Source organism: Orcinus orca, chromosome 1 (assembly GCF_937001465.1).
Source record: "Orcinus orca chromosome 1, mOrcOrc1.1, whole genome shotgun sequence".
In the NCBI taxonomy this organism is placed as follows: Eukaryota; Metazoa; Chordata; class Mammalia; order Artiodactyla; family Delphinidae; genus Orcinus; species Orcinus orca.
This window is the reverse complement of record NC_064559.1, coordinates 91601583-91673671: the sequence shown is the minus strand read 5'-3', so window position 1 is coordinate 91673671 and position 72089 is coordinate 91601583. Positions and strand designations below refer to the sequence as shown.

Genomic DNA, 72089 nt, shown 5'->3' with positions numbered 1-72089 from the left:
CTTGGTTACAAAATGCCGGAGTTAAGGGTTGAAAGACAACATCCTTTATAACCTTCTGTTTTCACTCACTCATAACTGTCCCCAAATTGTCCTTTTGCTCCAAATCATTCTATGCTCTGTTTCCACCCCAGGGATGAAATTGCTTGGAAAGGCTGAACAAAAGTGGTTTAGCCAGTTTGGAACCAGGCAGCTTGGGGGGAGAATATTTTTCTTCAGCCTTAAAACAAAGTGTGTCTCCGGCCACGGACAACCCCCAAACAGCTGTCCCCTTATAACATCGGCTCTCCCACGTGGGTGGTCAGTTTTTCCAAGGGAGGAAGTGTCTGTGAGTGGAGAGGAAATCCAGAATTTCAAGACAGAAATCATAGGCAATGAAAGTATGGATTTGTGCTTTCTGTTCTACAATTTGGCAATGGTGGGGCGGGGGGAGGCCTTATGTTATATTATCCGCCGAATGCAGGCAGTCCTCTTTCCCTGGGATTAGCTGTCTTATTTCAACAGTGTCTACGTAGCGGTGAATGGTATGTAATTTAAGTGAAGGCGTTCCTGAGTTTGAGTTTGGGTTCTGTCCCTTACTAGCTATGTGACCTTGAGTTAGTAATATAGCTTCCCTGAGCTTTGCTATCCTCATCATTAAAATGAGGCTCATGGTGGTACCCACCTCACAGGAGTGCATGGAGGATAGAGTGAGGTCATGTATGTAAAACCCTGAGCCCAGTGTCTTGCATGCCGTGTGTGTGCAGCATAGATGCCTGGGAGTACAGCAGAGGCAGTCACAGAGAAATAACATAGGTGACTGCAGTTTGCATTTGCCAGTTTTGTTGACGTCTTGCTCTTTTGGCCTCTCAGCATCCATTCCCACCTCTTCTGGTGACCATACCTCATTTTCCATTTCAGCTTAGAAAACCACCACTGTACATTCTCAACCCCTGTGATTCAGGTGTCGCTGTTCCTACCGCCCTCCCCATGTGTTGTTCTGGAACTCGATCCCAACCAATTAGAGGTTGTGAACGCCTGCTCCAGGATTTCTGCTGGAATAGGGGAAGAGAGAAATACTCTTCTCTTTCTGCAGGGTCGCTGGTCTGCCAGGATGCCCACTTAGAGCTCCTGGTGAGTCCTCTTCGGTCAAACTTACCAAGAATGGCTCTAACAGAGCGAAAGGCAGACCCAAGAGATGGCACGTGAAATTCAAAAGGCACCATCCAGGTGCATGGATCCTGCTGTGCCTAGAGCTGGACCTGCCTTTAGACTTTTCTGTTTGGGGAGATGATACATTCCATTTCTTTGCTTAAGTCAGTTTGAGTTGGGTCTCTGTTGTTTACATTGGTTTCATTGGAACGGAAGCTCAAGGCTAAAAGCATCCAGCAATTAGGCAGAACGCTTCATGACATGTTTGGAAGACACACATCCTCTGCCTCTGATTTGCTGGCAGCTTCAGACAAGTCCCTTTACTCTCTAGGTTCTCAGCAGTAAGATCAGGCCACTGTGGCAAGTGACCACCGAGGCTCCAGTATCCTGGGAGGCAATGTTTTGAGGAAGATAGAGCATGGAGGGGATCAGAGTCCATCCCTCTGTTCGGGGTCACGGAAGGGAAATTAAGAGCTAGTTTTGAATTCTGGCTGTACTATTACTGTGTGACCATGGACAAGTTATCAACCTCTCTGAGCCTCATTCTCTTCAACTGTAATATGAAGATATTCAGACTACCTAATGAGAGGAATTGTTACACTTCCCTTCTCTTCCTAATCTCACGTTGCCATCTCAGCCCAAAGCTGAAAGGCATCTGCTTCTCGACTGGAGATAGAAGTACTGGAAAAGCCATTCAGCTTCCCTCTCTGTCCTGTCACTTGTTCCTACTCATGGAAGGGAAAGCGACTAGTCTGACTGGTGGGAATGGAGAGAGCAGGCAATCGCTCAGCCATGTTACCCTTCCGGCAAAGTGGGTCAGCACAGCCCTGACTTGCTGCCCAGTCCTGTGTGTGTTCAAGTGCGTGAGCCACGTGCTCCAGGGACCCATGGGATGAACCCTCGAGCAGGGCCACTCACGCCACTTCAGGTGCCCATTCTCCAGCTTCTCCACCCGGGAAGGGGCTGGGGTGAATCAAGCCAGCCTGCACTGCAGATCTGGACATCTTTAATTCAGGAAGAAAGGCCTGTCATGTCTCCAGTCTAAATCTACCCCTTACAAAGCAGACACTTGGACCCTCGCTTGACTCCTGGAGTCTGTGGTGAGGTTAATTTACTACATACTTTAGAATGAGAACATGTTTCTAAAACTTTGGGACAAAAGAGATTTCTCCCACAAGACTCCAGATTTGCACACCATAAAATGGGAAATGGATGGATTTGACTGCATCAAAATTAAAGATTCTATTCAAGATAATAAATGATTAGATTGGGAGAACACACTTGTAACATCTACAGTTTTCAAAGGTATAACACATAAATTATTTAAGGAACTCCTGCCACTCTGTAAGTAAAGGTCAAGAAACACAATAGAAAGCTGGACGAGGGACGTATATATTGGGCACTTGCCAAAACAGAGCAACACGCCCCCCACAGGCCAGGCCTAATTTTTTTTTGTGTGTGTGGTACGCGGGCCTCTCACTGTTGTGGCCTCTCCCGTTGCAGAGCACCGGCTCCGGACGCGCAGGCTCAGCGGCCATGGCTCACGGGCCCAGCCGCTCCGCGGCATGTGGGATCTTCCCGGACCGGGGCACGAACCCGCGTCCCCTCCATCGGCAGGCGGACTCTCAACCCCTGCGCCACCAGGGAAGCCCCAGGCCTAATTTTTAATTAAGATAGGCAACAAAGTGGAAACTTCGAGATCCTTTCAAATTTTAATTGAGTTTCCTCTTTAGTCACTACCCAACACATTATCATTCAACCCAGAGATTTACCATTTGTATTTCAGTCCTCGTCTTGAGATTGACTTTTTCTTGTGCCCAAGCAAACCTGGACCCTTCCCCCAAACAGTTTTAGGGGCCTTACCTGTACCTATGTGTCTGCTTCAGAATGTGAGAGATGGTTATTCCAGCACCCTCTTAGGCTGGCAATGACTGGCAGTGGTAACAATTAGTCAGAATGCAATTGGTCACCTGAGGCTCCTTAAACAGGCAGCCTCCTCTCTGTTCTTTAGCAGCTGCAATGAACAGCAAGCTGGCCCACATTCTGAACAAAATTTCTCATAGGATCTTTGCATGCGTGATGTATTCCGTTCGTTGCCAAGACGTGAAATTTATCTCTTGGAGGAAGCATATAAATCTTGCTGCAGTCTATTTAAGTAAAGAGATAACAGGGACAGCTTACTGAGCCCATTGGTTTCCGGTGAGAAAGAAAAAAATCATTTGGGGAATGTTGGGGGGCTTTGGGTCACTAAAGAGCATTTGGTTGAGTCCCTTAGAACACTGTAAATAGGAAATTCGTGGAAGAGGAAATCTGAATGGCTAAGAAGAACACTGAATGAAGCCCAACTTTTTCAGTAGTAAGAGAAAGGAAATTCAGAGAATTAAGACAAAATTAAGAATTTGACCAAATGCAAGGAAGGATGTGTAGAAATGGGCCGCTCAAGCACCAGTGGTAGCATATGTTGGTGAAATTCTTAGAGAGCAGTGTGGAAGTATGAGTGAAATGAACATGTGACTACTCTACAATTAGGCGAGTACTGCCTCTGGAATACGCCCCAGAGAAACTCCCATACAGGTAAACAAGGAAACTCTAAGCAAGAGTGCCTGTCATAGGGCTTCCCTGGTGGTGCAGTGGTTGGGAGTCTGCCTGCCGATGCAGGGCACACAGTTTCGTGCCCCGGTCTGGGAAGATCCCATATGCCGTGGAGCGGCTGGGCCCGTGAGCCACGGCCGCTGAGCCTGCGCGTCCAGAGCCTGTGCTCCGCAACGGGAGGGGCCACAACAGTGAGAGGCCCGCGTGCCGCAAAAAAAAAAAAAAAAGAGTGCCTGTCATGGGAAATGATTCTAGACCACTGAGGACTCTGCTGGAATAGTGTGCAGCAATCAGAATGAATTGGCTAGAGTTACACAGAGCATCATTGATGGGTCTCAAAGCATAATGCTGAGTAAAACAAAGAAGAAGGAATCTAAAGGAGATTGATAGCAAAAACATCATTCATGTACATTTAAAAAAACTTTATTGAAGTATAGTTGATTTTCAATGTTGCAGTAATTTCTGCTGTACAGCAAAGTGACTCAGTTATACATATATATATATTCTTTTCCATTATGGTTTATCACAGGATATTGAATATATTTCTCTGTGCTATACAGTAGGGACTTGTTGTTTATCCATGTACATTTTTAAAACATACAAAACAATACTATATATTTCCCATAGACGTCATATATAGACATAACAACTGGAAGGTGGATTTTCAAGGACCTACTATAAATACATAAGAAGAGGGTACCTTTGGGAGGATTTCGATTTGAGATAGCAGATGAAGGGGAAAAAGAAACAAAAGAAGGGCCTTGAGTGGTCTTCTTTGCCATCTATTGAGAAGGATAAACTCATTTATGTCCACTGGGGTTAGAAACCAGCTATATAGCTCTACCATTTGACAGAACACTAACCCATAGCATAGTAGGTGCAGGTGCTCAAAAAACAATTTTTAATCTATTTGTTTTATCCTTTAAATTCGGGACTTTCTAATATATAGGATCTTTCAGGATTTTCTCTGGAATCAGTGCTGAGAGCTCAGGGTGATCCCCTGGTCCTTATAAGGTCATGGAATAAAACATCAATCAATTTCTAAAAGACATTATTGATTCAGTGAGGTAGAGAGAACCTTAGAGATCTTCTTGTCAGAATCTTTGACCCTGCCGAGGAGGGATATGAAGTCCTGAGGGGTCCAGTAACTGCCCAAGGTCAGACACGGAGCCTGCTGCCTGTGACCAGAGGGGGACCCCAGTCTCCTGACTCCTTTTCCTTTGCTTTTTCCACCAGGTAGCCTGACATTAACATTGCTACCTCCAAGTGTGCCATGACCTCAGCTTGCTCTGAATGTCCATATCTGTCTCTGCACATTTGGGAAGGGTTGATCTAGCACTTTAACACTCTACACTGCAATCGGCACGTGGCCTCTACAGGAAAAGAGCAACAGACCCTATAACACAGTCCCATTGAAAACTCACATTCAGTCACTCTCAAAAGTCCCCAGTTCTACCTCTGAGAAAGAAGTCTAATTGTCAGTGTTGCCATGGAAACATCCCTTGTTGCACTGAACCAGTCCTGATGTGGCCTTTTCCTTGGACTCCATATGTAATATTGGTGGTTTAACAGTTACAGGTCTGTGTTTCCTTTACCCAGAAGATTGTTCCTTCCCAGCTTAGATGGACTCCTGTTTCTAAGCATCCTCCATGAGAGTCTCCATTCTTTCTTCTCTGAGATTCCTCTTCTGAGCCCATTTCTCCGGAAGCTAAACCTCCATTGAGTGAGTACCTATTTGACCTTCTGAGTCTATTTGAGGTTCATTTTTCAAACTATTATTTGTTTTCCATTTTAAAAATCCCGCCCCTCCTGGAAGCCGCTTTCTCCGGAAAGTGACTGTGATGCTCCGAGTCGGCAGCAGAGGGCGCCCATGCCTAACAATCTTGGCACTGAACGTCCAGCTGGGGCTGAGCGGGTTACAAGCATCCCGCAGCTGCGCTGACCGAGAAGATCCTCCCCTGGGGGCCTGGACGTGGGCCAGCTCAGTGTGGTCAGAGATGGCTGTGCGCTCCAAAACTGTCACGAGAGACATTTCCATGGAGTTTTCCATGGAGAGGGATGAGGGTCCTTTCCCAGATTCTCCTTCCCTGCCTGCCTTGGGGAAAGGGGGAGGGGAGTGCTTTCTATTCTCTTCCCTGCTCAGTCCCTCCCAGGAACGTCCTAAATTAATCCTGTATCAGGGGCCCCAATCTTTCTCCATGGGGGGAAGGCATTATTGGTTTTTTGCCTGAAGCCTTGAGATCATTTAGGGGAAGCATCCTCCAGGGCCTGAGTCCCAGTCTTTTGAATTACATCAGTGGTGACAAATTAGTACTCACATAGGGTATATTTGATTTTTTTGGAAGAAGCCAAATCTATTAAATAAGGGATGAAATAAAGCTGGAGGTACGCAAGTACAGAGCCCAGAACCTAGTGTAGAGTGGGTTCTGGGTAGATGGGGGTGACGTGAATCTGGGTCCACTGGTAGTTATTGCAGTTGTCATTTAATGAGTTTTTGATTTAGAACCATGAGACCATTTTTCTTAGGTGACCTCTAAACCAGTTCTGAAGACAAATGTAAAAGAGAAATACCCAAAGGATATATCATTGCAGCAAAAGTTTCGCAGATTTCAAACATAAATGTGATTTGTTAGCCCAAGTTCCACATTTATTTAAAAAAAAACCTTATTATTTTATATTTGCTTATTGTACGTATCAATCCCTTAATCTACGTGTATTTCTTGGGCAGGAGATACAAAGGTAGTGCTGAAGATATAGGACCAGAGAGCTTGGAGTTCAGAGGCACTTGCTCTGCATTGGCAGTGAGGGTGGCTGAGGTCCTTATACTGCCCACCTGGAGGTCCTGGGGCAAGTCATGGACCTCTAGGGTCTCAGTTTCTTCATCTTTAAGATGGAGATAACAAGAGCTCCCCTGCCTGTTTCTCCAAGGCCAGATTACAACTGCAGACCTTTACGTGCTTTGTGAACTCCAGAATGCTATAGACATTTCATTCCTTAGTATCCTGTGATCCTTGTGCTTTCTATTTTCTCAATTATAAGTTCCTGGAAGGCAAAGAATGTGCCTCAACTTCCTGGTCACTGCCCACCATGCCATGAAGAGTAACTCGGAAGACAGTGGGGACCTTATACCTTCTGTTAACAGTCTACCCAAGGCTGGTTTTCTGACTCGTGGCTCCAGTGGGGAGGCTCCTGGGCTTGCTACGGGACTTCTACTTGCAACGGGCTGCCGTCTATTGGGAATGAAGCCAAAGGTACCAATCTCACTAAACATGCTTTGAACACCACCTTGCACTCTGCTCAGAGTTGTTGTGGATACACAGTTGAATCAGACATGATCTCTGCTCTCAAAGAGTTTACAAGTAAAGTGGATAGTACATACAAATGGCCAATAATGCAGAACGCCATGTTATTATAATCAAAATGGAGGCCCCAAATAACGGTAAAATTACAAAGACAGAGAGACCAGGACAAGCTTCCTAAGGATGTTGCGTTTGAGCTGGCCTTAGAGGATGAGTAGGCCCTGGATAAGTGCAACTGGTGCAGAAGTTGTGCCAGGCAGAGAAGACAGTCTGAGCAAAGACACAGTCAGCAGGTTGTTGGAGAAAGATTACACTGGGGGGAAGTGAGCTCTGGGCGACGTGTAAGAAAGAGAAAGCTGGCAAGTTTTGCCTTGGGACCTAGCCTTGGGGAGCCTTGATTGTCCTGCCAGAAAGCCTGGGCTCATCTCAGAAGCGAAATGACATCATTACAGCTGATGCACTCGGCCGAAGGGCTCAGATGGGCCATCTGGGCTGACTCCGAGGGGAAAGTGGGCATGGCATTGCCAAGGCAACCAAAGAAGGCAGAGTCAAGGTGGTGCAGGCCTGGCCCCAGTTTTGACCAGTGCAGTGGTACTGTGAAGCCTCTAACGTCAGTGGGATATAGACAGGAAAGGGCCTTCTTTCTTCCAGCCACAGCCTCCAAACTGCCCTGTGGTATCTCCTTTCTTTGCCCATTGATGGTGCCTCAGGCAATGCTTAGAATATTTCACTTTGGTCGTTAAAACATCCAGTCGAATCTGAACTTCAGTCTTACACTGAATTCAAAGTCCCTTCCCATTGGCCCGGCCGCTGGCCCAGGGACCTGCTCTGGGAGCAAGGTGAGGACTATTCCTTCACTCTTCCTCCACCTTTCTCCCTCCTTCCTCTCCTGGGTCTTCCTTCCCTCTCTCCACCAGGGAATCGGGGCCCTGGAGGAAGGATGGGAAGACAGGGCAAGTTCTTAAGAAAGTTCTTAAGGATGGAGTGCTATCAGTGCCTTCGTGCAGCAAGTCCCCGCCAGATGTCTCTTGTTAGGGGCATATGTGAGTTCTTCAAGAGCCCCCACTGGGATGTTACGCTGCCCAGTAACCAGGTATGGCCAATGCATGCTCAGCTTGACCTCCAGTTTGAGACGATGTCAATCTCTGTTTGACCCCTAGTCACTGCCCATAGGAGTTCAACCAGTGGCCTCTTACTAAGGGGGTTCCCTTGAACTTGGTACCTTTAGGGTATTCTAAGCATGACTTTCTTCCAGGATATTCACTTGACTGAAAGAAAATAACGCATCCTGACCATACCAAGTATGGGGGGTAAGGCATGCACTGCTGCCCTCTCTCTCTACCCCACCATCATCCTCCAGATGGACTCCTGTCTTCAGAGTGCTCTAGTCAAGAAGAAGGCATCAGTCTGTATGTTCACAGGTATCTCCTCTCCAAGCACTCTCTCACCCCCATCAAGGTGGCTCTGTGTTTCTGCCACTCAGCAACCATCCAGCCAGGAGCGAGGGACCAGCCTCCCCTTCTCGTAGGTACCTGCATCCAGTCTCAGTGAAGGGGTTCTTTTCTGTCCTCTTCACTTGGCTTGCATATGGGGGTCCCTTCCCTCTCCTGGGCACCCTGAAGTGGTGGGGTAAAGCCACAGCATTGCCCCCGAGTACCCCTTATTCTTAAATTTCAATCCTCTATGAATATTGGCTCAAGAAGTATAGGGTAAAAGTCACAGAATCAGCTCAACATTTTTTTTCTTTTATGAAAGTATAGTCGCTGTACAATATTATGTAAGTTACATGTGTAAAATATAGTGTTTTACGAATTTTAAAGGTTATACTCCATTTATAGTTATTATAAAATATTGGCTCTATTCCCTGTGCTGTACAATTAATATTTGTAGCTTATTTTATACCCGATAGTTTGCATCTCTTAATCCCTTACCCCTGTATTGCCCCGCTCCCTGCCACAGCCACTGGTAGCCACTAGTTTGTTCCCTATATCCGTGAGTCTGCTCCTTTTTTGTTATATCCACTAGTTTGTTTTATTTTAGATTCCACATGTAAGTGATATCACACAATATTTGTCTTTTTCTGTCTGACTTATTTCACTTAGCATAGTGCCCTCCAAGTCCATCCATGTTGCTTCATATGCAAAATTTCATTCCTTTGTATGGCCAGTAGTATTCCATTGTATATATACCACACCTTCTTTAACCATTCATCTGTTCATGGACACTTGGGTTGCTTCCATACCTTGGCTGTTGTAAATAATGCTGCCATGAACACTGGGGTGCATATATCTTTTCAAATTAGTGTTTTTGTTTTTTACAGATATATACCCAGGAGTGGAATTGCTGGGTCATATGGTAGTTCTATCTTTAAATTTTTGAGGAACCTCCATACTGTTTTCCACAGTGGCTGCACCAATTTGCATTCCCACAAATAGCATACATCAGCTCATCTATCTTAATAAGTCCTGTGTGGAAGCATCTAGTAGTTCCTCTTTAGACTCTGAGGGGACCTCCTGGCCTCACCTTGGGGCTTGAGCCAAAATTGTAAAACAATAGGAAAATTCCATTCAGTTTTCTGTTCCATTAGTGATACCTGAGGGCAGAGTCCCACTGTCAGCACGACTGACATTTTGGGGCTGATAGTTCTTTGTTGTAGGGGGCTGCCCCGTGTGTCATAGATGTTTAGCAGCATCCCTGGCATCTACCCAATAGATCTCACCCCCCCCCCCACCGTTGTGACAATCTCTTCAGACATTGCTAAACCTCCCATCCCCTGGGGGGCAGGGAGGTAGCAAAATTGCCTCCTGATGAGAACTAGTGCCTAACAGAAAAAAAGAAGTCATTGAAAGTTTTTGAGCAAGGAAGTAACATAAGATTATCATCAAATATCATTTGATTAGTTTCACTGAATGATATGAACAGGAGTGGCCAAGGCCAAGAAATGCTTGCTGTGCAAGTAACACCTTTTTAATAATCCCTCATAATGTACAACATTACATACATTACATTATCTCACTCATTTCCACAGCCTCCATCTGAGGAAGGTAGGGGACTGTGTTTCACTGATGAAGTGTAAACACAGAGAAGGAGGCTAATATGGAGGGCCATCAGGCTGAAGAATAAGTGTGCAGAGGAGAGACGTGGAGAGGGGCTTTTCCATGGAGTCTAGGACTTTCTTTTCAGAGCAGGAATCCTGTAGAAAATATCTGGATCGGTCATAATAGATAGGTACTGTAACTGAAATTAATTGAGAGCTGACCATGTGCTGTGTGTCTCATAGATCCCCTCACTTAAGTCTCTCAATAAGCCCCGTGAGGAGGTAATATTATTATTCCCAGTTTCCAAAGTCTAAGTTTGCAAAGACTAAGTTCCAGGAGGTTAAGTCACGTGCCGAAGGTCACTCAGTGATCAGAGATGGGATTTTAACGGAAGCCGTTGGGCTGACTCCAGAGCCCTTGTTTATAACCACGGCAACATCCTAAACTAGTTTCCAGCGTGTAACTCAGAACATAGGCTCTACAGTTTCCAAACCTCTTCCACTTGTGTCGCCTTCGCAGCTCACACAAGGCTCTCTCATGTGTTGTGTAGTGTCAGCACTGATAGGTAAGTGGGACCTTAGTCCCATTTTGCTGATGAAGATACAAACTAGAATACAGGTGTTAAACCAAAACTAGAAACCAGAATGGTTTGGTTCTTTGCCCAGTACGTTGGATGATACTGACCAGAATGTGGAATAGAATGTTCTGTAATCTCAGAACCAGAGATTAAGTTTTAACTACACTTCAGAAGAAAATTCACTAACACTTTTGCCCATCTTCTATGGCAGATACTGTGATAAAAGCTTTGCACACATTATCTGTATCATCTTGGCAAGAATCCTAGGGCAAAGAGTATAATTATCCCAATTTACAGATCAGGTCATTGAGGCCTGGCGAGACTGATGTCCACGGCGAATGGCAAAGTCAGGACTCCAACTCAAGTATGTCTCGTGCCAAGGCACATACATGCTCTTACACTGGGCTTCCTGCATCTTTTTACCTTTTATCCTTATGAGGTGGGTATTATTATCTGATGTTTACAAATAAGGGAAAGAAAGAAGAGCCAGAAAGGTGAAACAACTTCCCCCCAAACACAAGACCTCCAGCAGGTGGATCCAGGAGCCAGGCTCTGGCTGGCTGTGTCCAGAATCCATACTCTTCACCCTGGAGCCTTGGGTCCCGGCTCCATGAGAACTCTTGGGAACACAAGACTGACTCCCCTGCTTTTGCTATCTGTGTAAGTCAGCCTGGGGAGTATGGGGCTGTGCGTCTCAGGGAACATTAATCAGCATTGTTGGGACAATCTGTTCTCTCCACGAGCCGACTCCTCTAGTTGGTGACGTGAGCTGAATGAGGAAGGTCTCTCTTCAGGGGTGTAGGCTCTAGAAGATTCTCATGGCCGCTGTGGTTCAGAGCCTTCAAGGATATTGAACCTTCACTCAGTTGCTCATCCTGGGATGTGAGGGGGACCAGGTCAGGAAGGAGGCGGCCTTAGGGACCCCGAATGTCATGGGACCAGGCTGGGGAGAGATGCCTGCCCAGCTCCTGCCTAGCTCAGCGGGTTCTGTGGCAACAATTCCAGGAGACACCACACGATCTATGTTCAGACGCCCTGCTGGGCGTTCATCAGCCTGAATTTTGCTCCAGGCAAGAGCTAGGGTTCAGTGAGGAAGGGATCAAATATTGGAATGGAACTCGGGTTACCACACCTGGGGCATGATGGGTGTCCATGGAAGCCCCATGTTACCTATAAGGCAGCTGAAGGTGTCCAGTGAGTTATGCTGGCAGAGGGAAGAGGTCAGGGAGCCCAGCATTAAATTCTAGTCTCCTCCCACCCCAATCATTTTCATCATGGTTCACAAATAAATGCAGATGAAAAACAAAAGGAAAAAAACAGCATAATTGATTTTAATTCTATTGCTTAATGTCCAAGTCTAAAGGATCCCTAAACTTTTCTTTCCCAGGAATAATGCAATTTTTATTTCTTAAAAATTGCATGATCACTGTTGAATATATTTGGACTGGAGAGTTAGCCCTGGGGTTTTTCTGAGAGGAGAAATTGCTGCCGCGGAATGACGCATCTGCCATCACAAAAACCTTTAGGGAATTCCTTCCAGTTGTGTGGAACCCAATTCAACAACACGCTTTTACTATGTGCCTACTGCATGCCAGACCCCAGGTCAGGTTCTGGTGGTATGAAGAAGGTAAGCCATGTGCAGCTGTTCAGGTTGTATACTCTACCCTAAGGGGCATAGGATTGTGTATCCATTAAGTCCTGTTTCTGCAGATGTCAGGAAGGTGACTTGAACAAGATGGGCTGTATAGGCTGGTTGTGATGTCACTTAGACACCGTTTCTACCCTCAAGGAGCTCACTGTCCAGCAGACAGCAGGGCTCTAAGACACTAGGTGATCATAGGCTAGAAGCTGGAAGAGCTTTTCTCTCTTCCCCCCCGCCTTTTTTTTTTTTTTTTTTTTGCGGTACGCGGGCCTCTCACCGTTGCGGCCTCTCCCGTTGTGGAGCACAGGCTCCGGAGGCTCAGGCTCAGCGGCCATGGCTCATGGGCCCAGCCGCTCCGCGGCATGTGGGATCTTCCCGGACCGGAGAACGAACCCACGTCCCCTGCATCGGCAGGCGGACTCCCAACCACTGTGCCACCAGGGAAGCCCTCTCTCTTCCCCTTTTAACACATTATTGATCGGGGGATTTTTGCAGAAAATAATGCCTGTGGCCAGCAATTTGTTATGTAAGTGAATATTGAAACACTCCAGTCAACAACGTTTGGGTAACAAAAGACATATTAATACATCTCTGGTCAGTAAGTTGTTAAGAACAGGCTACATACAGTCAGATAATGATGGAAAACAAATTTGGTGCACTCTGGTCTTTTTGTTATTGTTGCTAGTTAAGGACAGAAAATCCATTTCTTTACCATTACCAAAATCCATTACCACCTCCCACCAACTCCCAGGACCCGTGTCTTCCCCCATCAAGAGCACATCTTCTCTAACTTAAATAGGAAAAGAATTTGAAGAATAGATACATGTGTATGTATAACTGAATCACTTTGCTGTACACCTGAAACTAACACAACATTGTTAATCAACTATGCTCCAAAATAAAATAAAAATTTAAAAAAAAAGAGCATCTACTCTTGCCCTTATACTCCATTACCCCCAGTCAGGACAAGGCTGTTAGTACTCATTATTCTTAGGAGGAAAAGAGCAAAAAACAAACAAAAAAACAAAAATCCAGGCTGGCTCTGAAAGACAATGTTTCTTCCCAATCTCTCCAGGGGCTACCCTGGGGCAAAGCTAGCTGTGCCCAGCTTAGACATGGGGTATCTAACTGTGGGATTTCTTGGTGCAGGACCCCAGCCTCATCCCCCATTCCTAACCCCCCATACCTTTCCTCCTACATCTGAGATAACTGCCCTGCTGCACAATAATTCACCCCATGCTCCATGCAGTGCCAATATCACATATATTACTTTATTATTTGGTCATTGGCTTTCCAATGCAAGTGAAAAAATAATTTAAACTAATTATATGTACAGAGGCTTGGTTAGTTTTCCCAAGGACTTCCAGAAAGATCCCCAGCCCCTTAAATAGCAAAGAAGGGTTACCGTCAACATCTATACAAAACTCCACCTATAAAAGTCGCATGTGTAGAAAGGTTTCTTTATTATAAGCATCACGTTTGGGGAACAGGAAGGGTTGGGGGTGGGGGGCGGAGGAACGTGTGCAGGGGGGTGGTCCACACACACCTGCCCTGACTAGTCCTGTGTAGGAGGCTGTGGCTGGTGAGGCTCAGGTGATCTGCAGTGGGGTCTCCAGCATCTCCATTAGGAAGGTGTCAATGGGTGTGTCCCCGATGAGCTTGAAGAAGAAGAGGTGCTCCAGGCACTTCAAGCCGATGGAGCGCAAGGCTGGGAGGCGCAGCAAGAGCTTGGCAAACCTGTGGAGAAGCAAGGAGACATTAAGGACTGGGGAACCAGCATGCACGGGGCAGCTGCTGGCCTGAGGCAGCTCATTTGGTCTTCCTGACCAATCTGTGATTAGAAGAAAGAGCCTGGTTGGGGAGACTAAGGCAGTTGGAGAATCTCTAATTCTGGAGAGCTTCAGAAATAGGCTAGAGGTCTTGTTATGCTTCTTAAAGGTGGAAGTTGGATCCTGTGACCTCTTGAGAATCTCTTGAATTCTGTGACCACATCCCAGAATTGCCCTCAGCACCCCCATTCGTGGTGGGCGAGAGGAAGAGCTAGCCTGCTGATGCTGACTCACATCTCCAACCCTAACCAGCTGGTGCTCCTTACATCCTCTGTGCCTGGGGATTCCTGGGAAGATTTGCCAAAGCATTTAGAACGGCACAGCACAGCGGATGTGCAGAATCCACAGGGGCTTTCGCCACTGGCTGAACGTGTTTGTGTACAAACCACGCACCAGGCAGTGAGATAGGTTCTGGGATCCAAGAAGAGCCCCCCACTCTCAGGACCAGCAGTTCTCAGCTCCTCGCCAGACTCTGCTTTTCCTCATACCACACTTACTTTAAGCAATGCGACCTCAATGTGCCTCAGTTACCACATTTCTGTTACCCGTTTATAACCACTTCGTACATCAGCTTCGTAGTCTGTGCTTACTTTTATTTTGTTTTTTAATTTTTTTTGCCTAAGTGTGACTTTCTTTTTTAAATTTTTTGAAAATTTTTATTGAAATATAGTTGATTTACAATATTGTGTTAGTTTCAGGTGTATAGCAAAGTGACTCCTATATATATATATACATATATATATATGCTTTTTTAGATCCTTTTCCATTATAGGTTATTACAAGATATTGAATATAGTTCCCTGTGCTATATAGTGGTCCTTGTTGGTTGTATATTTTATATATAGTAGTGTGTATATTTGAATCCCAAACTTCTAATTTATCCCTCCGCCCCCTTTCACCTTTGGTAACCATAATTTCTTTTCTATGTCAGTGAGTCTATTTCTGTTTTGTAAATAAGTTCATTTATATCAATTTTTTAGATTCCACATATAATCAGTGTCATATATTTGTCTTTCTCTGTCTGATTTACTTCACTTAGTATGATAATCTCTAGCCACTGTGGAGACTAGTACGCAGGTTCCTTAAAAAACTAAAAATAGAGCTACCATACGATCCAGCAATCCCACTCCTGGGCGTATATCTGGAGGAAATTCTAATTCAAAAAGATTCATGCACCCCAGTGTTCACTGCAGCACTGTTTACAATAGCCAGGTCATGGAAGCAACCTAAATGTCCATCAGCAGACGAATGGATAAAAAAGATGTGGGGAGGTTTCCCTGGTGGTGCAGTGGTTGAGAGTCTGCCTGCCGATGCAGGGGACGCGGGTTCTGTCCCGGTCCGGGAAGATCCCACATGCCGTGGAGCGGCTGGGCCCGTGAGCCATGGCCGCTGAGCCTGAGCCTCCGGAGCCTGTGCTCCGCAACAGGAGAGGCCACAACCATGAGAGGCCCGCGTACTGCAAAAAAAAGAAAAAGATGTGGAGGGTGTGTGTATACACACACACACACACACACTGGAATATTACTCAACCATAAAAAATAATGAAATAATGCCATTTGCAGCAACATGGATGTGCTACCTTTCAGTTAGGAAGAGAGAGAGAGACAGAAAATAGTAGCCTTCACCCCTGAGGGGCCCCCAGTCTGGAGAGATAATACACACACCCATGCATACACACACACTCACATATGCCTCCCACACATGTGCACACACACACCCTCACCACTCTCACACATACACACACTTGTGCACACACATTCACTCACACTCTTATACACCCTCACACACATGAGCTTGCACATATTCACACGTGTAAAAGTATACACACACATTCTCCTCCATTCTCACCTGCCCTCACACACTGGTACACCCACACACACAAATGCATGTGTACACACACACACACACGCACACCTATAATTAAGGACCTTAGTTGTAAGGCTCATCAAAGGGAAAGAGACTAGTGTGTGAAGGAATTAGCCTCACACATACAGGGTCCTTTTCAGGCTCCTCAATCTGCCACATTTCCAACATGCTTCTGTGGTCTCTCTTCATCTCTCAAAATTCTTTTTGCCAGTGAAGCTTATTTTTAATGTTATTACTGATAATGACTGGAAATCAAATAACTCTACTCACAATTTCCAATAAAAAGTACAGGAATCAAAATCTTGTTAGTCCCGGTGGCCTTAAATCAGCAACCTCAAGTTGGGCCGGATCTTCACTGGACGTCACAACATTATTTCACGAGAAGTTTTCAAATTGGAGTTTTAATACTCCTCGAAAATGCGTCTAGGTCTATATGCATGCCGAAAGGAGTTTTAAGGAAATGTGGCAATATAAGAAGAACAGAGTGGCACCACCTAAAAAGGTAAGAATTACCTCCCTACATGGAAAAATTAAAGGTCTATACCAAGGCCAACACACACCTTCAAAACATTTGATTAGAAAGCCTCTGAGTGGGACTTCCCTGGCGGTCCAGTGGTTAGGGTTGTGCGTTTTCACTGCAGGGAGCACAGGTTTGATCCCTGGTCAGGGAACTAAGATCCCACAGGCCTCTCGATGTGGTAAAAAAAAAAAAAAAGGAAGCCTCTGAGTGCATCTGAACGGTATCACCGTTAGATAAGAACAAGGAGGCTGAGCTCCTGGTCAAGGCTCTGCCACGAAAGAGGTTTCTGTAATTAGGCAAAGAAAACGGCTTCTTTATAAAGTGTGAAGTTAGGCTAACATTAGCTCTGAAAATGTATTTTTTTACTCTAAAAATGCCAAAGTTTTACAATGTGTAAAATGCTAACCATTCTAGACACAAACTATTATATATAGTATGGATAAACAACAAAGGGCCTACTGTATAGCACAGGAAACTATATTCAACACCCTGTGATAAACCATAATAAAAAGAATATGAAAAAGAATGTATATATATATATAACAATCACTGTGCTTCACAGCAGAAATGGACACATTGTAAATCAACTATACTTCAATAAAATAATTTTTTAAAAAATGTTAACCATAAGACTGCTGTCTTTGCTGTCTGTCCCAGGTTTGGGAGCTAAGATCAGGATGTAGAAATAAACACACCCCCTAATAGCCACAGCCACAGGGTCGCATTCCTCGCTCACATGTTTGGCAACCAGGGGCACTCACAGCCTTTGAAGGCACCTGCTGTGTGAGAGAAAGAAGGTTCCTGCAAACTCTGCCCCCTCCTGAGTTTTGATGTCTGCTTCTGGCTAGAGGAAGCAGAACTCGCCCCTGTGAGGTGTACTTCTGAAAAGTCTCCACGGAGTGGCAGCCCTCCACCACCAAGAAAACGGCCTTGACAGGGCTTGTGTGCCACCAGGGACCCCTTCAACCACTTTCTGCAAACCAGAGGTGACCAGCCTTCGGCACACTTGCCCACCTGCTTGAGCCAAGTGACATCCCTGATGGACCTGCTCAGCATCTGGGTGGTCACCCACTGTCCAGGCTGTACTGGATGCACCCAAGGGACATGCGGGGACCCAGTCCCTGCACTCCCTCCCTGAACTCCCAGGCCCTGCCCTGGGCCAGGCAACAAGTGTTGGCGTCTCTGCCTAGTGCCTGGGGGCCGCCCAGGCCCCTGGCTGTCCCCTTCCTGGGAAAACAGGCAAGTTCCAAAGTTTCTAAAGTGTTATTCATTAGAAACAATCTGAATGTCAACCACAGAACGATGACTAGATACATTAGGATACACCCATCCTGTGAAATATTACAGACTCATTGAAAATAAGAATTTTGTACTTTTCAATATCTGATAAAATGTCTAAAATAGCTAATGGAGCAAAATAATATGCCAGACCATATGATTTCAGATCTGTAAATATACATTTCTATGTATACATACATTGATACACAAAGCTGCTGGAAAGAAATATACCTCCCCAATTTACGATCAGTTTATATTACCCTATTTATTTAAAAACATTTTCCTTATTTCCTACCAAAGCATGCTTGGCTTTTATAATAAGATAGAAAAGAGTTCTGGTTTTTTTTTTTTTTTTTTGCGGTACGCAGGCCTCTCACTGTTGCGGCCTCTCCCGTTGCGGAGCACAGGCTCCGGACGCGCAGGCTCAGCGGCCATGGCTCACGGGCCCAGCCGCTCCGCGGCATGTGGGATCTTCCCGGGCCGGGGCACGAACCCGTGTCCCCTGCATCGGCAGGCAGACTCTCAACCACTGCACCACCAGGGAAGCCCTAGGAGTTTTGTGTTTTAAAGAGGTAAACAGCACTACCTAGAGCCAAGTCCAGGAAAAGGATGAATGTGAGCCTTCCTAGTCCTAATGCCCTGCACACGATATGTGCACACAGACACACACACACACACACACATGAGTAATGCTGCCTTACAGCTGGGAGATTCAGTGGATGTCATCCAGCACAGGGCTTTCAGTCAGCTCTCACTGGCCAGAAGCCGAGCTGATGCTGGCAGCCAGGCCCTGCTGGTTGGGTAGGGCTCTTTCAACCTCACCCACTTCAGATGTAGGAGAGACTGCCAGGTGCCTATCAAAATCCATTCTTCCCTTCTTCCTTGGCATCCAGCTGCACACATTCTCCAGTCTCCTTGGCTAGCTGGTCCATATGACCAAGTTTTAGCCAATGGAAGTGAGTAAAGGGAGGGGGTACCCTTTCCAGATCAATGTGTTGCCCATATAGCCTCACCTCTGTGCTCCCTCTCCTCTTTCCCTCCCACCATCAGCATACAAAACACAATGAGAGGGCTTCCCCGGTGACACAGTGGTTGAGAGTCCGCCTGCCAATGCAGGGGTTCGTGCCCCAGTCCGGGAAGATCCCACATGCCGCGGAGAAGCTGGGCCCGTGAGCCATGGCCGCTGAGCCTGCGCGTCCAGAGCCTGTGCTCTGCAGCGGGAGAGGCCACAGCAGTGAGAGGCCCGTGTACCAAAAAAAAAAAAACCACAATGAGACTCGGCGACATGGTGGAACCCCAGGAAGGAAGGAGCCTGGGTCCCTGAGCGATGGTGTGGAAGAAAGTCACCACACTAGACTGATTACCCATCCAGGACTGATTTGTGAGGAAGAAATAAACTTGTGTTCAACCATTGACATTTGGGAAGTCTGTTGTCACAGCTCAGTCTCCATAACACACAAGGCCTGCACATTTATTGTATCAACTGGCTGGACCCCACTCACACAGATGCATTCATTGCCTGTGATAAGAAATGAGCTCAGCCTCTTCCGGACAACTGAGAGATAGTGGCTTATGATCCAGGAAAAATGGGCTAATGGAAATGAGACTCCACAGAGGAATAAAAGTCATCAGTGAGAATGGGGAGCATAGGTAATTAATCCTAAACACAAACTCATGCCTTTAAAGAAGTTTTTTTCAAGTTTCATTTTCCATTTTCTGTGAGGTTTGAGGATCATATTCTCTCTTTTTAACTAGAGTTAGTGGAGGAGGAAAATTCTATTCAGCTGTACTTGGGGGAAACATTTGGGGAAAGAATTTTTTTAACCACTCAGGAATACGGGTAGATGGCCTCAGAGATCCTCTGACCGATATCTTCCTTTTCAGACAAGAAGCCCAGACGCAGGACCTTGCCAGAGGCTACAGACGGCACCCTCGGGGCCAGCGGTCACCTCTCCTGGCTACCAAAGCCTGTACCTTTTACTGCAGGGGGGCTTCCATGAGGGCAAAGCAGAAAGCAATGCAGTCACACTGAAAAGCACAAGCTCTTCGAAATCAGACAAACGTGGGTTCCCAACCTGCCCCACCGTGCCCCAGCTCTGTGACCCTGGGCAAGTTTCCTTTCTGAGCCTTGGGGCCTCTTTAGAAATTGGAGCTAAGGATTCCCACCATCGTTCGTTCACCGGGGTGTTCATGCAACATTTAAAGGTGAATACTAATTGTTGGGCTCTGATGCCAAAGTGGTGAACAGTGGGTGAACACGACGGACGAGACCTCCGGTTTCACGGAGCCAGTGTCTGAGTAGCTTTGAGACGGTTGTGAAAAACCTGGACAGTGCCTGCTGCATGTCGCCGTTCATTAATGGCGGATCAGAAGAGTTGCTGCGGTTGTTCCCATTCTTCCAGGACTCCCTCACCTGCCTGGTTGCTCCGGGTACTTCTGCTTGGTGTAGGCCTCGAGGGCGGCATAAACCTTCTCTCGCAGAGTCTCCACCTCAGAGGGGTTGGACAGACCCTTGGCATCTGAAAAAGACAGCTGATTCAACCTCTCCTTACACACCTCTGCGGGACACCCTTCTACAGAGTCTGTCCCCATTCACACAGGCCACCTCCCGCAGAGTTACGAGAGACGCGCTGGATGGGGGACATTGTGAAATACACAAAGCCAGCCCTTTGTGCCCTCACACCTCCTTCCTGTGCCCAATCTACCCAATAAACTCTTGGAGCAAAGGTACGCACGGCTGACTGCAAGGAGGAGAGTTTTCTTTTATCCGGGCCATTCTAGAAATACTACCTTCACACATTTATTGAGTGCTTACTGTGTGCTAAGCATGGACTGAATAGAGAGATGGGGTACAAAAACCGGACAGACCCACATCCTGTGTCAATTAACAGACCACCTAATTCAGGAGACGAAGCATGTGCGTCAATTACTATGCAATTCTGAATACTCATCTTTCTTGACCCACAGCAGCATCTGAAGAAGCTGATCACTTCCTCCTTCTTGAAATGCTTTTCCTCCCTAGGCCCCCCAGGACACTACTCTTTGGTTCTTCCCTGTCTCACTCACTGCCCCCTCTCAGGCTTCTTTGCTGGCTCGTCCTTTTCTCCGCAACCTCTAAATATCACCATGCCCCAGGGCTTAGCCCTCAGCCCTCTGCTCTGCAATGCCTCTACTTTTCTCTCGGTCTCAGAGCCTTGCACGCCAGGTCTAGGCTGATAGCTCTCAAATGTACATCTCTGGTCCTGCCTCTTCTCTGAACTCCAGACTCACATAAACAATTGCTTCCGGGAGAGCCACTCTTGGACGTTTACTATCCATCTCAGATTCTCATGTCCAAAGTCCTGATTCCTAGCCACCCACCCTTTGAACCGCCATGTCAGTAAATGAAACCTCTGTTTTTCCAAGTGTTCAAGAAAACAAAATGAAAAATTCTAAGAATTATATTTAATACCTCTCTTTCTTTCACGTCCTATCAGCAAATCCCATTGGCTCTGTCTAAAAATATATGTAGAACCCGACCACTTTTTACCGCCTTCTTTGCTACTACCCTAGCCCTCTGGCATCTCTCGTCCTCCCCACTTGCCCCCAAACGTGCACACTCCACGTCCATTTGAGACCCTTTTCAAGATGGCTCGAGGAGCAGAGGCCATGAGGAGTTGACTCCTTGTCCTCCCCAGGATAGGTCCCCTGGCCCTCCCTTATCTGTCTCTGCTGAGCTAGAAGACTAGAGAACGTCAGAGCACTGGGGGCCGACCATGGAGGAGAGCTAAGCACGACGCACTCACCTGGGTTAAAGAGCACGATGGCTCGTAGGCACCCCAGCTCCGACTTATCCATCTGCATGTCTTTCATTTTGGAGACCAGCTCAGTCAGAACTCTGTTCACAGGAAACAATGGCAAGTGATGAGAAAATCATGAATACCAGGCCAAGGGCTGATAAAATGAATGCAACCAATATTTATTGTGTACCCACCCCATTTTCCAGTAGATGCGCCAGGTACTAGGGGCACAGAGATGAATAAGATACAGTCCCTGATCTCAAAGAGCTCACAGTTTCATTAAAGAAACAGACACAGAAGCAATACGCAGCAGCAACACAAAGCCAATAACTGGCATGATCAAAGTCCCAGGGAACACCGAGGATGAGGCAGTGAACACAGAGAGGGAGCTGGAAAGGCAGCCTAGAGGATTTGGGAATTGGCAGAAATGCAACGGGCAAAGCAGGGTGAGGGCATCGCATGTCTGGAAGAACACCGCAAAGGACGGCGTTCCGTGACAGGGCAGAAATTTCTAGACACCATCAAGAGGGCTGAGTCAACTGAAGACCATGATAGTCTCCATGTGGAACATGTTGTGGGAAAAGGCAGGGAAGGAGTAGGGACATCTTAGATGGACATGCGCATGGCCCTGGAAGACCATTTATGGTGGGGTTCGGAAGGGACCACAGGGCCCTGGCATTGGACAGAGAGACTATTTTCAATCTTACCCTTCCTTTCCCAGTTCTCCGTCCTTTCACCCGCCCATTCATCTCTCATCTCTTTAAATCGCCTGGCTTAATTGTCCTTTGGAACCATTTAAGGCACAGAACCCCAGACTCAGGCTGTTGCTTTTATAGCAGAATTCCCCCAGAGAGCCTGATGCAGAGACCAGCAAAAACCTCAGCTCATCTTTCCCAGATTCCTAAAGTCAGATCCTAAACCCTTATTCCCATCCAGGCCCCCTTGGATAAGCAGTTCAAACTCCCCACTCCCACCTTACTAGGTAATGTCAACAATACAGTCTCTTCCCTGGAAACCTTTAGGGATAATAGGGTCTTTCATCTGCCAGCAACTCTGTTGGCCTCTGACTGACCCCATCTCCTTGGATAACCGTTTCTTTTAATCCCTTTCTCATTCCCCAGGTTTATGTTTTCATGTGCTGAATGGTCTCTGCTTCCAGCCAGTACAGCTGATTGGGCTGTCCATCCTACATCCCAGCACTACCCACAGGTACACACACACACATGCACACATGTGTACACACACACATACAAGCGCCGGAAGTAGAATAGAGCCACCTGTCAAAGATGGAGCCAACCCCAGCACTGTGGGCACTGCTCCGGTGGACGTGTAAACCCGTGGCCAGAAGGATGCCATCCTGCACAGAGACCGAGCGGTGGGAAAAGGAGGCGATCAGCAATTCATTCCACCCTGCAAGAATAAGAAGGAGGCCTTGAGGGAAACCTGACCACACTCTTGCTTCATTGATAATCACCCAAGGCATGTACTATTATCCTTTGGAATAAAAGCAGAACCAGAAATCCAGGGAGGTCAAAAACTAGTTCCTGACGACACCACTAATTAGTGAGGGAACAAAGGGTAAGACTGGGGTCCCCTGACTCGTGGGTCTGCTCCTCCCCCACAGTCTCTCCAATGCAGCGCAGAATGGCAGCTTGAGGGCAAGGACTCTTTTTTTCCCTCCAGTCCATCAACAAATATGGATTGAACACTTAACGGTAAGGGTCACTGTGTTAGCTGCCATGGTAGATAAAGCGAGTATACCCTGCAGTGTCTGCCCCCAGGACATGACAAGCTGGTTTTACTTCTTAGGCGTTGTTTAGTAGCACCCAGCACGGCATGTAGCTTTCCATCGACACTCAGGGATCGCTCATTATCTAATAGGGATGAAATAAGTGGACTGGCTCCCCAGGCTCAGCGAATCTTCATGAAATGTCCCTGCTGGCTCCATGACAAAGAGGAGATTTGGCCTGTGTCAACTGCACAGTGTCCCAGAAATGGGAGGCTAGAGAGATGATAGCATGTAGAATCTTAAAATAGGAAGGGACTCTGGAATCTTTCTAGTAAAAGCCTGAGCAAAAATCTTTGGCTTCCCCTATTTCACCTGTGAAATGGGAATATCTCTATTTTCCAATTTCATAATAGTTAATGAGGCACAGCTTCAGATTGTCTTGAATAACAATCGTTTAACTGTCTTTGAAGATTAAATGCAAATTATAAAGGCTGCATAAAATTTGCATGGAAAAAGAGCCTTTCTTGGTCACTAAAAGCATTCTAGGAAGCAGTTTAAGAGAACCAATGGACAGAAAAATCTCATTAAATAGAAAATTCTCACCTTCTTGTAAACCTGCCTTGTTTTTTAAATTATGTGTGTGTTTAAAAGTTATTTTTCTCTGATAATAAAATGCATGTAGAAACTAATAAAAATTTCATTAAGTATAAAAGAGAAAATTTAAATATTAAAAAAAAGAAAAAGAGTCTTACTCCTCCATTAACAGTGTTTCATTTGGAAATGAAAGTTTTGGGGGCGGGCCATCCAAATTTCAGAGCTTACCAATAATATAAAAAAGAACAACCTCGGATAGGGTTATCCTGTCTCAGCAAGGTGCACAGCTTGGATGGGTTACGGCTCCATCAGGTCACTTGTTTTAGGATCCCAAGGGTAATTTCAAAATGGCAACCCAAGAAGAAAGGAGCCCTGGTATCCCTTACCTGCCCGGAGCAGAATGACCTGGTCCTCCAAGGTGAGGTCAGAGAAGTGGGGAATACGCTTGGCCCATTCAACGAGAGTAAAGAGCTGCTTGTCAGCAGCATGGCATATGTTGGTGACAGGGTCATTTGTCTAAAAAAGGAACAAAGTACTCTGAACGGACAGGTTCTAGGACTCAAACATACTCCTTCCCCATCTCCAGCCCCCTCCAAGAAATAGGATATGGATGGAGATCTAAGACCACCTACCGAATTCTCCATGTTCATGTCACCGTAGGATTCTGTCTTTGGTTCGACAGCAAGTTCAGCCTCCAGAATCCTCTCCACGGGCATATCTTCATGGCCGCTACTGGCACATTCTGCCTCACTCTCAGCCCGCTCCCGGCTTCTCTGCCTTTCTTCTTGCACAGCTGGCGGGGACAAGGACGTGCAGACGTTACCATAGGCCCAGGACAACTGTGGGAAGGCTAATTACATCCCTAAGCCTCATTCTCCTCCTCTGTAAAATGGGCATCATGGTGGCAATGAATCAGAGATGCTGTCATGTTAACAGATGAAACCAAGAAAGCAGAGCTGAGCTGTTTTCTTATGCCTGTGCCAAACTATGGGTTTTTTCAGTCCATAGTCTTTCCAGTTCATTATGGTGACCACTCTAAATGTGCCTTTTAAGCTTTAATAACCTCCAATTCTGCCCTTTCTTTTAATGAGCCACTGTCTCCTTGCATGCTGTCTCCCCTAGCCTTCCTCCACCTGCTATCTCTAATAAACCGGGAGCATGCAGTAGTTAAGTAACGAGCACATTACTCTAAAAATTCCCTCTGTCAGATCCTGCGCATCATTCTTGGCATTCACGTCCCATTAGGTCTGCCCCTAGTGCACCGGCCTGAACACAGCATCACCTGATCTGACTTGTCAGGGAAGATCTTCAGGGAGCCATGTGGGTATTTAGTAAGTGAAAGGGTGGAATAATGTCACCTAGATGACATTTCAGAATCAGCAGCTGATTTGGGGGGTGGGGAAGGGTACACAGGCAAAGGTGGAGGCTAGAATTTTCTCAGATTCCCCAAGTTTAGGGTTTTCATCAAAGAACCCTCTGGGTCTATACATTAGAATGTCAGGCAGACCCCTTTCCCAATTCTGTGCTCTTCACTGGGAAGAGGGTTAGTTTCTCTATGGGGTTAGTTTCCATCCTCTCGAAAGCTTCAGTTTCCATCTTCTTATTCCCAGTAGCAATAAGCAGAATTCAATATTGGCACACATTTTCTAAATCCCAAGAATCGAGAAAATTATCCTCTAAGCAGTGGCCCAGAGGGACCTCAGTGACAGCTATTCCACGAGCAACTTCTACGTCTCATCTCCTCTCCTTTCCTCCCCTTTGTCCACTTTCCAAGGCTCCTCCTACTCTCTGAGCCACAAGGCTGCGGAATGAACTGGGACTGGATGCTGGACATCTAGTTTGTCACGCAAGTGATATTATTGATCTCTCAAAGTAGGTCAGAGAAGGGTCTGACAGCACAAATCTGGCTGATACATCACTGTCTCTAATAGAGACACACCAAGAAACCTCAAGATGAGAATGATATTCAGGGGTTGAGAGGGAGGGAGGGTAGGAAGGAAGGAGTAAAGGAAGAAAGGAAAGAGAGATTAAAGCAGGAGAGTAAGAAAAAGAAGAAATGGACGAGAAAAAGAGCAGAGAGGACAAAATACGAGAAGAGCAAAAATCATGTACCTTGGAGTCAAAGAAATCTTTTTCAAAATGGCCCGACCGCTTCCTAGATAGGAACGTCGGACATGGTACTCAGCTTACAAAGCCTCAGTTTCCTTATATGTACAGTGGGGATTATAGTACTTACCTGAGATTGTTTGATGAAGATTAAACGAAACAATTATTTTAAAGTTTTTTGAAAAGTAGCATTTCCCCTCCCCTTGGCCTCTCTTGACACTCTCGGGCTCTGCTCTGGTCCTCTCTCTATCCCTGCTGTTGGCCTCTTCCTCCCTCTCCCTGTTTCTCTTTTCCCCTCATCCTTTCTTTCTGTCCATTTGGTTAGCCTTCATTCACTGACAACATACAGAAACCCTCATATGTGTTTTTATCATCAGTTGGATTTGCTGGTTAAAGTTGAATGCTTCTTGTATTAATTTTTTTAAAGGTAGGTTAATGGGCATCTATTTGTCTTGATTTGAAAAGATGGGGGAAAGCAAACCAAGTTCCTCTTGTGTCCCTCAATTGATTTCTTCTACAGATTTGTAGCACTCAAGGAAAATAACCTTCACGCTCCAAAGAAAATAACCTTGGCTTCAGGGAATTAGATTCTAATTCCAATTTTGCAATTCACTGAGTGATCCTTTGCTATTCAGTTCTCCTTTTTGTGACATAAATCTTACTGTCGTCAATGAGGAGTCATGTATCTGTTGTTGAAGCAAATCTTCTATGGCGCATTTTGAGCTACTGCTACTCAGTACATCAGGGTACATAGAGGGGCCACTGGGACCTAAAACAGGATTTTCCATTAGTCCAACATACATTTATTGTGATGTATTAAAATAGCCAAAATGTATGGAGCCCTTTCTCTGTGTCAGAATTATGCTCAACACTTTTCATAATTAACCCCCACAAGAACCCTCTGAAATGCTATGAACCACAGAGAAGTTAGGTAACCTGCCTGAGGTCACAGAGCTAGGAAGTGGTGAAGCCAGCATGTAGACCCAGGCTGGCTGCCTCCTGAGCTTACCCCTGACTCCAAGGCTCTGGGCTGGTTGGATTAATAGACCCACAGGAATGTCAAGTGCTGACCACAAATTGCCTCAAAAATAATCCATTCTCTTACTACCCAAACCACATTATATGACCCAAAATTATGGAAATAGACTTCCCCAGAACCGCTGAGGATCGTTTGGTGTCCTGGAAGTCAGAGGGTCCCAGTGCTACACCCACTCTGCCATTAGCTTGCCATGTAAGCTTAGGCAAGACCCCTAGCCTCTCAGAACCTCTGCTGCTTCTTTCAGGAAATGACTGTGTTACATCAGACACTCCAGCTTTATGTCCACTCCAGCTTCACCATTATGTACCCTGGTTTTGGGCAGGTGAATTCTGAGCCCACCCCAATTTCATCTCTCTCTGTCTGTCCAACTCTCTAGGAATGTAAATTCCATAGTATCACTCAGTTATCTGTTCCAGGATTTTATTAGTCTTGTCCTCAAGAAAGTGCCTGAACTGAGCCCCAAATTCTGTAAATGAAGGCCAGAAATGATAGTGGCGAAGGAAAGGCTGTCCAGTAACTTTTTAAAAGTGACCCTCGATATAGTGAGATGAAGAACTGATTCGCTTTTTGCTTTCTCTTTGTCAGGGCGAATAGTATCAATTCCTTTAGCAATTTCTCAGAGAGCCCCTTTCCCCTTCCTAATCTTTATTCCTCAGCTTTTCATCATTCCTGTTGCTCCACATTATTTGTTCTTTTTTAATGCAGGAACCAAAACTGGACCCTACTTGCTATGAAAGAATCATAAATAATACTAGGTTTAAAAGAAGCACTGCCCATGCTCTTACAATCCACATGTCCCTGTTTGACTTAAAATAAAGAACCACGCTTCCCATCATTTGCTCTGTGAACCACTCTGACCCTAATTGAGCCAGAAATATTCAGGTTGAGTGGTTTTTTTTGTTTTGTTTTGTTTTGTTTTTTTGCAGTACGCGGCCTCTCAGTCTTGTGGCCTCTGCCGTTGCAGAGTGCACGCTCCGGACGCGCAGGCTCAGTGGCCATGGCTCAGGGGCACAGCCACTGCGCGGCATGTGGGATCCTCCCAGACTGGGGCATGAACCCGTGTCCCCTGCATCGGCAGGCGGACTCTCAACCACTGCGCCACCAGGGAAGCCCTCAGGTTGAGTTTTGAGAATCAGAATTAGACTGTGAGGCAGGAGAATCGAGTATAGGTGATTTGCAATCTGCAGCAATCATGCTCTATGCTGATGAGAGACACACTTTGGGGGCATTAATTTTATGTTTTGACTATCACAGTGGTGGAAGCTACAAAGAGTATCAATTCTATCCCAGTGAAGAGGAGACAGTCTCCACCAGCTGATTTTTCACATCACATGCTCCAGTTTAGAAAATTGTTGACCCCTCCACAGCAAGTATGACACAAGCATGAAGTAGTCACTCAAGTCATACTTGATGAATGAGTGACTGAGTGAATGAATCCTTTTTAGAAGCTCCTGCATTACTAAAACTTATGATTCCGATATTTAGTTTAAATCACTCATCCATTCTCTCAACAGTTTTTTCTTAAATGTCTACTATGTGCTAGTCACTGGTGATATAGCCTTGGGGGGACAAAAGGCAGGAAAAATATCCCTGCGTTCTTGGAGACAGACAGCAGACAAAAGTTTAAAGTACATTAGATAGTGGTAAGTGCTGTGGGAAAGAGACTGGGAAGTATGAGGGTGTTTGGGGCAATCTGAGACAGTGTAGTCAGGCAAAGCTTTATCAAGAAGTTGACAATCAGGTAAAGGTACGAAGGAGGAGAAGTGAGTCATGCAGGTACCTGGGAAGAGGGCAGTCCAAGCAGACAGAACAGTAAGTGCAAAGGCCCTAAAGTGGGAGCACCCCTGATGGCCCAGCAAAGACACTAGGAAGGCTGGAGCAGAGAGACATGGGGCAGCCAGACTATGTATGACCTCGAAGTCATGACCAGAATTTTGCCTTTCTTTTCTGAGTAAGAAGGGAAGGCATCAGAGGGTTTTGGTGAAGGAAAGGCTTCACCTGACCCACTTGTTCGAAGCCTTACTCAGGTTGCTTTGATAAGGAGAGACCGAAGGAAGATAAAGACGGAAGCAGAGAAACTTCTCAGGAGGCTATTTGTATTATTACTAAAAAGAGTGGTGGCTTGGTGATAACAGTAAAAATAGTGAGACATGGAAAGATTCTGAACATCTTTTGAGAAAGAGAGAAGATTTCCTCACCCACTGAATGTGGTGTATGAAAGAAAAAGAGGTGTCCAATGGCTTTTGGTCTGAGCAGCTGAAAAATGGCTATTTCTTAAAATGGGGAGGACCGTGTGATGAACAGGTTAGGAGGACAGATTTGGGGGTCTGTCAATTTGAGATTCTGATCTGGGAGTAAGCGGTCCTAGTCTCTGTTCATCACCTACCCTGGGGACCTTGGGAAACTCACTCCATCAGTCCAAGCCTGTTTCCTTGGCTGTAGAATGGTTAGGGTTATTAAGTTATTCTCAAGGGCCACCTCCATCTCAAACACGCTAGGAATATCATTTTTTTTCCTTCTTGGTAGCATTCTCTCTTAGAAGGGGCTCAAACTTTTTCTTCATTGGTCCTTTCAGTCAGCCTCCCCCCTCCTCACAGAAAAGAAGTTCTTCAAGAATAAGAAGCCACCTGGGAGTGACTAAACACCTTGTTCCCATTTCCTAGAGAGAGAGGCAGGACCTCCTTACTCTGAAATCTATTAAGATTCACCATTTACTACACCCTGTACTTGCTTGAGTTCACCAGCTAATTAACTGCCCAATTCAGGTTATTTGTATTACTTAACAGAAAGACTTTTTGATCTGTACATAAACACAAAGCACTTTCAGATTTTTTTCTTCTACAGCAACCCAGCTAACCCACACTGTAAGTTTGAAAGATGTAACATTTAAAAACGCATGATGACGATCTCTCTGAATGAGAAGGCAAAGTCTGATTATTGGTAATGCCAATAATCCCCAAAGACTTTGGAATACACCAATCTCAGAGGATTTGTAGCAGACCAAGGTTATAAAAGCCCAGAGAGATTAATCAAACCAGCAAGCTTCCCCAGAGTGAGGATTAGAGGGGAGAAGTCAGCTCTGCCCAGAAGATCAGACTGATGTCCCATTACAGGGCAGCACAGAGCGATCCCAAGACCTCAGTTCTGATGCTGTCTGGCTATTGGAAGGGCAAGGGAGAGGGTCCAGTTTGGACCATCATCTGAGGTCCAGGAGAGGATAGGTGAACATGGAGGAGGAAGATGCTCTTGCTATCTTTGCTCGGGGGTACACACTTACCAGGGCAGGAAGCATTCAACTGAAATACTCGAGAAATCATGGTACCCAAAGTCATTCCCCCCTCCGCTTCAAACTTCTTCCACATAGTCCAGCCTAGCAGGACTCTTTCCTATGTCCTGCACTTGTTTCCATCATTTATATGCAAACTGCTCTCCCCCGAGTGGAGGGAGGGGTAGTGGGGAACCTCACCTTCCCTCTTCATGCCCATGACAAGGCACTTCTGATAGCGACAGTACTGGCAGCGGTTGCGCTGACGCTTGTCAATGAGGCAGTCTTTATTATCTCGACACGTGTAGATGAGGTCTTTCCTTATGGTTCTCTTGAAGAACCCTTTGCAGCCTTCACAACTGTACACACCGTAGTGCTTTCCTGGTCACAAGAAAAGGACATTCCGTAAGTTATTCTTGTGTTTATTTGGGTCTTTCATGCAAAAGAACCCCTTGGCTCTCGCCTAGGAAACTGGCGCGTCACCTAGGCAATGGGACAGAAAGCAAAGCAGGGAATGCAGGCTTGATGACAGGAACCAAACCAAGGCAGAGTAAATATGCCCTTCCTCGTGTCTACCCTCTGGAAGCGACTCTCTGGAGTCACCAATTCCAGAGAGCATTATTAGAAAAGTCCTGACCTAAGATTTTGCTTACATTTATTGAATAGGGCAACTCTTATGTTTAGTTAAGCAAAATGTTCTGCCTTCATTTAAGACATCAGTATACATAAGAAATAAAACTATTTATGCTTGTTACGTGTTATCTAGCAGGAAAAGAACCTCAGCTTCACACATATTTCCCCATAATTGAAGCCCAAGGACTTAGGAATCTCACTTAAAAGTATTATCCTCTATCATAAACTATGAACAAGAACCTGAGTTATAAATTTTTTTATATACTACTGCCTATTGGAGGAGTAAACTGGCTATGATCTTTATGGCATAATATGACATATAATCTTGAGATGTGACATAAAGATCTGATGGAAGGTAGTTTTGCTTGATCCAGAATAATCTGTTACATGTTTCATTGCCCTTATTACCTGTTCCATGCATCCAGTTTTCCAGGACTCCAGCCAGAGATGGCTAATTTGGTCAGGAGAGCCACCATACCCATGCCCACATAGGCATCAAGAATCAATCACCATACTCTTTCTAAGTAGAAATCTTCCCAATACTACACACCATGCAGCTATGCTCAATGGACTGGAATTGTGGGACTTGAAAAATATAATGAAACAGATCATTCAAAACATATTTATGTCTGATTCTTGAGTATGACATGTGATACTGTTTAGTTATAGACCTGACATGACGTTCTAATTTGGTTGTATTTAGGCTGATATCGAAGTGAACTTGAAGTCCCTGAGAACTAGCCAGTGTAAATATGTGCATCCCAGGAGCTTACATTTCAGAGGAAGCCACTCTAAGATGCAATGGTGGCTAGAGATAGCCTGCTTGATGAAGTTAGTCTGTGCCTAATCAGTTGACTATACTAATTTCCTGAACTCATAATAAATACAGGCTTTTATCTTGGGCTCAAAGAACCTAATGCTCTCAGCTCTGAAGTATTTGTCTTTAAGAAACATGGGACCAATTTGTCATTCCCGTGGTTCTTCCATATACGAAAGAACTGCCCAACTTTCAATTAAACCATAGCAGAAAAAACTCTCTATCAGCGTGGCTGGAATTAGGTTGCTATGGCAATGGTCAAGTCTGCATGATTTGGAAACAACTTTTTGAGAACAAGCAAACATCAGCTGTGTAGCTAAGTTCCAGGCACCTGGAACTTTCAGTGGAGTCACATTTTGCAGGGACTTTGGTGACCATAAAAAGATGAGAAAATATTGTCAGCCGTCATAGACAACTATAGAAAAGAATCTTCCTCATTCATCAAATCAGAGATTCAAAATTCATCAAAATTGTTGAGATGGGGAGTGGGGAGGCAGGAATGATGGAGAGGTAGGGAAACAAGTCAGGAAAGAAATAATTTGGGCAAAAATGGAAAAGGATCAAAGAAGATAAAATCAGTGAAAACACACTTATTTCCACCTATGGAAACATGTTAAAAATCTAGAATGTTGTAGAAGGAAATTCGCTAAAATATCAAAGGGTTTATTTTGTTAGGAACACTATAGATAGCTCTTTGTTTTCACTGGTACTTTTCTAGTTCTCCCACATTTCCTATGTTGGGATATTATTTTTAGAATTATAAAAAAATATTTTTTTAAAAATTAAAGAGACTCTAGCTTGACATACTTGCTCGTTACAACAACTTCTCTATCCCAGATACACACGCAACACAGGAACTCCAGGGAAGGGCTTCTGAAATGTTTTCTATAAATCTAATCTCACCACATGAAATTATGCTTTAAATTCATTAAGGCTGTGGTGACAGAAATTTACAGCCTGGGCCCCAAGCTGGACCATCCTCAAAGACCCTTTTTCTCTCGTTGGGTACAAAGGAGCCAAGTGGGCAATGGAAGAGGTGTCTTCTCTGGTATCCCCATTGCATGGGGCACTTGGGAGGAGTGTCTGCTTCTGTACATACCTGAGGATCTGTCCCCACAGATGGCACAGATGTGTTTAACCAGAGATCCAGGGCTAGTGGATGGGTAGTTCATGTTTCCAATACCAGGAAGCCCTGGTAAGGGTTTGATGTCCTCTGAAATGCTGACACTGTTGACCACATTTAGCTGCAAGAGAAAAAAATACAATAAAACACAGAGCCAGGGTAAACCCAATCCCTGAGGCAGAAAGCAATAAGGCCATCCTTGAGGGAAAAAAAGTGGGTTCTATTTCGAGAAGTAGTTTCCAAGTACAGAGTATCTAAAATTGCCTATGAGGGATGTGAATTTAAGGGAGAAAAAGAGTAGCACAGAGGAACTAAGTGATTTCTAAATGCCAAAACCTAAACCGAAAATCACAACACATCTACATCAGAGCTCTCAGCTTTTACTCATTTTACTCATGTTTTATTTGAGCTAGAAATCCACGCTGAACAGCACACTTAGGACAAGTCCTCTGTGTATTTTTTAATTTTTTGTTAACTACATCCTGCCTATTCAGCAGTATTCCAAGGGGAGCTATGGCCCTCAGGCAAAAGACTTAGACTAGGAGAGAACCAAGGAAAATATGCAAATCCATCCGTTTAGTGAATCAACAGTCATTCACAAGCACTCACCATGTCAGGCACTGTGCCAGGCTCTGGGATACAAAGGTAAATAAAATGCACACTCTTAAGACGTTCACAGTAAAGTGGAAGAGACGATACGTGTAGTGGTCATCTCAACAAGCCTACCGAGGATGGTAAGCCAAATGCCCAAATCATTGCAATAGCACCAAAAATTAGGTTAAAAGTCCCGGATCATGTTCTTGAACTTGTCTCTAAGGAACAAATATCTTTCCATGAAAATATAAAATCTTTAGAGCCAGAGACCATCTGCCTTGTCTTCCGGGTGCCTGACGTGAACCCAGCATGTGGTAGGGAGTTGATAGAACTGAATGGCTGAATAAACGAACGTGTGTGTATCCCTTTCTTCACCCCTTATCACAAGTTAACATTAACTCCTCACCGCCACCCCTTCCTTGTCTCCTGGTGCTCTTAGGGACATGACTGAGAAGCTGCCTCTACGTGTCTTGTATTCCTCAAAGAAAAGTTAAATAAATACAAGCCAGTTATCCAATCAGCAGTGTTTCTGTACCCATGGGTACAGGTCAACGTTCTAGGCACTGTGAAGGGAGATATGAAACGGAGGTCTGTGTGTCATTCCTCAAAAATGATGAAAATCTCACTGAGGAGTCGGAACGTGCCCCCAAACAAAGAACACTTCCAAGTAAGTTCAAACAAAAGTGGTGCTGAGTTAAGTGTGAGTTAAGTGCCCGGTAGAGGCACCTGGTGAATATCTGGGGGTTTAAGGGAAGGTCCACTGGCTTCTGCATGGTCTATGTGACTTTTGCCTAACTGAAGTGACTGTAATTCCCAAACTGAACCAACGGTAGGATTTTCTTCTCTATTCTAGGCCTTTGGGACAGAAGGAATGATCAATAAAAGCTAAAATACAACAGAGCCTGAGTTAGGTTCCTTCTAACTTTACTAGCTTTTCAATTCACTAAGCAAATATTTATTGAGCATAGGAGGTGGGCAAAGGCTCTGGGTTAAATGCTGCAAGGGATGCGAAAAAGAAAAGACAGCTTTCAAGGCCTTGCTTTGAAATCAAAGTCACCAGGAATTTTTAAAAATTCATTCATAGGAGGCATGAAAACACGTCCATGGTGGGAGAATTCTCCCTCCTCTTCCTCTTTCTCCTCCCCCCTCCCCCTGCTCCCTCCTTTTTATACAAGGCTAAGGCAAGACTTCTAAGTCTTATATTCAGTATTTTGTTTTGTTTTGGTGTAATACAGTGGTACTCAACCCCAGATGTACACCTGGGAGCTTTGGAAAAAATTAATTCCAGAGCCCCACATGCAAAAGTGGCCTGAGGGCCAGTATGGGCTAGGAATTCTGAGTGCCTCAAGGAAATAGTTATTAGCACTTAGTTCCACCCCATGAAAGAGATGACCCCCCAAAAAAGAGCCCTCTAGCTAACCATGACTTTGTCTGCAAATCCTCAGATGGATAAGAAAGGTCATGAGAATAAGGAGGAGGACACCGTCACCTCGGGCTCAGGAGGCCCTCACCCACCTTCCTCTCCCACTCCCATCTCCAACAGGACCAGATCCACCACCTCCAGCCCACAGCAATCACAGAACAGTAATTATTGTTCTTGCTACTGTAGGTGCTACCGTCCAAGGAAAGTTTGCTCAGCGCTAATTAGCTATTTTAATCCTTACGACAACCCTATGAGGTTTTCCTATTTTTCAGATGAGGAAATTCAGCTGTAAAGTGGTTTATTCTTAAGTTCATTCAGAAATCCTGGGATACAAAAAGGAAGAAGACACAGGCACTAACTCAAGAAACTGACCATTCCTGAGATTAAAAGCTGGTTGGGATAATTTAAGAAAGCAAGTGAGATTAGGGAAGATGTCCTGAAGGAAGGAGCATTTGAGCTGGGACTTGACAGCTTTAAAAAACGGGGAGCACAGGGAGATCAGCATGGTGCTTTGTGACCACCTAGCGGGGTGGGATGGGGAGGGAGGGAGGGAGAGGCAAGAGGGAGGGGATATGGGGATATATGTATACGTATAGCTGATTCACTTTGTTATAAAGCAGAAACTAACACACCATTGTAAAGCAATTATACCCCAATAAAGATGTAAAAAAAGTTAAAAAACGGGTAGGATTTGGATGGGCCAGTGATGGACAAAAAGTTTTGACCAACAAAGGCCTGAAGGGAAGCCCAGGTATTTGTGTCCGGTGGATGGATGGGAGACAAGGCTGGAAGGTGGGCTGTACTTGATTGCCTGGCTAAGGAGAGTGGATCTAATCTGAGAGGCAATGAGGAGCCATGAGGTTTACAGCAGAGAAAAAAGGTCCTCAAAGTATGAGGCAGCAGCATGGGGAAAGACTGAAGGAGAGAGACACCAAGCCTATTGCCCCTGCCCAGGTACCATGTTAGGTGCCTTCCCAGATCTAACAGGTGGGAGCTGGAACCCCGGGCTCTTGGATCTCAGGTCATCATTCCTCCTTCCCCACATTGTCTGTCTTGTGTGGCAGGAGCTTCCCAGACCGCCCCTGCCCTGACTGCTTCCTGCCCCACCTCATTGGCAATGAGCACCCAGAGGAACCAACTTGCTTCTGGCCACTCTCTCCTGGAAGCCTCTCTCCGACACCCCCTCTCTTCCTGAGTTGGGCTGGCATTAGGAGGCAGTGGCTGGGACAGGTGGGTTGATGCCCTCATCTCCATCAGCCTCTTTGCTGGCTTGGGGTTTGCGTGGGATCTGAGCAATGGTAGATGAGATCGAAGGTGGCCCCCGGAGCTCAAACCCATTAGCTGCATGGTCCCCAGTGCTGCGGCCCCAGCTGTCTTGTTCCATTAGAAGCAGCTCTGCTGAAGTGAGCACTTTAGAGCTGGGATGTACCAGGCGGCCGGCTGCTCCTGAGAGGAACACACTTGGCTGGCCTGTCTTCCATTTGCAGTCCTCTCAGCCAGGGACTGAATGCATCCTAGATGCCCTGGAGCCATCACAGAACATTGGGAGCCACATTTCTGAGCGGCTTTCAGCCCCAATTATTCCACTCAAGGCAGATACGTGGCCAGACAAGCAGGCTGCAGGCAGGCGCACCTCTTCCAATGAGTGGTCTCCTTAGAGTGGCCTTTCTTTAACCGAGTGAGGGTCTTTGTCTAAAAGAGTACAGAGCCTGGACCTGCCACTTCCTTGCTGTGTGATCTTGACTGGGTGACTGAGAAGCTGTTTCCTCATCCACAGACTACAGCAGTGGTTTTTGAGCTCAGAGAGTGTGTATGGCAGGGGGTGGCGAGGTTGAGTAAGAAGGCTTCATATCTCCCACCTCTAGTTCACCAGACCTGTTTTTATTTGACATGTAATGGCTTCCAAACATACTTTCACTTGAAAGAAAGACTTTATGGCTTTTTAAAAAATCATTAAACAGATGATCTTTAAGTTCTGTTCTAGCTCTAACATTTGCAATTCTTATTATCAAAGTATTCTCTGTAAAAATGCAAGCATCTGAAAGGATAATAATTTGGTTATCAAGCACTACCTGGGCAGGAATTATCAGGGACAGAACCCAGGTCAGGCAGCTGGGTCAGGAGAGGAGAAAGAGGCGGGAGCCTTCCAAAGGTAGGGCCTGCTTCGGGGTCGAGCCAACAGATATCACACTTAAAAAATGCAGCATTAAACACACACACAGACACACACACACACTCAGAAAAACGTGATCTAGATCATTCTGTCTGAAAGCTGCATAAATATCTTCTCAATTATATATTTGGTGTTTTGGGAAATTGTTCACTCCACTTAGATACTCCCCAGGGAAGGGACTGAGTCTTAAACATTTTTTAGATCTCCAGTGCTTAGTGCAATGAATGATTGTTGAAATGAACTTCTCTAGAACCTTTCAACAACAAAGTACACACACCTGAGCCAATGATCACACAGTTGCATAATATATATCACCTAGGTGTATGATATAGCACCTAGGTATAATAAGAATATTAATAATACCACCTTATTGCCACAGAGTATCATAAGTGCTTAAGCAGTGATTTTTCAAATCCACATCTCCTTTGATATTCATAAAAAATCCCTGTAGGGTAATCAGGGCAAAATGTCTTACCCCACAATAGAGGAAAGGGAACTGAGATAAATATAAGTTAAAGTGGTTTGCAAAAGTTTACCCAGTTCCTGCCTCCAGAGTATCAGTTCATTTCTCTTTATTCCTCAAGACTGAAAATCCAACAAGAGTTAAAAAAAAAAAGAAGCTCAAACACCGGGAAGACAGAGCACAGAACGAGACACCCCCCCCCCCCCCGCTGCCCCCACACTGAGCGCTTCCCTTCACCCTCAAATTGCACTTACCCTAGACCCAGGTCACACAAGGCGCATGTTTCCCGGACAAGTCCCACTCAGCCTCAATCCTGGGCAAGAAAGGCAGGATGCATAGGAATCGTCTATCCAGAGTGTGCAGAGTCCAGCTCACCGTGGCTAACACTAAGAGCACTAGATATCATGTGTTATCTAGTTAATTGGGCAAAGTGTCACTGCCGTGTGGCTCCAGAACCCAAGCCCCAATGCCGCTCAGCTTCACCAGTGCTGGCAAGCTTAATATAGCTCCCAAAGCCAAACTTGGCCTTGGCCTCTGCACACAGCCCAGTTGGCCAGGACCAAAGCTTTCAGCTGACCTTTCAACCCCAATCCCTCTGTACAGACATATGGTCCAGGAATAGCGACCCTGCCACTCACATGGCTGTGAAGCTGAATTTATTGGCCAGGTTTGGCTCAATTAGACTGGAGTGTGGTGGCTAAAAGCAGGCTTGGAGGGCCGGTGCCCTGCCCCTTCCCCACCCACAAGCCCTGACACTGGTCATTACCTCACCCTGTCTTATTTCTTCCTGATACAATGATTGCCATTTGAAACTACCTGGTGTATTCATTTCGTGTTTGTCTGTCTTGCCTGCTACAGTGTAATTGCCATGAAAGTACAGGCTTATTTAGTGCTTTGCCCCAGAACCTAGGGCGGTATCAAATAGTGCCTGATACGGAGTAGATCCTGCTAAATAGTTATTTGAATGAATGTGAATGTCCTTTGCAAAATTTCACTTTTGTCCCAGAACTTCCACCTCTCTTTCTGTCTCTAACCTATTGACTTTGACCTGCCTTCCTGTCATCTGTTCACATGAATGAAAATGAATAAACCAATCTCTTCAAGTCCCACATTCTAAAGGGTATGGTATCACCAGCTCTGCCGATGACAGCATAGAGCCATGTCCCTCCCCACCACTGTCTGGTCCCCACTCATCCGAGTGGTTGACATCTGGAACACACAACCGGAAGTTCACAGGGCCCTTTTCTATGCTCTCTTCGGTTCTGCCCCTACACCTTCGACAGCACGTACAACGTTGCAATTTATCTGCGTGATGTGGCACATCCCCCACAAGACTCCTTGGGAGCACCGATTATTCATCTTTTAATCCTTGGCAGTCAACAGGAAGATCCTGGGGTCACTGGTTAAGTCAGAATACACCACAGCAGTGGGCAAACGCAGCATCATAAAGATTGAGTGGGGATGTGGTGATTTGGGGTGTAACCCTGGCTCTGCTGTGACTGGTGGTGTGAGGTTGGACACATCACCTGAGCCCACTGAGCCTATGTGGGCTGAAGGACTTAGAACTAGTGGTTCTCAGCTGGGCAGGGGTGGGGCAGTTAGAATCCTCTGTGGGAGTTTTACAACCCACACAAGGGCCAAAATATGGGATAAGGGAGAAATGTGTACTCTGAAGAAGATCCTACAGGTGAGAGCCATTAGATTACAAATTGGGGTTCAAAGTGCTGGCCAAATGGGACCCACAGAAGTACTCTGCTTGGCCCGTGGAGTACTTAAAGTCTTTGAATTTGAACGGCTTCAGAGTATGAGGGCAGCTTTGTACAGACCGCACCAGGCTCATTCACCTACCTGTGTTAGCTGCCTGGCCCCTGGCTCCTGCAATCCCTACACTAGATGATCGCTAAGGTCTTCTCCAGATTCTCTAATCCATAGATGAAAAAATTACTGAAGTCCTTACCGGCTGTAAAATTCTATGACTCCACATGGCTTTGCTTTCAGACTCTGAGCACATGAAATGTCTTGGAAGGCACTCTAGGGATAGTCTCTGAAGTTCTCTTTGTAGCAGTAAGAAATGCTAACACAGTGGGAGTCCTGCGTCTTCTTAGAACTACAAATTCAAAGGAGGCTACAGGACCTACTAATTCTGCTGCTAGATGTCTTGAGGGACCCTGGCCCAATAGTGAGATACCAGAATAGGGAGAGAGGAGAGTCTGGTAGATAAGATCATTGCTCCTAATTCTTCATATCCTTTGCATTGTGTCTTTGTAGTTCCTCCCAATGAAACAGGCACAAACTATTCCCCTGTCCCACCAATGTTGGAGTTGGTCACACAATTTTCTTAGGCCAATGGGATATTAATGGCCATGATGTGAGCAGAGACTTCACTGTATTTTCCTGATTTGGTTTAGACTTTCGCATTCCTGGGAGATACCTTGAGAAAAGCATGCCCCAAGAAGCTGCCGCTTCTTTAGTCTGGGGCATGAGGAGCTGACCTGCACCCAGGCTGCAGCCTAGCCCAGCTCACCCACCATCTGAAACAGAGCCTTCCTAGCCAACACATAAACTTGTGAGTAAGAAAAAAACGTGTGTTTTTGTATACCGTGGCAATATGGGGATTGTTTGTCATGCAGCATCATTACAGCAATAACTGACCACTACAAGAAGGGAAGGTTGATAATCTCAGTGTGACATTGCTAGAAGGAAGTACACAGCATCTGGCCATCCTGTAGCTTCCTCAGAGCAACAATGTAGTATCTACCATGGATATACATCCTTGCCTCTCTTGTAGCAAAAGGCACTAGGAATTAAAGTGAGGGTTGTTTTTTTTCCCCCGAGTCTCCATAATCTTTACCTCTATCTCAGAGATAGCGTGTAGGTAACACAGTCTGCCTGTTTGCCTATTTATCCGTGTGCCACATCTGCCTATTTGCCCTCTCAACCGTAAGCTCCTGGAGAGCAAAGACCACATCCTGATCATTTCGGTATCCCCTATAGCAGGGGTCCTCATCCGGTGGGGCCCCAGACTGGTACCGGTCCACTGCCTGTTAGGAACCTGGCCGCACAGCAGGAGGTGAGCGGTGGGCGAGTGAGTAAAGCTTCATCTGCCGCTCCCCACTGCTCGCATTACCGCTGAACCATCCCCCCGTTCCCCACCCCTCCCACCCCCCGATCCGTGTAAAAATTGTCTTCCACGAAACCTGTCCCTAGTGCCAAAAAGCTTGGGGACTGCTGCCCTATAGCATGTCATAGAGCACTGGGCACTTCACTGACTCGAAAAATACCCAGTATTGAGAAGAATCAAGGGGGTCCACCCCATGGAAGACAGACAGGCCTGAGAGACACTGAAATCACAGCCAGGGCTGAACCATTGAAACCACAGGGGTGGCTCCCTTTCAGCCACAGTTTTCTGGACCATGAGGCATCATCAGTTCTCTGGGGCTGCTCTGCCTGAGGGCACACTCAATGAAGGCCCTGCAGGAGAGAAGTCTGCAGAGACAACCCAATCCCTTTGCAAGCATGCACTAAGCACCTGCCGAGTGCTGCCTCTGTGCCAGGATGAAACTATTTAGGATGTCTGGAAAGACGCTGGAGAGGACAGACAGACACCTACCTGAGAGCTGGGCGGGGCAACCAAATTGATTCCTGGAGGGGCTGCAAGAGCTCCTGAGGGTGGGCCCATGGCAGAAGTGATGACTCGATATGGAGAGCCCAGGGCATTGAGGGGGGTCCCCACTGCACTCAGAGTCCGTGGGGCACTCACTGGGGTGTCAGTGTAGCTGGGGTGGCTGTCCATGGGCTTCCCTGTGGACAAGGCTGCCGACGGGCTCATGGACGTGGAGCCAGAGTGGCCGGGGGAGCCTGTAAGGAGAAGATCAAAGGTGATGAGAGGCTATGAGAACACAGGGATGGCACACTAGGACAGAGCCCCCTCCTTGTGTTTCCTATATCCTTCCCCTCCTTCCAGCCACACCTGCACACCTGTGAACTCCCGCAGCTGGTAGAATAAAGGCAAGCAAAGAGCAGAGAGGGGAAGGGGCCTGCTGAAATACTCATTGATGTGCCAGTCCTCTGGTGCACCACATGACATTCACCTTGAATTGTGTCAGATCAACAGCCAGGGCCACAGGGGCATAGCCCACATGTCCCCGGGCCTGGGTGACTGTGACCTGAGCCAGCCAGACAGGGAAGGTGAGTCAATACCAAACCCCCAGTTGGGGGATGGAGTGAGCAGGTGTCCAGGCTGCTCCAGAATTCCCTGCCTCAAATTCCTATTGCTCTGAGAACTGGGGCAGGGCTGAACCTATAAAGTCGGGAGAAATTCATTCATTCATATGTAATGAGCATCTATTAAGGTGCAGGAACTACACCAGGTGCTAGGGATTCAGAACCGAAGGGAACACAGCTCCTGCCGTCGGGAACACATTCCGTAATGACCACGGGGAAGGCAGAGACTGTTATCATGCCCTTGACGGCCAGTAGCTTTTGCAGCTTTATGCCCATAAGGTTCCTGTCCTGCCAATCTCTTGGAAGGTTAATCAGTGCTCAGGGAAGAAGACTCAGGATGCTTGGGCATGGCTCAATGGCCACAGAGGCCCAGGAAGCGCAGCCAGGACTGCCCAGAGTGTTTCTGCCTCCGGGGATAGGGAGCTGCGGCCACAAGTGTCTATGAAATGGGCTCTGGGCAGATGGTACCTGGTACCATTTCCCCAGATAAGTTGAGCCCAAGTTTAGCTGCAACTCAAGATGAAAGAAAAGAAGGGTGCCCCACTGTCATCTCAGGAGCTTGGCATGGAACGTTCTCTCCAGAAGAGAGGAGCTGTGAGCCTGAGCGTCTGCAACAGCAGAGGAGAGACTGGGAAAATAACAGAGAAGCCCACCCTAAATCACAGCGCCACTGCCCTGTGTGGCTGGCATTGCAAGAACAGATTCAAAGGAACCATGTGTTAGGCCCCACCACAGCACCCATGCTGTCCTCGTGGATGGGACATGAGAGGATTAAGGGGAGAGATGGTCAGTAAGCATGGTTTGCTGGAGAAACCATCCAATTCTCTCCCCTTCCTACTGGAGCCCAACACCACGCCAGGCAGATAGGATGCTGAAGGGAGTAAGTCACGTGCCTGACCTTAGGTGGTTCACTGTTGGTTCAAGGAATATCTCTTTGAGTGCCTTCTACATGCAGAGAAGGCGCTGCATGTCTTAAGCCTTTCGGAGACCTCAGTAGCACTGAGCATAGTATTAGGAACAGAATTTAGGGAGGGAGGTACTCTCTTCACATTCTGGAGGGAAGAGTGGGGCATCAGAGGTATAACTGTGCAGCTATTCTTAACCATAAATGTCCCACTAGAAAAATGTCAACCTGGAGTTGCCCTTGGAGCATCTGCTAACTTAGTTAAGGTCTACTTATGGAGAGGACGGTCACTCCCATGTCTGAGGAGCCTGTGCCCTTCTAGTGATTCCACCTAAGAGTTTCAGCCTATCGGGTGTCTTGTCTCATAAACAGATGAATCCCAATCATGATCTTTTAAGTACCACAACTGAGGTGAACCAAATGCTCTGGGTCCACAGAGTAGTGGTAAAGGGGTTTAAATGAACAAGTGAGACACTTCTTATGTGTCCTGAATAGGCAATTTCCATACATTAACTCATTTTATCCTGATAATAGGCCTATGAGTATTATCTGAGCCTTTTTTTGTTTTTTGTGTGTGTGTGTGTGTGTGTGTTTTTTGCGGTATGCGGGCCTCTCACTGTTGTGGCCTCTCCCATTGCGGAGCACAGGCTCCGGACGCGCAGGCTCAGCGGCCATGGCTCACGGGCCCAGCCGCTCCGCGGCATGTGGGATCCTCCCAGACTGTGGCATGAACCCATGTCCCCTGCATCAGCAGGCGGACTCTCAACCACTGTGCCACCAGGGAAGCCCCTCATCTCAACCTTTTACAGATGAGACCACTTAGGCTCAGTCTCACCCCCATGCTGCTCCCAGTTCCGGGATGACTTACCCCCACTTCCTTTGTCTAGCAAGTTCTGATTCATCTTTCAAGGTCTAACTCAAGTATCACCTCCTCCAGGAAGTCTTCCCTGGTATTCCTACTCTGGTTTAATGCCCTTTTCTGTTTTGTAAGTAACAGCTTGTGTATTTCCTTGTATTTTCCACTAAATTGAGAGGGGAAAAAAGTGTCTGTTTATGTATCCTCACCACTAGCACTGTACCGGCATTAGCCAGGAAATAAGCGGCAGAGCCTGGATTCAAACTGTCAATCTGAAGCCCGTGCTCTCTCCTGTGTGCTCTGTCAAGGATAGCAGAGATGATTCAGAGAGCCATCATATCACAAAGTACAAGGTAACTCAATTATGAAATGATCTCATGCTGAAAGTTCATCTGAAGAAGAGAGAAGGGGGCACCTTCCAAGAACTCAAGACAGAAAAAACAAAAATCTTCCCAGACGGTCACTGATTAGAAAGAACAATTTTAGACTCTTCTGAGGCGCTGGAAGTCTGTGACATTTAAAGAGGCCAATGTACACCTTGAGCCTGTTACTAAGATAACATGTGACAGGTGAGTTAGGAGCCAGCCCGACTTGATGGGCAAGGAGCCGTGAACTCGGCAGGGATGACAGCTGTCCTTCCCCACAGCCAAGCCATCTGAGGGAAACCGACTTTCCCTTCCAGCGTCGGCTTTCCAAAAATGGACCAAAGGGCCCTGCATATTCTGTTTTAATTGGATCTCAGAAACTATGCCTTTCATTTCTATATCCCCAAGGTAAAGCCCAGTACCTTACACCAGGCTCAGAGCTATGGGACAGACGGGAACAAGATTTTCCTTCACACATTCATCAACCTGAGAGTTCCCAAGGTGTGGAAACTGCAACACCAGTGGTAAGGGACATTTTAGGTCGTGTTTTAAGCGGTATGTAGGCAAACCTTTTGAAAATATTAATAGTTTTATATTCATTTTCACTGTCTCCTATTTATAGCAAGTGACTCTGCTTCCGTTTTTTATATAAAATGATGTTCCTCAAAATTGCTATTTAAGTTTTCAAAAGAAAAGTAAATTGACCTCAGAACACTTCTAAGTACAAGAACACATGTTCGATATCATGAAAATAGTATGCAAAGGTATGATGTTTAAGAAACATGAACTGTGCAAAATATAAAAATATGGACTTGGGGAAATTCACAAATTGCTTCCAGAATAAAATGGTATGTGAGAGAGATTTAAAAGTACATTGTTTTTATTATATTTAATAATAATATAAATTAAGACAATCAGAATATGGCTTGACTACTCAGTGATGACAATGGTATATTGCTGAGATAGAATTAAACACAGTTAAAGTTTGATTTACAATGGCGTTTAAAATGTGGTTTGTTTCTGTTGAGTCAAAGACCCAGAAGAGATGGGCTACTTTATAACCGTATTTTTTAAAGTAAAATTCCAAAAGACAAATACATCTTACACAAATGCATTTTGGTTCTTTGCCTCTCACAATGACCCAGAGTTTCTTAGAAATAACAGCCTTGCTTTTAGAAAAGGAGGAAAGCAATGCCTATAATGACAAAAGTGTTTCTCAATGGAAAATTAATCCATTCTCCCAAATAGACTCTAAAGCATACCTGGCCATGACATTTTTATCAGTCTCTTTCACTCTCACTCCTTTTTTTTTCATAGCCATGTGGGAATTACAGCTAGCACAAGTTTTCCAGAAACCTGGGTTCTAGTCCAAATCCGAAGTCAAGTTTTTCTCTAATGCTTCTCCCTGGCTCCTCTGCAGAGGCTGGGAGCCCAGTTCTCCAGCCTCTGCAGCCCATCAGCCTTGCTCGCTCCCTGACCACACACCCTCCTGATCCCTGTCAGCCTCTCACACCATGCCCACTGTCAGATGCCCGGGAAATACACAAAATTCGTACTCTGCAGAGTTCACTCTCTTAGCATAGCCATGATTTTTATAGAAATTAACTTATCTGATGGGAGAGGACTTTCTCAGGGGCTTCTCTTCTCTCCTGGTGACATACTGAAGAAGCGCCTTTCGTATTCCCGGGCCTTATTCTCCCCGGTAAGGAGCCAGCACACAATGGCTTCTAAGATCCCTTCCAATGCTGCTCCATGTACATTGAGGTAGGTAGCACATGGCTCACTGGCGTCTAAAAGAAGTGCAGGTGGTGGTCTGGAATGGTCTGAGTCTGGACCACTTGCTGAGGGGCCCCTGTCATCATCAGCTGGACCATGTTAGCCCTTCAGGCTGTTTGGGATTCCAGACTGCACTTTGAGATGCTGCTGGTGTCACCAGGAAGCAAAGCTCTTTGGAAATCTGCAGGGTGCATACACTCTATTGATTTCCGAAGCCTGTGTGTGCATTGTATGGGCATTAGGGGTGCAGTCTATGTGGAATACAAGCCTCTGAAGCCCCAAAGTCCTAGGTTGGATTGAGGTTGTACCACTTTCCAGTCACATAAAGTTGAGCCAGGAACTGGACCTCTCTCATCCACAGTTTCCTCAGCCATAAATGGAGATGCACATACCTATCTCAGGGGTGCTAAGAGCATCTGAGACGACTGGCCCAGTGGTAGCAGCTGCAATTACTTACCATACTGTAAAAGTGGTGAGGGAGACCTGAGTCTGGCTTGAATACCATTGTAGAAGATTATGTAAGTAAAGGGTTTAACCCAAGCCATATCAATAGTAAGTGCTCTGTTAAGGATTGTCACTACCATACACTAGTACGTACATACCAGTTGTTTATAGTATTAGTCACTCCTCTGAGCACAGAGTGCCCCTCCATTATCCCAGCCACCCCAACCCTTCCCCTAGGACCCTCCAGATCTCCCCAGAATCCATCCCAGCACAAAGATATCCTCCATGCTAACTTCCATTCTGAGTACCTGGTGACCTACTGCCTGTCACATATTTTAAATTTCACCACGATTATCATTGTGGTATCTAGCACTGTGCCTGGAACATGCTAGATGCTCAAAAAATATTTGTTGCCTAATCAATGAATGGAATAGATTTTTTGGTTAATTAGTGTATACAACTATATATAGAGTTCATCAATAGAAATTATTTGCATAAGAAATCTATGTCCCTGATTGTTTACCAAATCCAAAATCCCTGCAATCTCTAGACAACAAATTGCATGTGTGTGTTGAGGGGGGACTTATTGAGAAAGAGAAGCCCAGGTACTTAGAACTACAGAACTCTTACCAAGGCAAGGAAGTTGCTTGGCAACCTTATCCTCAGCCAATAAACGTAAAATGTTAAGCATGAGTCTTTCTAATTGGCTAGACAAGAGAACAAATGGCTTGGTGCTCCACCCCTTTCCTGCTGTACCTGGGTAGAGAATTCACTGTCCCAGCTTCAGGATGGAATGGAAACTTATGATGAATCATTGATAATGGTTAATACCCATCCACAGGGAAGGGGACAGAGGCAAAAACTTGCTATTTCTAAGAGTCATAACTCTCCATTTGAAGTCCAGGGAACATCACAGGGCCCTACCCCACTCTACTCTCTGTCACGGTGGGCACAATCTCACACCCGATCTGCCTCCTTTTCTCCAATGGAGGAATGTAGTACATAAGCCTAAGAATCATAGAATATTCAGAAACCTGGCCTGTTCTTCCTAGTTGAAGGGAAACTTGCTCACACAGCCTTTCCCAGCTTGGCTTGTAATACACAGACAGGCTGCAAGAGAGGTAGGCCAGGGTCTGCCGTATGAAGACACTTAACTGACACTTAAATTTTATCTCCTCTACTAAGTAACAACAACAGATAATATTTATTAAGCAATTGCCATGAGCCAGACATGGTTCTAAACACTTTACAGATATTGACTCATCTCATCCCTACAAATTCCTTTGAGGTTACCAACTCTCACACCAATTGTACAAATGCAAAAACTGGGGGACAGAGAAATTAAATAACTTGCCCAAGAGAACATGGCTAGTAAATTATACAAGTGGCATTCGATTCTAGGGGAAAAGCAGCAGACCTGGATTTTAATCCCAGCCCCACCATATACTATACTAGCTGTGCAGCTACTTATCGCAGTTACTCAGGACCACTCTTCCATCAAGCCTCCCTGGACCCAATTTCTGTCCCCAACTCTGCCCTTCCTAACCCGACTCATGGCCTCTCTCAGGACTTTGACCTGGTACTTTCTTTTTTTTTTTTTTTTAATTTTTATTGGAGTATAGTTGACTTACAATGTTGTGTTAGTTTCAGGTGTATAGCAAAGTGAATCCGTTGTACATATACATATATCCCCTCTTTTTTCGATCCTTTTCCCATACAGGTCATTACAGAGTATTGAGTAGAGTTCCCTGCGCTATACAGCAGGTCCTTATTAGTGATCTATTTTATACATAGTGGTCTGTAGATGACCTGGCACTTTCTGACTAGAACACTTCCCATCTGCCTCCAGCCTCTCACATCAAACACAAGCTCTGGTTTCCTTCATCAGGGGTCCCAGCTCAGCCTAACCTTTTCCTCCCTCTTTCTTCCACAGAAGGGATACTCAGATGCCAGGGGCTGTCTAATATGCTTTCTTATATTTAAACTGCTGTGGCATTTTCAAAACCCTCTCACACACACATCAGAGCCGCACGGCCACCCTGAGACCGGATGGGAAGGTATTTTACAGGCACTGAGCTCCACATTTTAACAGATGTGGACACCAAGATATTAGTTCTCAGGGAGTGAGAAGAAGTAGAGGCTGTATCTCTTAACAGGAAGCTTTCTCTGCTACCAATGTCCTTTCTGGCTTTCTTGATGGGGAAAATGAAGAAACGTGATGGAAGTGGCTAGCGAGCTGTGGGAGAAGAGGCACTCCTTCTGCCCCCGAGGCTCAGCCCCCTTGGCCTCTCAGCAGGAATAAGAGAACACAGCAGCTGATAGGCTGACACGGCTGTGTGCAGCCCTGGCCAACTGGCCAGCCTTTCTGGGCTCACACAGGGTAGCTCTGCCTGATTCCTGCAGTCCCCAAAGGAGAGCTGGCTGGCTGTTCAGGGTAGGGGCTGGAGGTTCCTTCTTCTAGTGCCTGGAGAAGGGGGAGGGGGAGATTGGCATCCTCCACTCCCCCCTCCATCCCTCCCTTCTCCCTCCACCCCACCCCCTCCCCTAAAACCTGTAATGATGGAGGTAGTGAAAAGCAGGCAAAGATTAATAATCAGCCTCATTATTACCAGCATTATATATAATTATAGCAAAACCTCACTCATTTGGATCAATTGAGAGAAAAATCAGTCTAAATTCATGACAAGTTGGCAGATTACTTTTAAATTACGATTTTAATACTTCTAAGTAACACACGTGAAGAGTTTGTTCTTCAAGTACCACAAGCTAATGGTTATTAAGTGGGGATTTTATAAAATCTGCTTTAAAAGACTCTTTTGTAATTAACACTCCGTTAATATGCTAATGGGGTTCCTACTATGCTTGCTTTTTAAATTGCTCGAAAAACGATGTAACGTAAAGAGGCTCAACACTTCTACAATCTTAGTTGCTTAACAAACCTTTTTTGTTATTTTTTCATGAATGAGCAAATACAAACTAGCTCCTGCCATGATCAGTTTAATCACCATTCCAAATTAATTCTGTCATAAATTAATAAGGCCATATTGTTTTGGGGTAGAAACCAGACTTTCAGGACTTGAAGAACCACCTTATTTTATAGAAGAGAAACTAATCCCAGAGAAGTTGCATGACTAGGTCGAGGCCACACAGGACAAAAACACTGGGTCTTCTGCTCCCAGGTCCAAGCTTATTCCATCCACTACATACTGCCTTACATTCATAAAACTCTTTATAATTATCTGCTGTGTATTTCCATATCAGTTATTGGTTCCGTCAGTCAAAAAATATTTGTTGAGCGCCTACTGTGTGCCAGGCTCTGTGCTAGACACTACGGATATAGCAGTCCCTTGGAGGCCACTGTCTGTTCCATTCAAGCTTCAAACTGACTCAGAAGAGTTGGAAGGGCAGAAATTATCCCCATTAGGCAGATTAGAAAACTGAGGTTCAGAATGATAAAGTGACATTTTCAAGTGCTTATTGTGAATTACTAGAGACCTAGAATCTGAGTCTAGCATTATTTCTGTCAACCTTCCTACACGTAATTAACGGCATTTGGCCTGCAAACCAGCCTTCCCACCCAGGACCAAATTTGAACTTCTCTGGTACAGATGGATATTGTGCCATCCCTAACACATTCGAGGCACCAGAGGGTACTGGAGCAGGGTCTCCACCAACCAGGACAGGCTGTCTGACCCTTTAAACAAGTTCCATGCACTGATACACCATGTACCAGCCCATCCACCAAGACAAATGCCAGGAAGTGCTCCAGGCATTTGCTGAGGGTGCCCCCCTCTCACCCCTTGTTCCGGAAGTCCTTGAACACCAGTTCTGCCCACACCCAGCTCTTGAATCCATGACCTCAATCCCTTTCTCTGTCTATATAGGCTTCTTGTACATATATGCTCTCCCTAGCCTCTCAATATGGACTGTCTTCTAAAGACAGCAGTTGTCTTAAAATACAGCAAACCATATCCCTAGTGCAATGTTACCATTGGGTAATGGACATGGTATTATTTGTTCTCAGGTTCCAGGTACCTAAATTCCTTGAATCTATTCACTTAACTTCAGCCCCAAGAAACGTTTCCAGGAATAATTCATCTCTAACTGTTCTGCAGACTTCAGAGCTTGTAACTGGTTTATATACTCCTTCAGGGCAGAGGATGGGTCTTAGTTCTCAGTGTCCCACACAATTCTTGCACAAGCCAGATGCTGAGACAAGGTGTGCTAAATGAATGATTGACAGGCATTCCCGGAGCAGTCTGGATATACTTTCCCTCCTGAAGATCTCTAACCTTTGCTCTGCTCCCCATGTCACTGGGGCTGAGAAAACATAGGTACTGTGAGCCCCAAGCCTTCCAAGGGACTGCTTCCTCATGACACTAGTGACCAGCCGAAGGAGGGACAAAAGAGATACTGAGTCACAGAAATGAAACTCAGGCAACCAGCCTAGAAGAAACAGCCCAACATATTTATTAAACACTTTCTTTGCCGCTCCTCTTTTAGTAAATGCTTTTTTAACCAAAGATCACAAGCTTTTCCATTTTTTAGGTTCAGATGCTGAATTCTGAAATCCCATCAGGAATTTGAGTTTGGTCTTCAACCTAGAATCGCTTGCTCTCTCCCTCACCCCTTTCTCAGTTACAGTATCTGATAAGGGAGCCAAGGGCCCCAGGGTACGCAAACTGAAATTGGGGAAACTCAGGGGAACATGACTCGTTAAGAACACTGGCCTGGGGCGAAGGTATCCTGAAGATTATAGGGATGGGAGGTCCCAGGTCACTGCTCTGTTTCTGCCGGATCTCATGAGTGTCTGCCCTGGAATAACTCGTTAAAATACAATTTTCTGTAACTGGCACAGAATCGATGGCTTCTTTACTTCATTTTGTCAGCCTCTCCTACTGCACAGTCTGACACTTTAAGAACAGGCATACCTCCTCTAAGAAAAACCTACATACAAAATTTTAGCTGAACTTACTACCATAGTCTCCAACTTTTCTGAAGTAGGAAAGAGAAATGAACTTTTACTGTGTGTTTACAATTATCCAGGCTTTATTTTATTGAACCCCTATACTGTGGAAAGTTAACCCTGACCCTGTGTAGTTGGTAGTACTGTTATTTTACCAAAGTGTTGGGGGAGGGCTCTCTGTGGCTTAGCTTCCCTCTACTCTTCTTTCTGCCACCCCAGCTGGCTCCCGAGGGGGCTCAGGGGAACCCAGTTTGAAGACCGTAAACAGCCACAGGTCCTGGGCAAGCCCCACCTTCTTTCCCAAGTGTCCTCATCTGTAACTGAGGGGTCAGAACGGATGAGCAGCAAGTCCTTTTTCTAGCTTTAAAGATTGACCCAGCAATCCCACTACTGGGCATATACCCTGAGAAAACCATGATTCAAAAAGAGTCATGTACCAAAATGTTCATTGCAGCTCTATTTACAATAGCCCGGAGATGGAAACAACCTAAGTGCCCATCATCGGATGAATGGATAAAGAAGATGTGGCACATATATACAATGGAATATTACTCAGCCATAAAAATAAACGAAACTGAGCTATTTGTAATGAGGTGGATAGACCTAGAGTCTGTCATACAGAGTGAAGTAAGTCAGAAAGAAAAAGACAAATACCGTATGCTAACACATATATATAGAATTTAAGGAAAAAAATGTCATGAAGAACATAGGGGTAAGACAGGAATAAAGACACAGACCTACTGGAGAATGGACTTGAGGATATGGGGAGGGGGAAGGGTGAGCTGTGACAAAGTGAGAGAGTGACATGGATATATATACACTACCAAACGTAAAATAGATAGCTAGTGGGAAGCAGCCATAGCACAGGGATATCAGCTCCCTGCTTTGTGACCGCCTGGAGGGGTGGGATAGGGAGGGTGGGAGGGTGGCAGATGCAAGAGGGAAGAGATATGGGAACATATGTATATGTAAAACTGATTCACTTTGTTATACAGCAGAAACTAACACACCATTGTAAAGCAATTATACCCCAATAAAGATGTTAAAAAAAAAAAGATTCAGCTCTTGCAGGGAAGGGAAGGGGTGCAAGGAAGTTATTTAGAGGTAGTGCTGTTAATCACGCTAACTGGGGGACAATCAGAAACAGTAATGAAACTTCTCTGGAATGATCCCCTAGGGGTTGGCAAACATACTCAACAGGGCACATCCCTGTGCATTAGCTTATGCATTTGACCACAGCTGCTTCCCCATCACAACAGATCTGAGCAGTTGTGGAAGACACTATAGCCAGCCAAGACTAAAATGTTTACCATCTGGCCCTGTAGAGGAGAAGTTTGCCAACCTCCACCCTAAAATACAAAATCAAGTTCCATGTATTAAAATCAAGTGAGGTTCACCTGGAAATTGCACAGGCTCCGGACGCGCAGGCTCAGCGGCCATGGCTCATGGGCCAGCCGCTCCGTGGCATGTGGGATCTTCCCAGACTGGGGAATGAACCTGTGTCCCCTGCATCGGCAGGCAGACTCTCAACCACTGCGCCACCAGGGAAGCCCTGGAAATCTTTTTGACCTTTGTCTTATTAGCACCTTTGATGGCTCAGTCCCCTGCCCCCACCCCTGTCATTTTATTCATTTGCTGCAAGTATGCATATTCAAGAAAAAGCATTATGATCCCTAAATAAGTTGTGAAGAGCACAGAGTAAGAACTGAATATGTTAATTGTTGTTCTTATACATAATTCACCCATTTGGGGTGGATCTGGGACTCCACACACCTGTCCCCCTCCACCTCCTCTCCACCCTTCCCACCCCCTCTGCCTTCCCCAGCAAGCAGCCAGCGATATGCACAGTGTAGGGTTAAGCGCAACACTCCTGACATCTGCCCGGATTTGGGTCCTGGGTCCACTCCTTACCAGCTGGGTGATCTTGGGCAGGTTACCCAACTTCCTTGTGGCTCGACGTTTCTGTCAGTAAAAATGGGGACAGGGATAACAATGGTACCTTACCTCCTAGGGTCCTTGAGAATATTAAATGAGACGGGGCATGTAATGCCCTTGGAAGAGGGCTTGGCACATGGAAGGTGTCTAATAAACGTCAGCTATTATTTTCACTCTTTTGAGAAAATCACTGAACCAAGACCTGGGTCAATCTCATGAAAGCCACCCAAACCCAGGCATTCTAGAACGTTCACTTCTTAGATTCCCTGGGCCTCTGTGTTTTCTACTTTCAAATAAGAGGAGAAAATAGCAGCTTCCTCTGGGAGCCCTGGCATCCCAGCCACCCAACTCTGGTGGCTAAATTCTCTGCAGATACAGAAGCTACATAATGAAGGGAAGGAAGAGGTGGAGAAGTTTGATTACCCTTTGCATAATTTCTTCCCCCAGTTGCTATTCAGCTCTCTATCTCTTGGTAAGATTGTAAATGTTTCAGAAGATAGTTTATACTGAATATGTTCCTTCCTAAATGTCGTAAACAGTTATTCCTTCCTACATAAACCCTAACCACTTACATCCATGGTAGGTCCCTATTAGCCACCCACACATTTGTTGGAGGGGAAAAATATGTTCTGGCGCGCGCACATACATACACACCCTCCTCCCACATCCTCATATTACCCTCCACACACACACACACACACACACACACACACACACACACACACACGCACCTCCAACTCAACCCTTCCTCTATGGCTATTCTTAGGTGAGAAGGAGAGTATTCTACACAGATGGTCAGAGTCTGTAGGGCAGGACTCTTGCAAATCAGTAGGGCCCCAGAAGAAGCCAGCAGTTAATTGTCCAGAGGCCACCATTGCTCTTGAGTGACTGCTAACCTATCCTGCGCTTTATTCCTCAAGGCCAGGCTACTGTGCCTGCAACCATTGGGCAGTACCGTGGCTGGCTTAGGGCTCTTCACCCCCTCAAGGCGGGCACTGCGGCTTTAGCTTCCTGCAGCAAGTCTGTGGCCCACAGAAGCCCTGAGAGGCAACTCAGCACGTCCTGGACTCTGGAGCCAGACTCCCTGCATTCAAAGCCTTGGCTGTGCCACTTTCCAGCTATGGGACCTTAAAAGAAGTTACTGCACCTTGAAATGCCTCAGTTTCCTCGCTGATAAAAGGAATGTGATACTATTAGTAATAGTACCTACTCACTGTGTTGTCATGAGGATTAAATAAGATAATACTAGTGAAGTGTTTACAACGGTAGCTGTAAGCGCTACTGCGTGCTTGTTAAATGAAACAAGAGAAGTCCCCTCTCCCCTGATCTCCTTCTCACCCTGAGGATTACCGCACAATTGGACGGGGGGGGGGGATTACAGGCTTTGTTTTGCCATCTTCTTAGAGGCAGCAACTGTCTCATCCAGGCAAATAAATCTCTTACTGGGCAGCTGGCAAAGCCAGGACTTGCCAGAAAAGGAGAAGAAAAGGGCTCTCACCTCATCACATGGCAGGGCCCAGAGTTGGGAGAGTGGGCACGCTGGTGGGGCTGCTGCAACCCAACTAGTCCCCACTCTGTGGCCACTTTGACCAGTGTCTTGTTCACGGATGGGGGGAAGGCCTGATATCTGGTAAGCACAGCCCAGATGCAAACCTCAGGTGTTGTTTCCCAAGGGTGACATTGCTTCCCTAGAGCTCCTCACAAATCCCAGGAGCCCTCTGTGGTTCCATTTGCTAATATGTAAAAGGGCAGGGGTTATACACTAGATCACTTCATATGTGTGGCACAACTCGCTGCGTTTGGGCAAAGGTGGTGAGAGTTTGCAGGTAATTTCTGCTCTCATCCTCAGGTTTCCCCAGTGCCTATGGGTGGGTCCTCCTCCTTCCTTCCCTCCCTCCCTCACCACTGCAAGTTCTCATGAAGACCTCCATTTTCAAGGGGTCCCTGTCCTTTGCTCAGTGTTTCTGCCTCTTAGCTGGCAAAAGCAAACAAAATGGAAAACCTCAGCAGAACTATACAAAATAATTGTTCTCCTCCCTCAGGAATGGGGAGGAAAAGAAGCATCAGGGGGAGATGTTTCAACAGCCTAGATTATCCTTTCTCCTCCCACCCCTCATGTTATATCAGCCTACTTCTTCCATGGTCCAGCCAATTGTGTTTCCTTTTATCTGAAACCTAATTACACTAAATACCAGAGCTCTCACAATTATGAAAATTTAAACCAGCAACGTATGTGGGTCTTCATGGATTCAATTTTATTTCCCCAGATTCCTAATTCATTATTCTACAGTAATGTTTGATTTTTAGATTAATTTGCATTTTAGTACTTGAACAAAATGGAGGGGATGAAAATATTAACTTTTACTAAATACCACATATACAGACAACACTCTATAGCTGCTTTTTCAAGCATTTGCACGTTTAATGCTCACATCCATGATCTGAGGATGGGATGTTAAACTTCGTTTTAGAGACGAGGCTTAGAGAGGTTCAATAACTTGCCTAAGGTCACACAGCTAGTAAGTGAAAACCTAGAAACCAAACTCAGTTCTGTCTCTCTCTCTCTCTCTCTCTCTCTCTCTCTCTCTCTTTCTGTGTGTGTGTGTGAGGGGCTTTTCCGGAAGGGCTCTCCCCCTCAACTCCACATAACCTTAAACTATTCCTGCCTTTATTGAGGCCTCAGTTTACACATCTATAATATAAGAGGGCTAAGATGCTCTTTGAGGTCCCTTAGGAGGTTACCGTCCCAAGATTCCAGCCAGCAGCCCCCAGCGAATTCTGGACTAGATCTTCTTTCTCCAGACTTTCTCTCCCTACATTTGTCCACCTTCAATCCTTTTATTCACCCCAACTGTCGCAGAGGGTCTCCTTGGCAGTCATGAAGCCATAACCTCACAGACCTCAGGGGTCCCAAGAATTTCATGGATAAGCACGTTCTTCAGACAACTGAACTCAGAGGGAAAAGGAAAAAGTACTTCTCGGTTGTGAATGGGACCAAGATGGGAGCTGAAAAGGCTTTTCACACCCAGGACCCAACTGTAAACTGGAGATCAGATGTCCAGGTCACAGCCTTGGCCACCACTCTCAACGGGTCATGTCACAAGACTGGCCCCAAGAGCTTCAGCATTACCACCTCCAGGATGTGTGTCCATGGCCCCCCACCCGCTGTGTCCAAGTGGCAACCTCCTCCTGCAACAGATAGGGCACATGCCATGCAGTATTACAATCTGTCTGGGTAATAACAAGCTTGCCCGGTCCAAATAGTAGAGACTACATCTCACGCACATCTGTATTACCAGCGCCTAACTCCATGCTTGGCCCACAAAACCACCCAATGTACCCCAAATGAATCAGCAAACCCCCTGGCTTAATGACTCCAGGACAGGGACCCCATCCACTGGCCATGTCCCACCACACCGTATAGAGGGGACTGCCCAGAGGGGTAGGCGAGCTTTCCCCCAAGCCTTCAGATGAATGGCCTATGACCCACAGGAGGTGGGGAGAGCAGGGACTTTTCAGTTCTCAAGACCTGACAAGAGTTTCTGCTTTGTCTTGCCTGCCAGCATCCGCGGGGCCAAAGCTCTCCCCTTTGGCTCCCAAGAACCCGACCTATACGCCACCAGCTGCCAAGTGAGAGGCCAGTTGGTCAGCTGTTGGTTCCACGTATCCAAAGCTGTGCGACTGTGCTGCTTCTGTCACCGAATGGAAGGAGCCTTGGGACCAAAGTGCCTGGGTGTGAAGGCAGCCCCTGGGACGTGCCGCCCAGCTGCGCTGCCTGGCTTGGCGACTTGGAGCTCCAGCTCGCCTGTTTTCTGCTATGAGGACCTGGACCACCCAGACCCTCCACCCACTCCCAGATTCCGACTGATGGCAGCGACCCTGGAAATGGAATTGGGGGCAGCGGCAGGGGAGGGGTCAAGAAGCTATTAGCAAATCAAAAGGGGAGAAAACAGAGGAAGGAGAACGGGGTGGCAAATTAAAGTGCTATGTTTTCTTTTTTTAAAAATGCAATTCTAAGGAAATCTGCTTTTAAATAAAACAATCAGTCCCTTGTTATGAAGTATCCCAGGGACCCTTAATATAGGCAAAACCTTTTTAGTCACATTTTTTTTTTCCGCATGGCAAGTTGGATAATAGGTACCTCCTAGTAATTTCCCCTACCTTTTCCACTCTTCACACCCACGCAAACACACCGGGTTATAACAATGCACTTAGTCTACCTTTGTCTCAGACATATTCCCAAGCATGTGGGTTGAGGCTCTCCTTAGAATATCCCCATATCCTCCCATCCGTTCACTCATTCTGATGTACAAACAGATCCTCACCTACGGACCATTCTCTCCCCCTCTCTCGCTCCCTCCCTCTCCCGGCCCCTGTCCCTCTCTCATGCACACACACACACTCACACACTCACACGGAAACACACTATATATGCCTATAAACATATATGCTCTCCTACTTCAACCCTAATCCAGTTATCCGGATCTCCCCATCTCCGCTCCGTCTCTCCAGACGGTCCCCACGGTGAAGCCATGTGAAATACCCACCTCCGAAGCCTGTGGGAAACTTCATGAAGTGAGAATAATTTCCGTACATGTTGACTCTTCAGTTCATAATCCTCCCGGGCGCGTCTGCTCAATCGCTCGGCCTCTCCCGGCTCCCGAGCGCAGCCGGGCTCCCTTCAACTTGGGCTAGCAAGAGTGGTCATCGCTTCCTACCAGCCCGGGCAGCTCGGGCTGGGCCAGCCCTCTGGGATTAGTCAGGAATGTGCCTCTCGATCTGAGAGTCCACATCGTGCGTTGAGCCGGCGGTGGCGGCAGCAGCTGGTGCCTGTCAGTAATCACGCATAATGCCGCCGCCGCTGCCGCCACTGCCACACTGCCACCGCCGCGCTGCCGCTGGAGATCCTGTTGCTAGTTTGATTAAGTCGGGGCTGGGCTGCTGCGTGCGACTCTTCCACCTTCCGGCTGGTCCCCAGAGGTCCCCACCGGTGGTGGCACAATCTATTATCTGGGAAGCCAATCGATGTGTGACCGCCCCAGAGTAGGTCAGGACAGAGGAGGGGGAAGTGGCCGGGCGGGGGAGTGTGGGGGGGTGGGACTCTTTAGGTGCCTTTTCTTTACTTGCAGCCCCCAAAATCAATGGGGTTTTATTAAAATGCATTTTCTCACTGCGGCTTCTATCTATCCAATGCACTTGGTATTTGATCTGGGAAAGGCGGTGGGGATAGGGGCCAAGAGAGAACAGAGCCCTTTCATAAACACAAGATTGGCCAAGTGTGAGAGGCCATCCTCAGCTTTGGAAAACTAAACAAGAGTGGCCCTTAGATCTGGGGTGGGCCCCTCCTGTTCTGGTGGCCGGAAGCATTTGTCTGTGCTCTAAAGGTAGAAGCTTGACAAAGGCAGTTAGAAGCCAGAGCTCGCTGACACAGAAAATATACAGGTAGGAAAGACAAATGGGGTGGTCCTTCTCTGATATTTCACTGGACAGATGCATTTACCTTACATACCACTGTCATCAGGCCACCTGTTCAAAAAGCACCATTGAGTCCTCAGTGGCACAGAGACTCTTGGGTGCAACCAACCCACAGATGAAAAAGCCTAAGCATCCCTTTGATGTTTGGATCTACTATACAGCTTTCCTGACAAGCCACTGCTCCACCTATACTTGAATACCTCCAATAATGGGGAGCTCACTACCATTTCATTCTATTCCATTTCTGGACAGCTCTTACCATGAGAAAGTTTTTTTATTAAGCTGAAATCTGTCTCCTCCCTGCCACTTCTGCCCACAGGTTCTAGGCTACTCCCTGGAGCCACACAGAGAAACCTGTGCAGTCTTTCACAGTAGGATCTTCTGCAAAGTCAGAGATAACTCTCCCAGGCCCATAGTCTACCTTCTCCGGGCATTCTGGCCTCTTTTATTCATTCCACATATCACCAACTGTTCAAGACTATTCACAGCCTATCCTTTTTCTATGAATATACTTCAATTTACAGCGATTCCCTTATGGTAGGGAAGGGGGTAGGCCAGACTTGGATACAATACTCCAGATATGGTCCAAATCTTCTTGTGCTGTATGTACTGGCAGGGCAATGGGAGTGCTATCAGCACGCCCTCCAGGGGTCAGAGTCATGGACTAAGCTCTGAGAGGCTGAAACAAAGATGAGAGGTTTTCTCCTGATGCAGCATGGCTGATAGTCAGAGAGGCAGTCAAATCAGGTCCCCATGGGGAAAAATACCCCAAGATTCACATGCTAGGAGAACCCAGAACAAAAACTGAGAATAAAGGGCAAGAGGCAGGAACAAAGTCAGGATGACAATGGGGGAAGAGGCCAAGATGGACGCCAGAGCAAAAGCAGGTCAGGAAGGAGGAAGAAAGATCAGGCCGTCACTGTGAAAAGTCTCGGTGACTGGAGCTCGCCTGGCTAGTCACTGGTCTCATAGCATCAGCTGAGAACCAGCATGGACGTGACCAGTGCAAAATACACACAGAATGTCATTTGCTTCCTTGCATTAGCTTCTGGTCAGCCCCCCATGCTTATTCATGTTGGAATTGATAAATCCCACACCCCAAGTTGTATTCTCTTTTATGCATATTCTCCAACCCATTCTTGGGCAATTGGTTTGGGAGTCAACACGCAATATCTTCCTATATTCCTCTGAAATGAAAACATTTAGATTCATTCATCAGCCCGTATTTTTTGAGATCCTGCTTCTTTTGTCCAGTGTATTTTTTATTCCTCTCCCCATATCATGACTTCTGAAGATCTGATGAACTGCTTTCCATATTTTATCCAACTTGTGGGTAAAAATGTTGAAAACGACATAGCAAGGACGTCTTATAGCATACCACCAGAAAGTCCATTCATTAGTACCAGTGACACTTTGTTCTCCCACTTTCTAGTTTTATGTCCTGGAGAGGGTGTACCTAAAGAGAAAGCCCCAACTCAGAAGCCAGCCTTGCTGGCAAATCCCAGGTCCATTGCTTATAACCTCATGATATTGGCAAGTTACTGAATCTCCCTGAGCCTCTGTTACCACATAGGTTTGTTGTGAGGATTAAAGAAGCCAATACATATTAATCACTTAGAATGTGCCAGATACATAGTAAGTGTTCAGTATGTGTAAGCTTTTGATGATGTTGATGATGATGATGATATAACTTAAAGCAAGTCGATTTACCCCTTGTTTCCTTTTTCTCATTTTTAAAAGGATGGAGTAGTTTAGATGAGTTCTAAAATCCCCTTCACCTTTAAAATTCACTGCAAATTATAACATATACACACTACTATACATAAAATAGATAACCAAAAAGGACCTACTGTATAGCACATGGAACTATACTCAATATCTTATAATAACCTATAATAGAAAAGAATCTAAAAAAGAATAAATGTATATATGTATATTTATATGTATACATATATACACATATATATATAACTGACTTACTTTACTGTACACTTGAACCTAACACAAAATTGTAGATCAACTATACTTCAATAAAAGAATAATAAATCAAAAAAATTAAAAGAAATAAAGTGGAAAAAAATTCAATGCAAATTAATCCACCACCCATCCTGTAATTGCCCATTTTCTCCAGAGTGGTATCTGAAACAAGTGTCTTATTGAAGTACAAACTAAATTTTCTATGGTACTCCTGTCAGAAGAGAAAATGAGATGCTCAAACATAATTGGCTTTCCGGTGAACCAGTGCTGGCAAGGGTTCTTCCAAGCACTCAAAAACCATCCTTTAGAAAGCTCTCTATAGAGCCTTGTCCAAGGTCCATGTCAAGATGACCTGTTGGTGGTTTGTGGTGAACTCTGCTTTCTTCTCCTTGTGCTAAATTAGGTGTACTGTCTACTTATTTTTCTCACAGAATAAAGACTAAATTCCTTAGCCTGGCATGGAAAGGCTTCACCATCGCATCTCATCCTATCTTTTGAGCCCTCCAGAGGAAAGTGCTCTGGGAGAATAATGTGAGGCGTCCCCCCTGCTGTTCAGCTGTGTGCCCTTGGGCAAGCTCATTTACTCTCTGGGGCAAACACCCATACCCCCGACCTCACTGAGGTTTCTGCATTTGGTTTTTGTTTGGTGGATCAAATGTGATGAGAATTATGCATACATTTTGGGTTGGTTTGGGGTTAGGTCTGTTTGTTTGTTTCATATTATAAAGTTCTATACAAGCAAGGAAGTAATATTTTCTTGCTTTTCTTTCTTCCCTTTCTCCAATGGTCACTTCTGCTCTTGCTAATTTGCTCATTCACTGTGGGAGCACAATATGTTCATTCCAACTTCTGGTTCGTTGTTCATGCCCGTTTACCTTCTCCCAACTGTTTCCCCACATAAAATTTTCTCACATAAACGTTAGAACACACAATAGATACTCAATAAATAGTTTTGCATTAAAAAATGCTTGATATGATTAGACCCAAAATATCCCAGCCTGCTGTCCTTGTGGGATACCTTCCATATGGTTTAACATTCCATAACAAGCCATAAAATACTAAGCCTAAAGTACAAAAAATACGAATGTGGCTTTTCTTTCTAATCCACATTTTTTGCTTGGCACCACTGTGCCTTGTTTAAGACCATTGTTGATATAACAACTTTATCCTAACTTAAGCCCTTCCCAGACAACCCTGTGTCTCCATCCCTCCAGTGTCTCCAGCTGGTCCTCAATTTTCATTAGGATGTAAAATTAAAAACCAAATACTCAATATCCATAGTGGGAATTGGCTAATTCATTCATGAGAATCCTGAGCTTACTTCTTGTCAAGGTAATTATTTATTCCCCTTAAATGATACATTCTGCTTTTATGAAAGCCATTAGTGCCTTTGAGTAAATGTAAAGGGCATGTGTTTTCACTAGTATGTTCAACACAGACTCAACATAATATCTCATAGTCACTCTGGTAATGAAAGGATACAGCTTTACCACTGGTCTTTTTTTTTTTTTTTTACTTTTGACCAATGGTGATAGAAAATAATTTTTGCAGCAAACATGAATGAAAAACTGAAGTCACTTATTTGTGAATTGCCAATAGACATTAGATATACAATTTAGACGCAAATATCTCCACACTGATGCTGTGGATTAATATTTTTATATTTGTGTAGTACTTTACCTACATGACGGTATATTAAGTTCAAGTGCTTTTTCCAATATTGAAGATAAATAGGGCAGGCTGTATTATCACAATTTTATAAATGAGGAATTTGAGACCAAGGCTGTGACCGCAGAGAAGGAAAAATAGCTACTCTAACAAATTGCATTTTGGATGTGGTCTCACAGTTAGGTAGTGGCAGAAATGAGCGTAAAAACCAGGCCCCCAACTCTGAGTCCTAGCCAAAGTCTTGCACCAGACCATGATCCTTCTCTTATTAATGACATGTTTTTGTTTTGTGTGTGTGTGTATGTAAGGGGGGTTTCTATTTATATTGTTTTCTCTCTTTGCTGTCACTCATTCATTCACTTATCATTTAGCCAACACTTCTCGAGACCTTTTTGCCTGTCAGTTACTGGGGATACTCTAAGGGACAAGAGAGATAAAGTCCCTGACCTCATGGAGCTTATGCAGTCGGATGGAAGAGATGGATATCAAACAAATGGTCACAGACATAAATATATCATTATAACCCAAGTTAAGTACAAGGAAGGAAAATAATTAGATGAGATGAGAGACTATAGCAGGGGAATCTGATTTCAATTGAAAGGCCAGGGCAGACTTCTCTGAGAAAATGACAGTTATACTCAGATCTGAAGGATGAGTAGGATTCAGCCGAGGGGAGAAAAGAGAAGTTGGGGGGAAGGTGTACCAGACAGAGGGAACAGAGGATCTAAGAACCCTGAGGAGGAAGTGAGCTTAGCGCATGCAAGAAGTTGAGGAATAAAAATGTTCAGGTCTCCCCTTTAGAAGAGTTCCATCGTTCCACTGTCTCACCCACAATTCAATGTCAACTGCGTACTGCTGACAACCTTCCTGGCTTTGTCTCTCCTTCACATGCTGGTCAAATTCAGATGACTTGCCATTTTCGCATGGTACCACCCCAGTAATCCATCTTCGCTCTGCTCCTCTGCTCAGAATAGCCTTCCCCTCTTTCTGCTCTCTGTCCAAATAACACCCATTCCCCAAGGCCATTCTCATGAGGCCTTTTATGTGGCTCTCCGTCTGAACCACTCTCTCTCCTAGACTCCCGTGGTCTACCGTTGGGACCACTCTTGTGTCACTCGACATTATTATTAACTCCTTGTGTTATTATAATCATGAATGCAACTGAAAACCTGTCTTACTAGACAGCAGAGCTTAAATAACTGTCAACTTGGTCTGAGTCATTTTTGTAGCCCCAGCTATCTTTACAACAGAGTCTAACACATAATAGAAATCTGGTAAATGCATGACTAGCAAATGACTAAGTTCATTGACTAGGCTGAGATCTCCTGATGTCAACTCCAGGGCACTGGACGAGAGGAGATGAGTGTTCCTAAGCCCCAACAGTCTTTACAGCCCAAATGTCATTTTAATGAGCTCTTTTTTTCTGGAATCACAGACTCACATGTGGACAGGCTCCATACTGGCATTAGAACAGTACATCAGTCTTGGTGACTGAGATCCTCTGAGGACAGAAATGAAGTACCTAATTCAGAAAGAGTGCCTATTAGCTTTAAATTAGAACGGTCTCAGTTATCATAAAAAATTGGGACATTTCCATAATGTGTCCAAAAGCATGCGCTATATCTACAAGGTGTCATCCGTGGCTTTGCAACCAGTCACATTTGTATTGTAGCTAACTGCTCCAGTCACTGGCAAAACCAGACTGAGTTAAGTGTGCCTTAAGGAAGGGATTTCCAAACTTGTCTGTGCATTAGAATCAGCCAGGAAGCTTAAAAAATTACAGATACTTTTGTCTACCTCCAGGATTATTCACTTGGTCTGGGGCTGTGGTCTGGGTTTTGGAACCGTTCAAAGAATCCCAGGAGATTCTAACATGCAGATGAGTTTGGGAACTATTGACTTAAGGAAAGAGGAGCTTTCTACAACAAGAGGCTAAGAAGGACCCATCAGCAGAAAATGAGAAAGCACTTCCCAAGATAGTTCCAAGGAACCAATAAGATCCACTTTGCCCATCTGCTAGTATATCCAACTGGGGCTTATGAACCCAAGAAGCTCTTGCTTAGCAGGAGATGTGGTGGCTGAGGCCATCTGCTGCATAGACTTGCATATACTGACTTGAGGTTTGCTGGCACTGTGTTCTCAGCATGACATGCTCACACCCCACCCCGTCTGCTGTCAAAATCTTCCTCGTTAAAGACACTATCTAAAGGCCGGTTCCTCTGTCAATCTTCCTTTACAAATAGTACTTCCATTGCTTTCCAAAAAAAACTTGCTTAAATATTTATTACAGCACTAGTTGAATTTCCCTTTGTCATAACTAGTTGTTAAACTGGAATCTTCTTCCTCAGTATAGGGAGACCCTCTTATTCATCTTTATATTATCAAAGAATCTAGCATTTTGCTTTGTACACATTAAGGGCTCAATAAATGCTTATTGAATGGATGCTGAGATTGCAACTATGAACAGAAGAGGCTTTGTCTCTGCTCTCATGGAGCTATGAGCTGAGAGTTTAAGGGTAACTTATAACGACCCTTAACTCCAAACTAAATAACATTGTCATAAAAATTTCAAGGTAGAAGGAACATTTATAGAGATGCCTCCATCTCTTGGTTCCCAGTCAAATGACGATCATAAAACCCTCCCTGTCATAAACAACTCAACCACAGCTGCAAAGCACATGGGAGCTCTCAGGATACAGAACAACTGTGATCATGCTGAGAGAAGAATAGGGCTGAGACCAGAGGGAAACATCTGGTCCCTTCCAGAGAGAGGCCGGCCATGCGAATATGGGACACTCTAATCCAGACTGGGTCCAGATCCAAGGAGTCCCAGCCAAAGAGGTGGATGTCAGCCCTAGACCTCAGAAAGGCCTGTTCAAGTCCCTGCGAGGGAGGAAAAGCACTGAGGCAGAGCCCAGCCCCCGAGACCAGGTCACTGTCACTTGAATTCTATTGAACCCATGTGTATGGAGCCGGCTACGGCCTACATGTATTCAGGTGTAGAGCTGGAGGCTGCAACCCAATCGCACACAGGCCAAGCAGTCTATTTTCAGATCCCACTTACTCTTGGGGAAGAGGCTCTAAATATACCATCCAGTGACTGCTTGAGGCAGACGCTCATTGCTGGCAGCTGAGCAGGGCGGGGCAGACAGGGATGTTAGGAAGCTCACCATTAACCTCAGCACAGCTCAAAGGCCCCACCACTTGTAGAGCTATATTTACAGAAGGGCAAGTGTCTGTTATATTTGACTGGGTTTTCAGTTAGGAGTGCCTGGGCATATGCTTTATATGGCAGTAAAAACCACTATTTTGCCCTCTCCAGAGATCCACTGAGCAAAGCATGTAGACGCAGCAAAGGAGGATTTAGGCGAAACTGACCTTGTTCTGATCTCAGGCATTTGTATCATAGCAAGATCTTGCAATTATATAAGCAATAGTACTGAAATTTCCCATGTGTATAACACCTGAGAGTCTACAACATGCTTTTATAGCTTATTTACAAACAGGCACGAAATACTGTTAAAAGCAAAACCCAAGGGGGTTGCAGTCAGAAAGAATGTTGGATATTAAGACATGAGAATGTATCTTGCCGTAATGATTTTCTCCATAATGGGGAAGGCCTTTTGACTTTGTGTCCAGCAGAGACATAGGCCTCTAACTGCCAAAAGCCAAACACTGTATAACCACCTCCATTTCCAGGCAGCTGTTCCCAAAAATCCAAAAGGAATTTAGTTTCAGAAGGAATTGTGTGAGAGCTGCATTAACCACCAGCATTCAGGTAACTCTGTCCAGTAGCAAAAGCGAATAGAAATAGCTGAAGACAGAGAGATAGTTGATTGGGGGTGGGAGGCAGGGGGGATGCTGGGGTGTGGCACAGGGAAGGTCTTGAAAGTCAGAACGTTTAGCAATATCAGACAGAGTTTGAGTAATTGGTGTATTTAGTGTATCATATTAGCCTTAGAGGAGATAGTAGTGCCAGGTTTTGCTAGTATAAACCGTGGAACACCCATGAAGCTGGGGTCTGAGACGTTCCGCCTGCAGCAGCGTCGTTCAGAGAGTCCAGGCACATCTGCATCAGACTCATGTGCGGCGCCTTTTAAACACTGAGGCTTCTGGGTCCTGCCTGGATCCTCTGAATCAGAATCTCTGTGGCCTGGACCGGTGTCTCTTTAACAAGATCCACAGGTGAGTCGTACAAGCAGTGAAATTTGAGAATCACAGCCTTACAGAGTGGTGTCTAGAGAAGGCCAAATCTTAACTGGTTATGTATGCCACTTTTCAGTATTTGAGATTATTCACTGGCCCCTCCTGGTTACTCTGCAGGCCAGCATGGAGGCCTTGTCACAACCTAACTGATTGCCTAAAGGCGCAGTTATTGAGTAGTGGAATCAAGCTCGGAAACCAATTCTTTTGACTCTAAGTTTTGTGCTTTTTCCACTACGTTTCACTTCACCTTGGAGATGCAATCCTTGAACTGTCCAAACTTCTATCCCTGGCAAACAGCAAGCCCAGCGTCTGGTCAGGTGAAGGTTCTGAAAAATGGGTTGAGTATGGCGTTCAGGTGGGAATGAGATGGTGCTGGCCTGCAGCCACGGGTTTTGAAAAGACTTAGTTGGGAGAAAGGAGCCCGAGAGACAAGAAATAGTTCGAAGCGTTTAGTATACCGAGGGCCGAGTAAAGAGGTACCGCCTGGCAAGGACAATTCCAGAAGATCTCCAGTTAGACAGACTGACCTAGAGGAACAGACGGGTTGGCAGGGATTGGGGGCAGATCTAGAAGCAGTTTGCCGATGCAGTGGCAGGCCGAGAGGAAGGCTTTGCTGGCCCCCTATGACTTCACCCATTAGCAGCTGTTAAGGGTGCAACGCTATTTCTGAAATCGCCCAAACATCAGTGACTCTCAAGGTGGAATTTCAGACACATCAGCAGACTGGGACACAGATATTTAGGGACTGGAGCCTTTCTGACGCCGAGTCAAGAACTATGTGTGAGCTGCTATCACCCCCTCCCCCCTTGGCCTGTGGTGATGCACTGGGCCTAGCCCTTCGCCGGCCTCAGCCAGCCAAGATTGGGAAGATTGTGAAATCAGAGATGGAGAAGGCAGCGGCGGCAGAGAGGACTTCCCCTTAACATCCTGGCAGGTAAAAATATCTCCCGAGGACTTCAGGCCACCACAAGTGAAATCAAAAAGGGAGGAAATTCAATAAATCCAACAAGTAGTTCTTGAACATCCATTATTTCCCCAGCTGTTTGAGGGGCAGGGATATACCCTTTCAATGCTTCAGGGAGCGATCCATCATGACTGGTAATTAAGAAAAGCAATCATGATGAGTGCTAAAAATGAATCACCCTTTTTCCATTGGAGGGCTGGCAGAGGACTGGTTTAAAACTTCCATTTATTGATCAGTTTGCCAGCGGTAGACCAGGAAGACGCCGTGAGTGAGGTGGAGGGGCAGCTGCCACCTTCCTCCCTCCCTGTCCATCCATCCTGTGCGCTCCTGGCAGCTTAATCCTCCTAATGTGCAATGCTGATGTGACTCCTCAAACCAAATACTCTTAATGGCTCCCCTTTGCCCACAGAGGTATCTGCACTGGTCCCCTCCCACTTCCCCAAGCCCTCAGATTCCCCTTGACTGAGCACATTCCAGACTCTGGAAAAGTGCGCAGCTTACTCTTTCCCCAAACACGCCTTGCCCGTTCCTTTGTTCCCCCTTCTGCTCTGGCTGCTTCGCCCTCTGCAACGCCATCGTCCCTACTGCTTATCCCCTTTATCTGAATCCTACTTTATCCTAAATGCCACCTCTTTCTGATCCTCCCCAGCTCGTAGTCTCCCCCTCTCTTCTCTCTGTGTGTCTCTCTGCATCTCTTTCTCTCTCTCCCTGCCCTTGAAACTCCCACCCTTACCTCCCATCACTGAGAACCTCCCGGTTCTGATCCACAACCAGCTCGGTCCCTTTGGATTTTCTCAACGTGAAGCATTCCCACCGACTGATACCACTGAACGTGCTGCTACTGAAAACCCATCGCTCATGCCCTTTATTTCCACCTTTTTAATCCACACTGTCTCCTCGGCCTGCACCACAGACTTGGCCTAGCTGTGATGAGGCCAGGACCTCAGTTTCCTTCTGGGGCAGAGGGGGGCCAGGGGGCAAGGCATGTCACCCCACCTCTTTGGATCAAATTCTTTTCTTTAGGAAGATTTCTGTGTTTCACCCCCCAATCCTTCCACCCAGCCAAGGTCAGAGCCTCGTTTCTATGCTCTTGTTGTGCACCCATTCTTCCTCCCCAGCACATATCACAGTTATTATTAAATAATTGTGTACTGGGGGCTTCCCTGGTGGCGCAGTGGTTGAGAGTCCGCCTGCCGATGCGGGGGACACGGGTTTGTGCCCCGGTCCGGGAAGATCCCACATGCCGCGGAGCGGCTGGGCCCGTGAGCCATGGCCGCTGAGCCTGCGCGTCTGGAGCCTGTGCTCCGCAACGGGAGAGGCCACAACAGTGAGAGGCCCGCGTACCGCAAAAAAAAAAATTGTGTACTGTTTGTTTAACACCTGCCTCCTTCCATGGACAGAAGCTCCATGAGGGCAAGGCCCACGTCTCTTTTATTCATCAGTGAATCCTGGGCCATAGGTGGTAGGCAATAAATAGTTGGTGAATGGATGAACGGCGATTATAACACGCCACGCTGGATGACAGCTTGTGTGTATAACACGTCTCATCCCCCCTTCACTGGCTAAGAATACAGTCGATGAAGGAGGCTCTTTGTCCTCCACCAACACTTTCAACTGTGTCTTTTTCATAGTATGTGCCAGGAAAGAAAGAGGGAAAGAAAGAGGAAGGAAAGGGGATAAAGAAGGGAAGGGAAAGGAAGGGAAGGAAGGGAAACGAAAGGAAGCAAGTGATGGTGGGTCAGTAACATCACATTTGATTCAAAAGCAGACACAGTAGTCCAAAAAATCAACAAATAATTATTGAGCATCCCTTCTGCAGAGGCATAGAATTATTTGCCTGTTTATCTGTGTATCTGTCTGTTTATCCACTGTAAGTGAAATAGTTGTAGGGACAGCAGAGGGTCAGGTTTTGAGTTCTTGCTTTGCCCCTGAGTGTCTGTACGACCTTGAACAGTCAGACCACTCTGAATGTCAGTTTCCAGTACCCTCAGCCTTTAAAAATGAACACAGAATTCTTAGTTCACAGGGATATTGTGAGGATTGAAAGAAGGGATGTGTTTGAAAGCCTTTTGTAAAATGTGACATGTGATAACATGTATAATTATTATGAGTGCATGATGAAAAGGAAAAGGCAACAAAATGAAACATGGCTGGGAGCGTCTCTAGGCAGCGAGGTACAACCCGGGAGTGGGGTGTGAGGTCCGAGCTCTCTGGGCCTCTCTGTCCTGCCCCCTGACAAATCCCTAAGCCTCCCAAGACACAGGTTCATCATCTTGTCAAATGGGCTCCGAGGCGCCTGGCTTCCTGGGAGGAGCGGGCTTCCTAATAAAGAGATCGTTTTAATAATGTGAAGTACTGGGTGCTATGGTAACGGGCATTACATGATCTGGAGAAGAAGAGCACCTTTTGGTAAGAATAGGGAGCCTGCAGTTGCAAAAGGGGGGTGGGGATGCACACAGGATGGGGGTGGAGGAAAATGCAAACATGGATAGACACAGAGTAGGCACCAAAGGGAACGAACAAACAGTACTGGTGGTTCCTGCCTCTCAGGCAGCCTCTCTTGTTTGGGCCCTGCTAGCTGAAGGGTATCTTGAGCATCTTTCGATTTCCTGCTGCTATTGCAATTTAGGATCCCCCTGTGTGCTTAAGCTGGTAGCCCTGACATTTTTTTAAAAAGATACAGGCATATGCAAAAATCTAGATAAAACCAGATTTGGGGTGATTTTACTAAAAAGTTAGAAATGCAATGTTTTTTTTTTTGTATTCTCCAATGGATGGTTTTAAGAAGTTCTCTTATAACTCCATTTGGCATGACCTCTTGGTTGTTGATGTTCTCCATGAGTCCTACCAATGTGGAGAACCAGAAAGTTTGTACACTGTGAATAGAAGTTCAGTGCCAATGCTGAAGTCCATACCATCAAACTTGATTACCCTGTCCACCTGAGGACACACTGCACAGCATGGAAGGCTGCCAATGCAATGGAAAGCATATTAGGTGGGCAAAGAAGGGGATTCATGCCTAATGAGTTGTCTAATTCATGCCTAATGAGACGTTGGATTGGGTACTTTACCCACACTATCTTCTGCCAGGGAGTCCAATATCTTGGGTTCTGGGCCAAGCTTGCCACTAGCCAGGATTTAGATTAGGAAACTGAAAGAGCTCCCTGGCTAGTAGGATGTGGGGTCCACTGGAATGTAGTACCATGGCTGGCTAAGAACATTCCTTTTCTATGGATTTTTAAGAAAAACTAGACTTTTCCCTTCTTCCATTAGTGTAAGATCAAAAGTGCCTGCGGGAAAAAGAAGGAACTGCCTATGATTCCTTTAAAGATTTTATGTGAATTTAAAGGAGCTTTGGATTTTTTCAAAAATATTCTTTAGCCTGGAAGAGAGCAGAATTTGAACAATGATTAACTCCAGGGCATAGTATTTTAAGACCATTTCTATTTTCTTCTGCATACCTCTCAATATTTTACAAGTTCTCTATTACCTTTACCTATTACATTTACAATGAGAAAAATAATTTAAATATTTAAAAATTTTGAACAACAATATTCTTTAGTCTTCGGAATTATTTGTTTTTGCCGTTGGTATGTCACAAATCACAGCCCCTTTCCTCCATACATTTTATTTCATAAGGCAAATAGCTAACGAATGACAGAACAAATAAAAGAAGCCTGGAATCCTTCCCTCCCTAAAAAATCCACAAGGGTTGAGCCCAAACCCAACATTTTATGAGCATCCCTTTGGCATAGCCTCTCAGGGGTCCCCTCACCTGAATTACATTAGACTGTCTCATCCCATTAATGAATCAATCTCTTCAGCTGCCCCTCCCCCTCCTCTCCCTTCGACACCTCCCCCCAACCTGTGATCATTTAATTATCATCTGCTTTTCATGTCCCTTGAGTCACTGAAAAGATATATCATCAAGATTCTTGGACCATTAAAACCCATCTTGTTCCTCTTGTATCCTGTTGATTTTCCACATGCCTTTATAAAGTGTGTGTCTTGTGAAATCAGAAGACCTGGGTTCAAATCCTAACTCTGCTATTTACAACACATATATGACCTTAGGAGATATACTTACTCTCTCTGAGCCTTCACGCTCTCATCTATGAAATGTAAATGATAGCTGTGAAAATGAGAGAGTTGTGAAAAGGTGAGAGAACACGTAAAAACACATGGCACAGTGATCATTGCATAGTAGGTACTCAGTAAAAATAAGGAGGATCTATGGCTGTTCTTCTCTTGAGAGGACAGTTCAACTCTAAAACCAGTACCGGGGGTTACTCAGAAGTCCCACTGGATCCTTTTAATCTTTCCCAAGTAGAACCTTCAGCAGCTTAACCCCCAAGAGGCCAGGGTGATAAAGACAATTTACACAAGTCATAGCTGTCAACAGTCTGTCGTTATGTGGACCTCTGATCAGTCTCAGCAACAGCACTGGGGGCTAAGTGTTGAGCCAGCTCTGCCTGCCATGGAACATTAGAATGGTTCTCCTTTTTTAAAATTGTTTTTTATACAATTTTTAAAGGTTACTTTCCATTTACACATATTACAAAATATTAGCTATATTCCCCGTGTTGTACAATACATCCTTGAGCCTATCTTACACCCAATAGTTTGTACCTCCCATTCCTCTACCTCTAAGTTGCCTCTCCTCCACACTGGTGACCACTAGTTTGTTCTCTATATCTGCGTCTACTTCTTTTATGTTATATACACTAGTCTGTTGTATTTTTTAGATTCCACATATAAGTGTTATTATACAGTATTTATCTTTCTCTGTCTGACTTATCTCACTTAACATAATGCCTCCAAG

At 45.7% G+C, this 72089-nt stretch overlaps 1 protein-coding gene across 2 annotated transcripts; it reads right to left on the bottom strand.

The window, feature by feature from the left end:
• Window positions 1-13525: 13525 nt before the first annotated feature.
• On the bottom strand, window positions 13526-57950 carry RXRG (retinoid X receptor gamma). 2 transcript variants are annotated; one of them, XM_049705519.1, is made up of 11 exons: window positions 57525-57931; window positions 52954-53004; window positions 41118-41365; window positions 32831-32975; window positions 30483-30662; window positions 24504-24664; window positions 24258-24387; window positions 22826-22958; window positions 21555-21646; window positions 20183-20288; window positions 13526-14013 (listed from the first exon to the last, which is right to left on the bottom strand). In XM_049705519.1, exons 3-11 carry the CDS (start codon window positions 41334-41336, stop codon window positions 13866-13868), a joined length of 1314 nt encoding a protein of 437 aa, XP_049561476.1. In that variant the 5' UTR covers window positions 41337-41365; window positions 52954-53004; window positions 57525-57931; the 3' UTR covers window positions 13526-13865. The 2 variants fall into 2 exon arrangements, with proteins under 2 accessions (XP_049561476.1, XP_004282091.1); XM_004282043.2 differs by lacking the exon at window positions 52954-53004 and having other exon boundaries at window positions 57525-57950.
• Between the last annotated feature and the right edge of the window lie 14139 nt (window positions 57951-72089).

Coding starts and splice junctions, on each gene's coding strand:
- RXRG (XM_004282043.2), bottom strand. CDS start 57,573: ATGTACGGAAATTATTCTCACTTCATGAAGTTTCCCACAGGCTTCGGA. Junction 22,959..24,257: donor GGTCATTCTGCTCCGGGCAG/GTAAGGGATACC, acceptor TTATTCTTGCAG/GGTGGAATGAATTGCTGATC. Junction 21,647..22,825: donor GTTGGCTCCATCTTTGACAG/GTGGCTCTATTC, acceptor TCCTGTGAACAG/AGTTCTGACTGAGCTGGTCT.